Consider the following 72,089-nt stretch of genomic DNA (forward strand, 5'->3'; position numbering starts at 1 on the left):
TGGAGGAGGTGTCCCTGTGTGACAGATACCTCTGGCCCTAGGCTCCTTGAGGAGGCCATCTCTTATCACCTAGTTAATTTGGGGGACATCTGATGGCTACTCCTGTGAGTTTGAATTTATTTCCACTCTAACTTTCTCCAAGAAATAAGGGACTTTCTTTAAAAGAGGGTGTCTGACATTATTTGGAGAGAAACCTCCTTTTTTTTTTTTGTTGGACATTTCTTATTTTGCTATGTAGTACAAATACAAGTGGAACTTTTCTTCATTCAACAGTGTTGCTTGAAGTTCTCAACTTTGGCTTACTTTGGCCTTATACGTTTGGTTCTTTCAAACTGAATGTTTATTTACGCATCTTTCTTCTTCGCTCCCTCTTATTTTTGTGTCTGCTTACGTTTTAGGATTGGCTGGGAGAACAAAATGAGTTTCAAACAACACACAGAGAGACTAAAACTTAATGAAGTTGTGAAAAACAGCCCTTTCTTTCCTATTCCAGACTGATTTTGAAGGAACTTTGATTTGCCCCATTCTGCTTTAGGCTACTAAGGTTTTCATTCAAGGGGCTCTGTTCATTTGCACCTGATTTCTTTTGCTGGTGCCAAGGTCAAGGGCTTGATCCTCATAGCGGCTGCACATTTTCCCAAGAGTGTATGGAGAGCTAGCATGGTCTCTGGAAAATAATGCAGGGGCTGGAAGGGACCAGGAACTTGAGGGGTGGGTTACGCTGCAGGGGGCTCCTGTCAGTCCTCCTATCTGTACAGAATGTGTTACTCAAGATGTGAGCCTGTCATTCAACCTTCTTGCATCCCTGTCTCCTCATCCTCTGTTGAGTGGAGATAAGATTGCCTCCTTTTCTACCTTACCAGGATCTGAGAAGATTAGATACTGTCCTCCAAGTCCTTATACAAAGGTACTTGCGTTATCCTAAACAAGATTAGTCAACAGATAGAAGAAAAAAAAAAAAAAAGCCCAGCATTTAAAGGCTCCCCCCCACAGCGTATTGCTTAATACTTTTGAATACTAGTAGTTAGCAGCCCAGTCCACTGACTTTGGTTTGGTTGGGGAAGGTTCGGTGTGAGGCCTTTCTATTAATTTATAAGGTTAAAAATGGTTTGATAGCGAACATTTGTATTAATAGAAACAAAGTGTGCTTTTAATCTGAAACAGGTTTTATTTGAAAAGAAGGTGTAGGGGAAGGTCTCTAGGAACATATGTGCCACTGAGGGATATTTGCATATATTTGATCTGCAAGCACGCTCCAGCGATTTTCACAGTAAACCTTGGAGTTTGAAGTTGTGTAGCAAAGAGCCGCTGCCATAGCATGGCAATACAGTCGCTCTCTCCAGCTTTATTGCGGCATACAGCGACAACTTCATTTTTACCGTTAAAAAAAATTCTCTTCACTTAATTCAGACAGTGACCTGCAGGCCTCATTCTGACTGAAGGAGCCATTCAGAATACTTCCAGACAAAAGCCGGACTTTTTCCTAGCAACCAGATCAAAGGCAAATCTCCCAGAATAGCTCCCGCCCAGGTTTCCTTTGGCGCTTAGGTTCACAAGGATTCTGAGGCCCGTGGTATCCAGTTCAAACTGCTCTTTCAAACTGAAATGGAAAGGAAAACTCCTGAGGAATTTTCGTTGCCTCGGAAAGCTGGCGAGCCTTGCAACGCCACTTAATCTTGGGAGGACGTGGTGGTCGTTCGCAGCATCTCTAACTTGGTTATCGCTTGCATCTGCGTGTACCTTCTGCCGGGCTCCCGGAGAATGGACGCTGTGTTTCCTCTCTGTCGGTACCTAGTATCAGCTATGCCCAGGAGCCGGCTGATGAAGACTTCCTGTTTGTTTTGAGTCATTCTTAGGGTGATAAATATACTTTAGCTTTCTGCTAAGAGAAGAAAGAAACCAGCTGCCCTGAACTAAAAAGGAAAAATGCAGAAATTCCCTGAATGGCCCTGTTATCATAGAGTTTCAAGGGCGGCCTCAAAATGAGAACTGTAAGACAGGGCAAAGTAAATAATTTCCATACTAAAGCATCTTGCCACAGGCTTGGACCTAGGCTGTTTGTCTTTAATCATTTGGGCAAGCCATACATTTTTCCCTCTTCTAAGAGCAGCAGCATTGTTTAGAAATTTTGTAAAACGTAAACTTACACTACGGGAGTAATGGTGAGCTATATAAATAAACAATTACAGTTGTGGTTTTTTGATCTGACCACAAGCTTTTAATGCCATTTGTGTATGAACATATAATGCTTCTGGATAAACAATAATGTTTACACTGTTGGGTCATCCACTGGCGTAGCGAGCCATTTGCATACACGATTGTTTGGGTTCAGACGAACCCAAGAACAAAAGAATATTATAAAATTACTTAAAGCAAGAATGACAGGAAATTCTTTATAGCTCAAATATCTCTTCTTGAGTAAAGCTGTGGAAATTTTGTCCCGTTTTAATCTCACTTTTGTTCTTTTGTTTCTGAATAGGTTCGGGGTTTGGTGACCAGAGTGTCCTCAGAGGGAGTTTTTACTTATAGTCTAGAGAGTCAGGATTTTTTTTTTCAAATCTGAATGTCCTGTTCGCCCCCCCACCCCCATGCTCATCCTAACTTCAGTAGGGGTGCCTAAGAGTTGTGAGCTACTCATCAGGGTCTGTCTTCCCTGTGCTCTGAGGGAAAGGCTTACCTCTTTCCTACAGTCAGTCTCAATGTGATTTCAGCAGCAGAAGAGAACTTTGCTTGTAAGTTTTCCAGTCCAACAGAAAGGAAATGCTTAGCTAGTACGGTTCAAAATGAAGTTACCCTTAAGAGTTTCGTGGTGTCCAACTAGTGATGCAAGTATCCAAGCAGGGTAGCCCATGTGGCCTTGTGAGTGGGGTGCTTTTTGAGTTTGTAAGCTAAGGTTTCTAAGACTGTAGAAGTTCATGTGAACAGTTGAGCCGTAACCCACTGGTGCCAATGACTGAGTGACTGGGACATAAACAGAGTGGTTTCTCGAAGTGGAGAATCACAGTGGTAAAGGCTTCCTGGAGAAGGGATCCAAAGCTCACATTAAAAAAAAAAAAAAATCAAATGACACTGGCTACTTAGAGATGATTGTGCATATACTTATGTATGTAGATATATGTATATATATTAATCTCTAGATTCATATATATGCACACACATATACATTAACAACAACTAATGAAAAAAAGAAACCTCAATTTTGAAAGAGAACAAACAGGGATTCATGGGTTTGGAGGGAGAAAAGGAAAGGGGGAAATGATGCAATTATCTTATCTCAAAATGTAAAATAAATAATAAAGAGGTTAAAGAATAATCTGGAACTTGACTTGGGTGGAACCTGTCACAAGAAATATAAAAAAAAAAGGTGTGAAATAACCTTTACTTTTTTAGTTCTATTTAATGTCGTGTGTCAAGCACTGAAGTGAGACTTTTATGCTCTCGTTGATTCGACACATGTGGATTGTCTTCTCAGCAACAGCACTTGCTCAGACTGGTCTCAACCAGCTGTGCCTGTGATAGTGTATTTGAAGGCTAATCTTAAGGGAAGGAGAAAACTGGAGGCATTTTCTCCACTTAGGAGCAAGTCATAGTCATATTCAGATAAAAACCTGATATTCACATTTTATATCAGTGCAGCCCTACCGTTCACAAGATGCTTTCCCTAGTGATGCTTCCTACGACCCTTGGCTGTATCTAAGTAGGGAGAGCAGGTGCTGGCGGCCATCTCTGCAGCAAGGCAGCTCCGTCTTATGGAGCGGAGATCATTCCCCACACTGTGCAAGAACATCTCAAGAGAATCTTCCTGCGACACACAAGTAGGTGGCAAGGAATATTTCTGCGTATGGTAACGTGGAGCAGAGGGAGAATCGAGTATGTCCCATAGCAACTGTCCCTGACTGTCCTTGAACCCATCATGACACCAAATTTCTGATCCCAAGAGTTTCCAAAAATTCTGTTTTAAACGGTGAGGAATTGGCATGAGAAACAACAGGGTATTCTGGTCGAGCAATGCCTTTAAAGGAGGGGGTAAACCAAATTATTTATTAGATGAAATTAGGGTGGGAGGGGGAATGTTTTTCACACCCATTTTCACACTTCTGAGGTGATAAGTCCAGCCCTTACAAAGTAAAATGGCAGGTTTCACACTAAACCCACCCAGACAAATTCTTGTAGTACCTACTCATTTAGCTCTTCAAGAATAAAGAGGCACCAAATGAGCTCAGAGCGGGCATCTAACTACTTGACTTTACCCTGTTGTCTTTTTAGGCTCTACAGTTACTTAATTTTATCAACTGGGCTTCAAGCTTGTACTTATCTTAGATTCTTTTGGTTGCCAGTTTTGTTTGTTTGTCCTAAGCTGCTCATTGGCACGAATCTAATTTATTTCTCACCACTTTCCACCTTTCAGGAGGGGTTATTTGGTCCCGATGTGTAAGTACAGAATGCTGTCATTGGAACTAGGCTTAAAGATTAGGCAGGGTCATATCTGGAAGCCAAGCAAGTCTAAAACATGTCCATCGCCATTTTTCTCCACTCAGGGGGACATCAGCCTCAATTACAGAGCTATTGATAAGGAAAATGCCTGGGACTCATCCAGGAGCCCTGCTACTTTCATTCAGTGAATCTTACCCTTTTGCTATCCTGAACCAACTTAGTTCTTTTTCAAACCGAGACAACCATGTCTTGATGTGGTAAAAGCAAGAACTGTCTCTCCTCGCTGTCTATGGTGTCAGCCTTCCCTGGGTTAGTTTTTCTACCTATTGGTTTCTGACTTCCATTATGGAACTGCTGCCTTTGCAACTTTCTGGTCTTCTCATTCTTTCCCAAGCTGTAAGTCTCAGGAGAATGGAGCCTTGGGAGTAGAGTGTGACTTTGTTGGGTAAGCAAATCCCCTCCTTTCTTAGTGGTAAGGATAGGACACAAAGAAATTAAGTTAGTTTGTTAGGCTCACAAGATTAGTAAATCTGCAGCTAGAATTTTTGGCTCTTGACTAAGTCTAGAGATATTGTAATTATACCATACTGACTCTACTATTGTGATTACTGTCCAAGACTATATGATATGAACTTAAGGAATGCAGTCTCAGAGCTCCTGGCTTGCACTGTAGGCTGTCTGGACAGTCAGCATAACTAATTATAAGATCAGTAACTAAGTAGCTGGCTAAAGTCCAGGAAACATCCATGGCATCAAATTCTACCCTAGCAGAGTTTGAACAAGTTACCCAGCGCTGCTGGGAAAATCTTATAAACTTTAACTTTTAGGTTACCAGACAATTTCATTTCACTTGTATTGTTATTTTCAATTACAAAACCATTCAATTTTTTTTCTCTTTAAATTGAAAATAATCTTTTCCAATGCAATATATTCTCATCACAAACTTTCCTCCTTTGTCTCTTCACAGATCCTCCCCCATATCCTTCCAGCTCCACGTTTTCTCTCTCTCTCTCTTTTTCTTTCTCTCTTTCTCGGAAACAAACAGACAAATAAAAGTAGAATAAAACAGAAACAAAGAAGAAGCACGAGAAACACATGCACACACACACACACACACACACACCATAAAAACACATGATTGGAAATCATACTATACAAGCAAAAGATTAGTAAGGTAAAAAAAAATGCCCAAAGAAAACAAATTGAGACAAAAAAAAAAGCCTCCAAAAATATTACTGAGTTCATTTTGTGTTGGCCGTCTACTTCTGGGCATGGGGCCTGCCATTAAGTGTGGTTTGTGTATCCACTGGAGAAACTAAATCCTAAAAATGGATCTCCCTCCCCATTTTATGTGCAGTCGTCGATTGGAAACAGCTTCTTGGTTAGGGATGGGAGCTCCTACTCACTTCTCTTTCAATGCTGGGACTCCATCTGGCTCGAACCTGTGCAGGTCCTGTGCATGCTGCCACACACAGTCTCTGTGAGTTCATATGTGCATCGGTCCTTCTGTGTCTGGAGGGCATGTTTCCTTGGAGTTCTCTATCCCCTCTGGCTTCTGTAGTCTTTCTACCTCCTCTTACACACAGCTCCCTGACTGCTGCGGGGAGGGATTTGATAAAGACATCTCATTTAGGACTGACTCGTCCTAGTCTCTCCTCTTCTCATTGTCCAGTCTTGGGTCTCTTTACTAGTCACCATCAACTACAGAAGGAAGCCTCTCTGATGACGGCTGAGCCAGACACTGATCTACATGGCTACAAGCCATTTTATAAAGTTACTTAATTTTTAATTTGCTATGTTTGTTCTACTTCTGAAAAATATATTTACACCCTTTAAGGTTCTTTTGTATTTTGCATACAGTCTCCCAGGTTCCTTTGTACACCTCCATTTTCTACTCTTTTTTATCTCTATAACGTAGTGCATGGGCTATAGAACCTGTAGGTCTCCGTTGAGCCCAAGGCCTACCACTTAGTAGATTTAAAATGCACACTGTTACTATTTTACATGTATGCAAGCTTTACTTGCATGTATGTACATGTAGCATGTGAGCACAGTCTTCTTGGAGGCTGTTAAGAGGGCATAATAACCATTGGAACTGGAGTTAAAGATAGTTGTGAACCTCCATGTGGGTGTTGATGACCTAAACCTAGGTTCTCTTCAAAAGCAGTAGGTGATCTCAGCTGCTTAGATATTGCTCCATTCTTGGCTTACTAGATTTTTGACAGTGGACAAATTGATTACCTTTTCTGAACCTTGAACCTTGATTTCTTTTTCTTTCTCCCCTCCCTCCCTCTTTATCTCCCTCTCCCCTCTCTTCTTTCTTTCTCCTTTGGGACGTGGTTTCTTTGTATAACAGCCCTGTTTGTCCTGGATCTCATTCTGTAGGCCAGGATGGCTTTGAACTCACTCTGTAGACCAAGCTGGCTTTGAACTCACTGAGATCCTCACGCCTCTGCCTCCCAAGTGCTGGAATTAAAGGTTTGCACCACTGCCACTAGGTGAAGCTTGATTTCTTTAAGGAACTAAGACAGGTATTTGTATATCTTACATAATAACATATGCATGAGGAACTTTCTGTTGCATGTGATTGCGATGTAGCTCAATTGGATATTGCTAGTCTAGCATGTGTAAAGTCCTGGGCTTAATCTCTATGACTGTAAGTAAATAAAAACAAATAAAAAGTTTCCTAGGTAAACTATATATTAGTAATATTAAGCATTATAATAAAAAATTAGGTTTCCTTGTCTGGGAAAAAAAAAGCATCAACAAAATTGAAAATATCTCTTAACTTCTCTGTATAATTTTTCTTCCTGGGTAGAATTCTTGAAAAATCACATCCTTTATTCTTTCTTCTATTTTATAGTACTGTTGAATTTGTATAGACCGGGTTCTGTGTGCTATTCAGGGTCAAAGGTTATATTCTTGCAAACCATGGTCATTATTAGGATTTTCTGCTTCTCATAAAACTCTGTTGTCTGTGCTCCTCTCTTGTATGATGAATTCCAGTCTCTTAGGATAATGAGACAAAGGTCACTAAGCCAGCCCGCTGGCCCAAGAGAATTATGGTCTTTTCTTTCAGAAGAAAACCTCTACAGTCTTGCAAATACAGTTGACAAAATTGTATGAGGCACTGAATAACCTAATTAGGTGGAGTTAGTTAGCGGAGAGCATTTCAGTCATGACTAACATAGTTAAAAGTTAGGACAGGGGTGCCAGTATTTGGGAGAAACCTAACCAGAAATTTAGAAGGAACCAGATCACTAAGATATGACTTATGCCTCATGAGGTTCCTCAGAACGAGGTTCTTTTTTTTTTTTCATTGTGGTTAAGGTTATTGGTAGGTAGTGCCCTTTATTAAAAGAACAAACAGAAGTTTAGTAGGGAGTCCCGAGCCAGTTATTATAGTAAATAAACTTTTTAGGAAAAGTAAGATGTAAGCCTTGTCATATCATGTATGAAGATCTGCCTATGGGAAGAGACCATCTCTTCTAGGTCTATGTCCCACAGAGGACATGGTAAAGCCATCCTGAGGGGATGGCAAGAAATGATGACTTTTTAGATTGTTGGTGTTCTTGCTTTTAATGGAATGTTTACCTGCTACAAGGTAGTCAGAGCACACGTGTAGCCTCCAAGCATCTGTGGTGGAACTCAAAACTAAAACTGCTTAGAAGGCTAGGAGTTTGCCTGTTTTTCAGTACCACAAACATCTGGACATCTGGAAAAGGAAGCAGAGCTCAGGCGAAGTGTCCCCAGTTGCACTCCGTCTTACCAGACTTGGGTTCCTCCAGCAGGACAAGCTGCTCTGAGACTGTGCTCCCCAGCCCATACTTAGTGACCAGCAGACCTGCACGCATTTTATCCTAACAACAACTCTCTGGAGAACAACATTTCAGTGCTTGGTCTTGTTTGGAATAATGCAAAAGGATAGGTCCTACAGATGAAAATGGGCCAACCTCCCTGGGCCAAGGCCCTGTTTAGGTCTCTGGAGGGTAACACAGACACTTTGAGATCTCTAAGGTGCCTCTTGACACATGGTTTCTCAGAGGTTTGCCCTGCGACTGGCGTGAGTTTGCCTGGATAGAGAATCTCTCTCCTTTTTATTGTTTTGTGTAATATTTATCATCATCTTATAGTCACTGTGTGCCAAACAGGTTTCCATGAAATGATTTATTCTAATAATTAAAAGAAGGCAATATTCTTTTGCTGGATGGCTGTTTTGTCTGAGTTATTAAATACAATTTGATTTTTTCTTTGTACCATTGTTGCATAAAAGATTCATCTTTAATTAGTTTGAGGTGTACTGTGACTTACCTTTGTCTCCAAGTAAAAGATATTTTCTTCTTCAAAAGCAAATGAATTCTGAGTTGACAGGCTAAAAAGAACTGCAGTAAGATTAAATTTACTAATTTTTTCCAGTAAGAAGTAACTGCTAATCTGCTATAACTGAGTATTTTAGGTATTGACCATCTATTAAAAAATACTTATTTGCATTATGTTTCGATGTAAATTAGATGACTCACTTTTTTTTCCATCTCATTCTCTGTGTTTATTTTTAATCCTGTTCTCAAGCAGGAACTAGGTCCAAGTGAAATTAAAGCATTGTTCTAGCCTGATAGGTCTAATACTCTTCAGAGAGCTGAGGCAGAGTCAAAGATTGGCCCCTTTAATTTGTAATTAGACTAAGACACTGAAAGATTATAGACGCTCAGATTGATTATTACTTAACACTTCATGATTAAACTGGTATTGTTCAGTATTGCCATCAGATAGCTTTAATATTTGATATTAAAGGATAGCTATAGTAAGGTAAAGTAATTACAAACAGCCATTTCGTCCTCCTTTTATCTGCGTTGGAAAGGGGTTTTCACTTCTAGTGGGAAATACTTAGGACAATTAATGTGCTTATGAATGTATATTACTTTTGCTGTATTTACACATTTCTTCTGTAGTTTGAAAGTTGCCACTTTTGCTTTACTGAAAAGCACATTCTGGAAACTCTAGGAAGTATGGATAAAAAGATGGAAAAAAATTGAAATCTCTCGTCGTTGTTAGTATTTTCTTGCACAACCTTCTAAACATTTCATCCCTGTAAAGTAATGTAAATCCTACCGTAATTTCCAAATCTTCCCTTTCAAATAAGAACGCCTACTGGATCTATCTCAGTGTTACTGGGTATTCCGTAATGTGTCTTTTGTCTTAGCTGCACTGTTATTTACTTAATCAATTCTCTATTGTAGAGCATAAGGTTGTTTCCAGTCTTTTCGAGAATATAAATAGGGCTGGCATAAATGTTCCATGTAACCAAACATATGTTCACATGCTTGATTATTTTCTTAGAACATATTTCTAGAAAGGGAATTACTGGCTGGAAAAAAATGTATATAAACTGTAAGCTTTTCATTATAGTAACTAACCGCTATAACCACTTTCCTTAGAAAGATTATACTATTCAAACATTAACTTGGTTGCCGCTTATTAGCTTACTATTCTCAAACCTCACAGCTACTCCCCTGTGGCGTCCAAACACACTAAGTGGTGTTGCAAGTTGGCAATAAGTGAGTCTCAAATAATTGGCTAGACTCTACAGCGCTTACTACTTCAGATTGATTAATTTGGCATAATTCTTTTTCCTTCTCTGCTATTGGCTGGTTATGTTGGGATCTGTCATATGTTTCAGTATTTCTTTTGTCTGCAAAATGTCTCTAAGAAACTGAAGACAAGAATCTGGTGCTGTGCTCGACTAGAGTATATTAACACTCACTCCAAATTTAGACAATTGACCCCCACCAATCACAGCCACAGCCAGAGGTGGGACTTGCGATGTGGTTAGCAAGGAAAAGGTGCAAAAAGGGCTTTGGGGCACAAGCTGGTCCCTCTTCACCCATCTCACACGTGTGTACTCTCTGCTGTCACTGGCAAAGTTTCCCCCCCCAACTCAGGTGACTGCTAAGTAGCATCCAGAGAAAAGGCCACTCTTTAATCTCTTTACCTCTTTTGAATAGGATTTTTTTTTTCCTCTACAAATTTTCCTGTGGTGTTTGGTTGATATTATAAAGCATTTGATACATTTAGATCGCAAATTATGCGAAAAACATCACGGCTATAGCTTGGCGTTTTCAGTAGAGTCCATGAATGCCCCGTGAAGCGTCCAGAGCGAGCTTCAGTGAGGCAGATAGGTGCACAGGACATCAGCCGATGCATCACCGTGCAGTCAGCTCTGTCCCTGCTTTTACTATGAAAAAAGTTTCTAGCCTCAAAAGGGAACTTAGTTCTCGGCAACCTTAGCATAAAATGCTTCCTCAGCTTTTCTTAGATCCGACCTTCTCAAAATGCAAGTGCAGTCAAAGATTAATTTTTCGTGATTGCACTTACACCTTCAAAACTAAGCGGTTTCACTTCCCTGTGAGAAAACAAATTTCTTGAAGTTAGGTTTCCATTTCCCATTATTATCCTTGAAGTGCCTAGTTTTTGATGAGCATGTTTGGGAATGACTGAAAGTGTCCTTGATCTTCCCCAAAGCCAACTGTCATGATTGCCAGTAGCAAGCTGTGGTGGACGCACGCAGGTGGGCATGGGTCCAAATGTCTCTTCTTCTGGCAGGACTGGCTACTGGCTGCCAGGCCACTTTCTAATTTTTTTCTCATCTTTGGTGTTCATGGTTATAAAATGATGATACAAATAAAATTTCTCCTTTAGAGAACAGGTTGTTCTTGAGATCAAAGGAAATACAGTGAGAGACTATTAGGTTGACTGGTCAGTACACTTTAAGTAAGATTATTGTAATGCTGTTATTACTATTTTGGAGGCATATGTTACTGTTCTGCGAACTCTTGTGAATTTATCTCCCTGTGTGTTGGCTGCAATAAAAACCCTAGCTATAGTCAACTTCACTGTAGAAAGTTCTTAATGTTCTTTAGTTTTAACATCCAGAGGTTTTATCTATAATTACAGTGAATACATCTTTTTTTTTTTTCCAATCGGGTCTACTCTTTTCTTTTTCTGTTTTGAACCCAGAGCCTGGAGTGTGTACCTGTGTACCTGTCATCCCATGGAGCTGCATCCTAAGCCCTCCTTTCTTAGCTGAGAGAAAACATATGCCAGGGTCATGTGGGGGCATACCCTAGAGACTGAAGGCTCAGAGAGGTGGAAAGTCCCCCCTTGGGAACCTGTCCTCATCTTCTTTCACCTTTGCCTTTTGCCTTTCTGTTTCTCCCTGGCATCTTGTTTTTGTTTTTATTTTGTCTTTTCTTCTTTTGTCTCTCTGGCTCTGAGATCTTGCCATGTAGCTCAGTCTAGTGTGGGCTTTCACCTGCAATCGTCCTGCCTTCTCGCACCATTTTCAAGCTCCACTTTAATCCCTCTGCTAAGACAGAGACCGGGATCCTCACTTCTCATATCATCACTTATTTCTCCATCATATGGTACCCAAATAGGGTGGAACCGGGTTCAGTTTTGTTATTGAAAACGTGAGGGGGTTGGTCAGGGATGGACCTTGGTCAGGTAGAGCGCTTATCTAGCATACCAAAGCCCTACACTGAGCGACAACACTGCATAAAAATCGGGACTAGTGGCTGTGGCTGTACGTGCCTATAATCCTGGCCTTTTGGAGGAGGAGACACGAAAATCAGAATTTCAAGGTCGTCCTTAGCTAAACGAGGAGTTCAAGACCACCCTGAATGACACGATTCTGTCTTAAAATAAATGAGTAAACAGATAAACAATTAGCTTGTCAGTGGGCATGGCGACTTATGGCACATCTCTGGGATCCTAGTGCTCAGAAGGCTGAGGCAGGAGGATTGCTGTGAGCCAGCTGGGCTACATAGTGAGTCGGAAGCAACTCTGGGCTATGGAGTGAGAACCTATGCCGAAAAGGAAAAAAAAAACACTAAAAAAAAGGTTTTAAAAAAGTCGTTTTTCACTTCCATGTCTGATGAATCGTCTATAGAGCATCCTACGTGACAGTCAGCGCTCTTCGTATAAACAACTTCTATGCTTCGTCAGCTCGGGGGAACTTGAAGTAGGTCTCTTCTAAAAGAGAGGGAGCCAATCTACTTTGTCTTTGGCCTTGAATATTGCCAGTTTCCTATCTTCAGGGGATCAGGAGGGCTCTGTGAGAGAGGACTGATGGCTTCCAAGAAAGGGGGCTTCCCACCTCACCCGCGAGGCTGGAGGATCTCTGTCAAGCTCCTCAGAGGTCTTGCTGATGCATCAGGCAACTGTTTTGGCTCTGACATCCAGGGTGGAGTGAAGGTGGACTTCTGCACTTGACAATCCATGTCTCGGGAGGGCAGCAATGCAGATGGCATGGATGATTAAAATCCGCTCTTGCCTTAGCCATACGACATCAAGAAGGAAACCGTTGCTTTGTGACTTCTTCCTCAGAAATGGGTGAGATGAGGAAGAACAGACTAGGGATACTTCCTCCTAACTTCGAAACAGTAAGCATGGCTATCCCCTTCAGTCTTGTGACACACGGTTCTGCTCCGTCGGAACTTTCTATAGCTCCGAGTCTCTTCTTCACCACAAGAGATATTTTAAACGAGTCTGTGATCTCTGAGTTCTGACTGACTTTTTTCAAAGGTAAGTTTTAACTTCTAATGCAATTGAGAAGAATTATTGAAATTTTACTTTCCAAGAGGCCTGGTACCCTAGAGACCTAATGTTCCTAATGGAAAACGCATAGGTCTCCAGGAACTGGGCCCGATTACGGAGTACTTCCTATTCCAGGCCTGCAGCAGGACGCAAGTTTCAGTCTCTGACCCAAAGTAAACTGTTCTGCAAGATGCTTGTGTGGTGAGGAATCGAGTCCTTTCCTTGTGAAACACTTGTTAAAATCACGTGGCCCAAAGACTAAGAGGAACACAGCTGTCCAAGCATGGTGACCCAAAGAAAGCCTTCAGTTCAGGGTCATGGCTGCCCAGGACGTGGCTTTGGGAACCACAGTCTCCCCAGGTCCTACGGTACACATAGTACCACCATTGAAGAAAAGGCGAGAGCCATTCTTAAGTACCACTTCCCAGTCCTGACGAGAAAGCTGCGTTTCACCATGGAGGAAGCCTTTTCTTCTACTTCAATGAAGTCACACTGCTATCCAGTGTTGCCCCTGAGGCCTCCAATGTCCAACAAGAGGCCTAAACCTCAGATGTAAACACTGGACAAGTAGTTGAGAACTAAAAATAAGTTTTCAAACTCAAAACTAGTGTGCCTCTGGGACTGCAAATCTTTCTTCTTAGCGCGTGGGAGTCGCTGGCCGTCCTGGTGGTAGGCTGTTGTCTCTGTCTCCTGGCAGAGGAGTTTTCTAGGGTATTTTTCAAACTTTCCAGCTTAGCAAAGCACAGGCTAAAATTAAAAGGAGAACTAGGCGTCGGTCAGAGGCAGCGTTGCCCTTGGTGGGGAGGGGCGAGGAGGGGAGATTGCTGACACAGCGAAAATAAGACAAAACGTTTGAAACTTAAGGCTCGGTACTTCTCAAATGCCTCTTTTAGAAATCGCTTAAGTCGTTATTAACATCCACCACCCACCTTCCCTCCTCAGTCTTGACACTTGGTAATAATAGATAATGTTGACATATGTTCCCTGCTGGTCAGAAATACTATACTTCTCTGAAAGGTAACATTTTCAAGCTATGACAAAATGTATTTTACTTGGACAGAACATTAGTTATTGGACTAATGTCAGAATGTGGGCTGTGGGGTAAAAGTTTTAACATTTTAGTTGTGGGAGAAAGTTTGTTGGGAGAACAAGGCATCAGCCCTGGGCGTGTTTATCTTTCACCGATTCTAAAGGTACTGGCTTAGTGTCAAACACTTACGTCCCGAGGAATGTAAAGAAAACATTCCCAGTATGTATGAAGAACAGCTGCCCATGGGCACAGTCATTTCTAAAAGCGATTATACCCAGCTTTACTGTAGTATGGGATATGGAATCGAAAATATTTTTTTCACTGTGTACCAAAGAATTCTGTTTACGGGCCAGTTCTGCATAAGACATATGCCGCAGGTCTGTCGTTTGTTCTCCACAAGACGTACGCTGAAATATGTTTTTTTTAAAAAAAAAAGAAGAGAGAAAGGGAGCAGGGTGGGAGGAAGGAGAGGGGAGACTGATTTCTGATGGACTATGGGCCTCAAAACTACTCTTGAAAGTAATTTAGGGAATGAGTTAGGAAATGCCCCAGCTGGCTTCCAAACCTCCGAAGTCAGAGCGGCCCTATGCAAAACTGGAAAAATTGATTTTGTTTTGAAGGCTCACGCAGACTTAACTGTTGTGGAAGTTGGACAGGGTTTTTATTGAATCTGGTCCTTTGTGTTTTACGACAGTCTGAATGGGTGTTAAGATTCCACGAATAAATCTCCTGCCGTTTCTGAAATCTCTGATACAAACAGGAACTCAGTCAATTTGTGCTCGGCACAAATGTCTTTCAGAATGTTAACAAACATGGTGCATTGATGGGTGGGTTGGCCCATGGGAGAGCAGTCTGCCTTGCTTGGTAGGACATTCTGGTTTGGTTTTTCTTTTGCTTCTTACTGTTGTGGTTACTGAGACGAGGGGATGTTACAGTTTGAATTTGAAATGTTCTTCATCTGCTCGTGAGCTTGAACACCTGGCCTCCAGCTTGTGGCGCTGTTTTAGAAGGTTGAGGAACCCTTGTGACCTGAAGTTGGCAGAAGTGTGTCATTCAGGACCAGCTTTTGAAGGTTATTTCCTCCCTGATTCTGCACCTCTGTTTCCTGTGTTCCACCATGTGAGGAGTTTATTGTAAGGTTCCTTTCCTGCCATGGTCGATGAGCAGAGTCCTCTAAAACCATGAGCCAAAAATAAGTCTTTCCTATCATGGTCTGCTCTGGTGAATATTTTGGTTACCATCATAAAAGTTAAAAAAAAGAAGTTAACTAATGCAGGGACCAAGTAGAGAAGAGCTGGGATGGTAAAAACGAAACCTTTGGAATAGGGAAGAATCATCTAGAGACTGTTTAAGAAGTGGTATAGCTTTCCACTGAAAGTTTCCACGTCCAAGTCATCAGATGAGATGTCTTAGTCAGTTTCCTCCCACCGCAGGTGAATTACTGAAGGGAACATTGACAGCAAAGAGGAAAACGTAGATTTAAAACATCGTTTCATCCATTTGAGATGTTCTTAGTAAACGTTAAACTCAAATGCAAAATTGGTAGCAATCTAAAATTGGTTTCCAACTGAATACTGTAATTTAAAGCCAGCAAACCGAGGAGGGGGAACCTCTCCATTTTTATAATAAAAATTAGGTCATCACATGCAAAATAAATACTTTTTGATGGAAATTCGTGATAGAGTTTCAAGAATCTTATGTTACATAATTAATGGTGGTAAAGAGTTGTATACTGAGTAATTGGAAGTTTTATAATGTATAGCTACCATTATAGTGATCATTCTGAATTAAATATTGGCTTCTCATTTTGAAGCATGAGCTTAAATTTTAGTGACTTAATCTTATTCTTCAGATACTTTATGCTGTAGTGGCAAAAATTTATCATGTGGTTCAAGTGCCAGCAGCATCCAGCTCTTTACTTAGTTTGCACACAGTTGCACTTCCAAGGGGGTTGTCTGGCATACAGAGCAATTGCTTAGGTGTGCTCCATCTATACACGGCTTTTCATGCAGCCTGAGTAAAGAACGTGGGTAGTCACTTTGGTAGAATTTACATTCATGATGAAATTGATGCCCTAACAGGGCAAGTTTCCTGGGAAATTTCAATGTACTCTTTATGGGCATTATAAGTTGAGCCAGTCAGTTGTCATGCTTCTTGTTGAGGGCCAAATTCTGCCCTCTGTTTCTTACTTGAGGTTTTCACTGAAGTAGCAATTACCAAGTAGAAGAATACCAATAATGTTCTGCGAAATTTTGTTCTAAGTTGCTATCCTATAATTCCCAATGCAGTTAATTATGACTCAGTAAGACTTGGTGATACAGTGTCTTAAGGGCTCTGGAACTCTGTGATCTGCCGTCCAAGACATCAGGCCAACGGTGCTTTTAAAGATCTCTTTTAAAGAGGGGAATCGAATCTCCTGAAGGTAAGAAATGGCTCTACTAGCAACTACGTATGTAATGGGCCTTAAAGAGTAGAATTTAACATCTTTGAACTTAAAGATTAGATATTTTTGTAGTTTCCTTCTTTGGGGGAGGCTGATTTATACAAGATTGAATTTTCTCTAGTTCGTTAAGAGTACATTGGTATAACTTACCCCTGTCTTATTCTCTTAGCATCTGTTTACTGTAATAATATGTACTTTTTATTTTCATTAATTGTAAAGCACTTGCTCAAGTCCACTGCTGAGCTATTATTTCATGTAGCTAATCCATTACCTTCCTTAAACTCCATTGTTTATATTTTGTATACTATAATTTTTACTGTAAGAATTCATTTTAGCTTTCAAAAATACTTTGGCTCTCATTTAGCATATGTCACTGTTTAGACATAAAAAATGGGTTAAAAGGTCCCATGACCTTTTGGATAACAATTTAGTATGTGTCACTAAGTAGGCTCCTCATAGGATTTTGTAACGGCACAAATCAAGTTTTAAGGGAAGAGGCAAGGCTTTGCTCATGGCCTGGTGTGACTAGAACACCCTGTAATTGGTATCATCTGCTGGGATGTCTGAGAAAAAGACTATCTGTGCTCTTAAAAGTCAGCACGTGGGGCTTTCCAGACTCCATGATATTCTGGTTAGTCCCTGAGAACCCTGGTGGCCCAGTACAATTATATTGTACCCCTTTTCAATTAAACATTAAAGTAATGGTAAGCCATAAAATTAGCAATGAAGACCAACAAAGTTTTGGTTTACCTAGCAGAAGGATTTTATTGCTTTCAAATAAAAAAGAATGAGTTTAATTCTCTGGTGTGGGAAGTCCTTCTGTATATGTGTTTCTTTTATTGGTTAGTGAATAAAGCTGTTTTGACCAGTGACTTAGCAGAGTAGAGTAGGGCAGGAATTTCAAGCAGAGATAGAGGAGAAAGAAGGCAGAATCTGGAAGAAGCCATGTAGCCACCTGCAGAAGACAGACACACCAAAACCTTACCAGTAAGCCACAACCATGTGGTGATACACAGATTAATAGAAATGGATTAATTTAAGATATAAGCGTTAGCCAAAAATACGCTCAAGTTACTGGCTAAACAGTACTGCAAATTAATACAGAATATATATATTCTGAAACTAGAAAGTTGTGGCTCAAGGAAAATTACATTTTCTTTTCTTTATTTTTTTGTGTGTATTTATGTATATGAGCTGTTAAAGGATTTGGACATTATTTCTTTGTGATTATTACGATTCTGGGCAGATGGGAACAAACAAGCAGCCTCCGACTACAATTCTCTTCTTAGTTTTTGGATGCCCCTTTTAGTGAGCATGTAATGGGCCTGTTTGATCTTCTAGCAGTGGAGAACTGCCGATTGAGACTGAGCCTTCAGAGACAATTTGGAAGAATAGGTTGATTATGTTGATTAACTCATATAAAGTTGCAATTATGTAGGCCACATTCTAGTTGGAGGAGTGTGTTAGCTGGCTCTATGGAAAAGGGTGAGATTTTGGGATTGATACATGTTATTGTCTGGCAAAGCTTTTCATACAGATGCACCCACAGTTTGGTGTTGTGGTGCTTACAAGGAGGTTTTGTGAAATTCGGCCCTATTATGCATATTTCAGAACAACAATTGGGCCATCTTGGAAAGAGGTTTGGAGACAGTACTTGTTGAAAGTACAGGTAATAGTTTACCCAGGACTCTACTGTTACATTCTCAGCAGATGGTAAAGTGAGTAAGGAGACTATTACAAGCTTGACTACCATGGCATGTGAAAATGTAAACATGGGAGTGAAGTGTCGACTTGAAGAATGACATTCGTGTTATTGTTTTTTGTGTGTATGTATGTGGTTTATGTTTTATTTGTTTGTTTTGGGTTTTGGTGACTTTCATTCATTGAAATTTGGAAATCACATGAGGAAACCTACCCAGTATGGAAAGGACATTCTGATCTATACAGATTAGATTTGATGATTTTCTAAGATAATAAGAAGGTTTTATTGAATTAGCCTAAAAGGAATATATATATTCTGAAACTAGAAAGTTGTGGCTCAAGGAAAATTACATTTTCTTTTCTTTATTTTTCTGTGTGTATTTATGTATATGAGCTGTTAAAGGATTTGGACATTATTTTTGTCTTCTGTTTCATTTATTCATATCTTACTAATTTACTCATCATTTCTAAATATCTACTTACACATGTGCACATGTGTCAATTGTTTTGAATCTTTGCTGACTATGAAATTCTCTTTTTTTTTTTTTCAAGACAGGGTTTCTCTGTGGTTTTGGAGCCTGTCCTGGAACTAGCTCTTGTAGACCAGGCTGGTCTCGAACTCACAGAGATCCGCCTGCCTCTGCCTCCCTCTACCATCAATATCATATTTATACTGGACTAAGCTCATCTTTTAGTTTCTGTGGCAATGATCTATCCTGGTCCATGTCTTCTACTCTCATGTAATTGCAGAAAATCTCCTACTGTTGCCTGCCTCCTCTGGCCTGGTAGAGAAGATATATGTACGGGGTCAGACCTGGACAGTGACCTAGGTGTTTTCTTTGTATCATAGTGTAAATATAGTTTGTAGTATGTAGTATATAGTATGTAGTATCTCTATATACTGGATCTAACCCTTTCATCAATATCAGAAATAAGAGCTAGGAGGCAGGGTGATTAGTGTTCAGCTGTGGTTCATGATCAACCAGATCTACATTCTCACGCAGATACTGGTTAAGAACATATGTGTTCCTTGCAATCAGATTAGGCTAAGATTCCAGTTCTGAAATGTAATGGCTATGGAGAAAAAACAAACAACGTGCAACTACATTTATTTCTTTGTGGATAGGAATGATGATTATAGTAGGCTTATTGGGCATTTGCTGGGGTGAGGTATAATAGGACATGATAGACTGCTCAACTAAGTCTCTGACAAAGCATGCATTAAAATGAGCTAGTTTTAGATTTTTGGATGGATTTCGGGAAATTTGTGAACAACTAGTTGGACACATTATTTTGTGAGAATTCTGCGAATGCAGGGAAGGACATATTATTCTTTCCTTGGGAGAGACTATGATTGTGTGCAGCTTGACAATGGGATATCTTCCGAGTAGCTCATTAGATAGTTTCATTGTTTGAATATCACAGAGCATACATACTCAAACCTAGGTTGTACAGGACAGTCACTCAGCAGGACCTTTCATTTTAATTTAAACGTTCTTCATTTTTGCCCTTATCTCTTTGTATTTTTATTAATTTTTTTATAATTTAGAAAAGCATGTGTCTATGTATGCAGGTGTCCATTGCTGCTAGAGACTTTGGACTCCTGGAGTTGGAGTTAACAGGCAGTTGTGAGCCATCAAACATGGCTTCTGGGAAACAACTTCAAGTCCCTTGCAAGAGTGGTCTGTGCTCTTGACTGCTGAGACATCCATCCCTGTCCTGATTTCCTGATGTTTTCAAATATATTTCATTTTCATAACGATATATTAATGTAGGAAACAATCTCAATCTCAAAGGTCTTTGCCAGACTTCCCATAGTTATGACACATACCCAAGAAATATGACTAAAAGGTCAGAAATAACAAATTTTACTCACTTTTTCGGAGGTTTCGGGCCATGGCTAGCTGCTTCCATTGTTTGTGGGCTGTAGCGATGGAACACTGGTAGAAGGGCATGGCAGAACAAAGCTGCCCTTATGGCAGCTTAGCAGTGTTATGTCCAGGCTGTGGGAACCCCAAAAGACCACCAAGGAGAACAACTTGCAGAAATACAAAAGCAAGGTTTATTGTGTGCACAATACAAGCTGGCAGAAACCTCGTCAAAGCAACTGAAGCAGTAGCAGCAAGAGGAGGTACCCCATCCTTCTAGAAAAAATTATTTAAAGGCAAAACCCAGAAAAGTTATATTATCAGGGTGTGGGGTGATGGGTCCAATCCTGATTGGCTCTTGTCTAGGGACTTTTCAGAAATTTTATTTTTGAACCTCACCTGTTGCTTGTCAAGTTTTCTTATCAGCTGACTTTTGAGTGGTCTGTGATATTCTGAGGTTATCTGTACTTTAGATGGCCACCCTGTTGCTTTTGCCCCTAGCCAATTCTGAGGACTGGAATGTCTTTCAGGAAATGGCTTAGACAAGACACAAGTTGGAGGCGGAGGACAGAATGCAGGAACTTTGGTTTTTCATACCCCTGCTTCCCCTGTTCTAGTTACTATAGTGAACCCAATCATGAGTTCCTGACAGTTAACTCTTAAGTATCTTCAGTCCTGAGGGGTCTGTAGATTTGTGATCTCTGGACCATAAGTTGTATTGTACTCAACCTATCTTTCATGAATTTTGTTCCCTGGTTAAGAATGTAAGACCCAAAAATCAGTAACAAAAGTAGAATTACCAGGAGTCCCAGTAGAGTAGAGATGAGAGTGGTCAACCAAGGGGAGCTATTAAACCAGGTTTCAAACAAACCCTGGCTGGCCTTAGCCATGTTGTCTTTGATTATTCTCGAATGATCAGTGAAGGAACACCATTCTTCCCCTGAAGCTGCACAGAGTCCACCCTGGTATAAGAAGAGATCTAATCCCCTCCTGTTTCATAAGACTGCCTTTGCCAGGGAGGATAAGGACTCCTCTAGGTGAGAGATGGATTTTTCTATACGCTCTATATCCATATCTATGGCAACACATAGGCTGGAGTAATATTGATTCTGGGTTACTAGTGCTGAGATTCCCATACCTAATCCCCCCAGGCTAGCACCTAAAAGTAGGCTAAGGGTGAGGGCTGTCATAGGCTCTGCCTTATGTCTTCATAGCCATGAAGGCTGGCTCCATCCTTGCTGCACGAGGTCTAGGAACTCCTGATCAGTGTGATAGGTTATTCTTGGAACGAGCCTGACTAGAACACAATATCCCCTGGTCTGGATTAAGACTTTGATACACACACAAGAAGTAAAGCCCCATGGAACAGGCCCACCAGATGTTATTGTGTGGGAGCAAGTACTGATCCTGTGTGAAATTGTAAGTAGACAGTGAAGAATTAGAGATGGAAGCTTTGTCTGGGGGACCCTGCCCTATACATAGTCCCTGCCCAGTCACTTGTTGTAGGGTAAGGCCTTGTTTGCTCTGTTGCCACCAGCAGTGATTGATTGCAGCCATCATGGAAACAGTAGCCCTAACTTCTAGGCCCTCAGAGTAAGGAGGAGCTATGTCATAACAGAGCCAGCAAGTTTTGGTCAAATTGGGTTGGGAAGCATTCAATACCATGCTCAATCTACCCAACAGATCTATTAAAGGGTGCTCATGTCCCATCAATGGGTTGATGGTTGACATGATCATGAGGCTAGAGCTGACATTTGTCTGAGGTGGTTGTGGAGTCATCCCCTGGATGGAACTCGGGTTGACGGATTAGGGTCCTGAGGTAGATTAATGACCCTGTTGGGTCCTATTGAAAGCTTAATGGTGGGTGACTGGGGTTTGTGGATAGTGAATGTCAGTACTGGGTCATAGCCAGTGCAGTAGAGCCATAGGCTCCAGGTCTTACTGGCAGTCCAATCAGCCTTTTTGCCCTCGTCCTCAGTGAATGTGATGGCAAGCTGATTGCAGCACCCTCCAGCAGTAGCCCAGGGTTGTATGGAGTATCATTCTTTATTGTAGCAGGGTCTACAGTCAACTGTAGGGTCTACAGTCAGCTGCCTACAGAGCAAATTCCTATCCTTACTGTCTTCATATCCCCTGCCCTGTTGTAGGGAGCTGCTTGTTCATTTCCCAGTCACCCAGACTCCTGAAATAACCACATAGAAATTGTATTAACTGAATCACTGCTTGGCCTATTAGCTCCAGCTTATTGGCTGCTCTTATATCCTAATTTAACCAATTTCTATTAATCTGTGTATCACCATGTGGCTGTGGCTTACTGGTAAGGTTCTGTCTTGTCTGTTCCTGGTAGTGGCTTCATGACATCTTTCTGACTCCACCTTCTTTCTCCCAGCATTCAGTTTAGTTTTTCCCACCTACCTCTATTCTGCCCTGCACAGGCCCAAGGCAGTTTCTTTATTAATCAATGGTAATCACAGCATACAGAGGGGAATCCCACATTATGCCCCTGTTATGAGTTAAAAAGCCTTTCACCAATGACTACCCCCCCTCCGCCCCATACAGGACTTAAGGGAAGTGAACAAGAGGGTTATGGACATACATCCCACTGTTCCCAATCCTTATACACTGTTGAGTACCCTGCAATTGGCAATGGTACACTGTCCTGTATTTAAAAGATAAATTCTTTAACCTGTCACTGGCCCCTAAGAGTCAGACCTGTTTGCCTTTGAATGGCATGACCCAGAGATAGGGATCAGCTATCAGTGGGCAGCTAACCTGGACCCATTTGCCTCGATGATTTAAGAACTCTCCTAACATCTTTGATGAGGCACTACATAAAGACCTGGGTGAGTACCAATGCCAGAACCCAGAAGTAAGTCTGTTACAGTACGCGGATGACCTATTAATTGCAAGAGGATCAGGAAAGGTGCCTGAAGGGAACCACTGCATCTACTCTGTTCCCTTGGGGACATGGGATACCAGACCTCTGCAAAGAAGGCTCAGATCTGTCAACAGCAGGTAATGTACCTGGGACACACCCTTAAAGAAAGCCAATGATGGCTTTCCGAGGCCAGCAAGGAGACAGTACTAAAAATCCCAACTCCCACTTCTGCCAAACAAGTAAGGGAGTTTTGGGGGACTGCTGGGTTCTGTCGCCTCTGGATCCCTGGGTTTGCCAAAATAGCTAAACCTCTGTATAAAGCCACCAAGGGTGACTTCACTTGGACTGAGGAAAGGCAGAAAACATTTGACACTCTAGAACAGAAACTCCTGGAGGTTCCAGCCCTCAGACTCCCAGATGCAAATAAGCCCTTCTATCTGTTCGTGGATGAGCACAAGGAAATAGCAAAAGGGGTGCTTATTTGGGCAGTGGGACCGTGGAAGCACCCAGTGGCTTACCTATCCAAAAAGTTAGACCCTGTGGCAGGGTGCTGGCCTCCCTTTCTCTGCATTATAGCAGTTGTAGTCCTGCTGGTAAAAGATGCAGACAAGCTAACTCTGGGACAGAATCTGACTATGCCCCCCACCCCCACACACATTAGAGGGGATTCTTAAGCAGCCACCAGACCGGTAGCTGAGCAATGTCCACATGACCCACTATCAGGCTTTACTCCTGAATCCAGCTCGGATTATATTCCAAGTCCCCCAAACTCTTAACCCAGCCACATTGCTACCTGACCCCAACCGCTATCCTCTGTTGCATGATTGTTCTGGAATATGGGCACAAGCGCATTGCATCAGACTGGACCTGAAGGATATCCTACTGCTGGCTGTGGAGGACACCTGGTTCACAGATGTAAGCAGTTACGTGCTAAATGAGCAAAGGTACGTGGGGGCAGCCGTCACAACGACTACAGAAGTTGTATAGGCAGAGCCCTACCAATGGGAACGTCTGCACAAAGGGCAAAGTTGATAGCTCTCACTAGAGCCCTAAGTCTGGGAAAAGAAAACAGACGAAACATCTACACAGACAGCAGTATGCCTTTGCCACTGCTCATGTTCATGGGGAAATCTATAAGGAGAGAGGCCTCCTAACAGCTGAAGGAAGCACAGTCAAGAATAAACAGGAGATCCTTGATTTCCTACAGGCCCTTTGGGAACCCTCAGAGTTGGCTATTATTCACTGCCCTGGACATCAGAGAGGCTCAGGACTCATACAGAAGGGAAAAAACCTGGTTGATAGAACTGCCAAAGAGATAGTGATGGCCCCCAGGGTTACAGCAGTCTTAATAGACCCAGGGGCAAGAAACTTACCCTTGGTTCCCAATTACATGCCTGAAGACCTGGCATGGAGCCACACCTTGCTTATGGCTCAACCCCTAGAAGACTGGTGGAAAACAGCCAATGGGCAGGTCATCCTGTCAAGGAACCTAGGGCATGACATACTCAAAATGATTCACCAGTCTTCACATTTGGGAATGCGCAGAATGTAGGACCTACTGCATCAGGCCAAAGTTAATTCAGAATGGCAGTCAAGTTATTGAACAAATTGTGCCCCAGTGTTGTGCCTGCCAATTGACCAATGACATACCAATCCCCTTCAATCCTGGTGCTAGATAGAGGGGACTCAGCCAGGTACATATTTGTAACATGAGGGCCTGCTCATTGGTGTTTCTGCCCTGCCCAATTCCCACAGCCAGTAAGCCCCAAAGAAATTACACATTAATTGTATTAATGATAAACTGATTGGCCCATTTGCTCAGGCTCCTGTAACTTATATTAGCCCATTATTACCTATGTTAGCCACACGGCTCGGCACCTTTTTCAGCGGGGTGGGTTACATCCTGCTTCTTCAGTGATCTGGGCAGGGCTTTGGAGGAATGGGCTTCCTCCTTCCCAGCATTCTTCTGTTCTCATCACCCCACCTCTACTTCCTTTCTGGTTGACCCGCCTATACTTTTTGCCTGGCCAATCAGTGTTTATTTAAAAACATGATTGACAGAATACAGACAATTCTCCCGCACCACTTCCCCCTCTTTTTTTGTAGCAAAATTAATACAAGTGCAGAAAGTTCCTTTAGATCCTCTTCCTTCTGCACTCACAGATTTCCTTATTATCCATTCCAAAAGGCTGAATAATTCATTTGCTCTCATGTATGTATCTACATTGACACCTTATTGTGCTCTCATTTCTACTTATTATTTTAGGATTCCTTCTGGCTGCTGGTACACATCCTATGGCCTGCCAAGTATACCATGACCTGTATTTTTCATTGGAGTGTATTGCTTAGTCTCACCACCTAAGAACTCTTGTGTTCCTACTATCCACTCCCCTCATACCTCACCTCTTAACTCTGTCTTTTCATTCTCTTTTGGGTTGACACTTGCCTTTTTAGAATGTCCTATGCTTGGAATTATGCAGTAGCTAGCTTTGTCATGTGGCTTTTTTGGTTAGGAATATGCATTTAAATTTTCTTCATGGCTCTTCATGGTTTCATAGCTTATGTGTATTTAATGATAAATATTCTTCCTCTGTCTAGATTTATTCCCTTGGTTTAGTTGTTTCCACATTTTGAAATTAAGACAATACCTGCTATAAACATATCTATCTGGGCTCTCCTGTGCACATGCTTTTTTGACTCTGGGTAAAGAGCAAGTACATGCCATGGGACAGACCTTTTCCTCTTGTGTTTTTGAAATCTTCAGTACAAGTATCCTTTTCCCTGAAGATGTCCAATGGTGCCCATCCTGCCTGGATTGATTATTTCTTACCATTCTTTGCCCCATCTTTGTCATTCAGGTGCCAGGGTCCTATGACTATCCTTAGCAGTCCAAGATCTCAACTAGTGTGTATAATGTCCCAAAGGCTCTACACTGAGTACTTTCCGCCCTTAGTGTCCACTGTCACTTTCTGCCCTGGACCCTAGTCTCTGTGGGTCCTGGTCATTGTTAGGAAACTAAGAAATAAGTCCATCCTACTGAGCTGATGGCTGGCATTGTTATTCCTCCAACATATGAGATTTACATTTTAATGGGAGCAGTGCTTTACTCCAGGGTGGGCGGTTTGCGCTGAGGCTTTAAGCCACCTGGCTGATTAGTTACTTGGGGTCTGGCGGCTTTATGAACTGCCGAAATCCTACGCTGTGATTGACTGTTTCCTCTCTTGAATAAGAGCCACACCTGTGAGTTTCCATTCACCTAGAAGGAGGCAACCTGGGGAAAGCCATAAATTTACCTCAGTTCTTCTCTGAGCCCAGTAGGAAAGTACCAGTCTTTACTGCTTAAGAATCGGATGTAGATGGAAGCCTCCGTTTTCTGTCTTGTTGAACGTACCTAGAAGACACAGTGTGAAGATCTGCGAAGGATGAGATTTAGAATGCATGCTATCACTGAATTAATAGGTAAATCAGATTTTTCAAGAAATCCCTTTGGGGAAGTTTAAACTTTCGTTTATACCATGTAAGCAATTTTCATTTCACTTCTTAGCATTATTTCGTAACATGTACCTTAGCTTTCTTCATTGAGAAGCACTTCTCAGGAGTGAAATCATCTCGGTAACATTCCGCTTTGTGTGGCATGTGAAAAGAGAATCCTGGAAACACATGTTTATTTTTTCCAGTTCCTGACCACTGTGTTTGGAAAAACTGCCAACTGTGACTTAAAACTTGCAAATGCAGAAACTTGCTTTGAAATTTGGGCGCATAACGTCTTTGACTGCTGTTTGTAGAAAGGAATTGTTATGTCAACTCTGACTTCTGACCACTCTGCTGCTCAGCAATCAGTTGCATGCAGATTAACAGTGAGACCGGTGAATGGGTACACTAAATGGAACTGACAGTCCTTAATACACAAATACCGAACGGGGGACATTATCAATTTTCCAAGAAGTAGTCTTTATGCGTTTTTACAGGCATACCAGAGCAGACTTAAAGGAAAGACACTGAAACCTTGGCAGGCTTTCTCTGTATCTGCAAAGTCCACACCAGGACGGGTGGTAAATAGCATAGAGTATGGGAAAAAGGAAAGCGGCAGCCCTGTTTTCTTTCAAAGATGAAAAAAGAGCTCCAAGGAAGAGCCCCACAATCTTTGAAATATGTGCATGCTGTTTAATGAGTTTGAACAAATGACTACTGCAGATTTATTATTTCATCTAACTAGACAGAATGACTCACTAACTACTGTCTCCATTTTTTTTAAAAAAGGGTAACTGCTTATTTTATTGAAGGCAAATTTTATTTCTATTTTACCTAAGTTGCTAGTTATAGATAGAGTGGGATAGATGTTAGTTTTGAATTTTCAAAATTAAGAAAGGATGTAACACACACTCTCTCTCTCTCTCTCTCTTGCATTCCAAGTCTAAACACATCTGTGCTTATTTTTTTAAAATACAGTAGTTAGTTATTAAATTTTTTCTTCTCAACTCTGCACTCTATCTCAAAGACACTTGTCTGTAAAATATTTACATATTAATTTTTTGTGTGTTTCGTTAATAGGCATTGCTGCTACATTTTTTTAAATTCTTTTTTCATTACTTAATTTTTTCCCTTTATTTTACATACTGACCACAGTTTCCCCTTCCTCCCCTCCTCCTCTGTTCCCTCCCCATGCCCAACTCCCATCTACTGGTCAGTTGTCTCTGTGAGTTCCTCCATCATGACCTTGACCTCTTCTGGCTTCTGCAATCCTTCCTCCCTTTCTTTAGGAGGACTTCCAGAGCTTGGCCCAGTGGAGCTTGGCTATGAGTCTCTGCCTCGGTTTTCATCAGCTACTGGATATAGGCTCTGTGATTATATTTAGGGTATTTTTGACCATCATGATAGAATAAATGTATTTGTAATATTTTCTGTGATCGAGCAGTGGCCATGTGCTAACGTCCTGAAGCTTGAGGCAGCTGCTGATTTATCAGTTGTCTATGCAATAAGAGTGAACTTTAAAAACAACCACACCATACTTTAGGAGTTTAACAATACCCTATACAACTGACCTATTATTTTCTTTCTATAGCAGAAGAAAGGACACAAATTCAGTGTGTAGGTAACGATGTATCTTCTTGCTCTCCTTCTCCAAGCTCTTACTGCCTTTAGCAATTAAAAAAACAAAATAAGCAAACAAACTTGTGCTTTTAAGTCTTTACTTTCATCCTTTTTTGGGAGATAAGAGTTGTTAGGCTGCACCGTGTCTTCATATTACTGGTCCCTAATGAGGAAAAGAAGGCAGAGGGATTTGACTGTGACGATGACCTACTGATACCCATTGCTGTACGTGCAAAGATTTCTTTTTTCTTTTTCTTTTTTATTAAGAGTTTTTTTTTTATAATATGGTCTTTTCTCATTTTACATAACTATCCCCATTCCTACTCCCTCTTCTCCTCCCACTTTCTCTACCTCCCCCAGCCTACCTCTACATCCACTTCTCAGAGAAGGTAAGGCTTCCCATAGGGAGTCAACAAAGTCTGGCACTTCACTTTGGGGCAGGACCAAGGCCCTCCTCACTACATCTAGGCTGAGCAAGGTATCTCCAAAGAGAATGTGCTCCTAGATGCCAGTTCAAGCACTAGAGACACATTCTGGTTTCACTGCCACTGGTCCCACAGACTGCCCAAGCCTCACAACTGTCCCCCACATTCAGTGGGCCTAGTCCAGAGTCAGTGAGCTCTCACTAGCTCAGGTCAGCTGTTTCTGTGGGTATCACCATCATGGTCTTGATCCATTTGCCCATATTATCGCTCCTCCTTCCCTTGGACTGGTCTCAGGTAACTGGGCACAGTGCTTCGCTGTGGATCTCTGTATCTGCTTCCATCAGAAGATTCTAAGGTGACAATTAAGGTAGTCATCAATCTGATTACAGGGGGAGGCCGTTTTATGTGTCCTCTCCATTGTTACTTAGAGTCTTAGAGTCATCCTTGAGGATTCCTGGGAATTCTCTAGCACTATGTTTCTCAATAGCCCTTTAATGGCTCCCTCAATCAGGAGATCCCTTTCCTTTCTCTCCCCCACTGTCCTTCCCCCTTCATGAGCATCCCATTCCCTCATGTTCTTCCCTTCCACCCCCTTCTCTCCTCCACCCTTCCCTCTCCCCACCTCCTAATTTTCTTAGAAGGTCTTGTCTGTTTTCCCTTCCCAGGGGGACTGACAAAGTTTATTTTACATGTGTTCAAATGCAACTTCTTCTTCCTCTTCTTCCCCTTCTTATTCTGAATGGGGGCGTCGTTAATTAGGTCTTTCATGGTATAACCTGTGTGCCAGGGTCATCTCAGTTGGCAGTTGAGTGAAGTAATTTTTTGAAGATGTTCACAGCAACTTTTTGGCAGGTCTATCATACCAAATTGGGATAGAAGAAATCCACAGGGTCTGGTCCTCTGTGAAAACAAAAGAAGACCCTCTCCAAAGCATCATATCCTTAGACCCAAATTTTGAAATCATAATACCCTTATATCCATTCTGGTTTAGCTTGGCAGCCCATGTAATGAAATGTCTCTCTGTACTTAGCTCCTTCACAGTCAAAAATTTTAAAGAAAACATAATGTACATAATCCAGACTCTGTGAATTTTCCATTTTTACGTGGCTTATTTTTCTTTATTTCTTTTAATCTCTTAACTATGTGTACTCTGTCTCTTTAAAGACTTTACCTTTTTTTTTTATAAAAACCATTAATTTTATTCTCTCTATATTTTTTTCTTCTCTCTCTCAAGCCTACATACATTCATCCAACAGTGTGGTCTTTTATGTCTGAATCTGTTTTATTGTGAATCTGTAATTTTTTTTTTTTTTTTACTATCCAGGAGCATTTCTTAAAATGTTAAGCAGTTCTTAAAAACTTAAATGGCACCATGTACAGGTAATACGGTACTGCCTGTTTACTGCCAAGTCTAAACCTTCACTGCGCTGTTATTATGGTAATTACAGCAGTTCCTGCCTGAGGTCAGCACAGTTCAGCAAGGAGCAGCCACTCCTGCCTCAGATCCATTTGGTGCCCCTGAGCTGAGCACAATTCCAGGCACACAGCAAGTCCACATTGGTGCCGCAGTCAGCAGTTTAACTCTGAGACTGAGCTTGCAGCACAGAAACTCTTTTCATCCAAGTTACAGCAAAATCTGACACACAGAGCACTGCACAGTCTGAAAACACGTCTCTGTCGGCAGGAATCCACCATGCTCTTCCGCCTGCCTAAGCCTGATTCTACCTTCTGCCCAGGTGCAGGCTGGAGCGCTGAGCCATCAGCACGGTCTCAGAGCACTCTCCTTTCGATCCCAAGCGGGAACACAAACATCCAGTCCCATAAAATCCATTGAAATGCTTTAAAGCCAGAGTTCACAATGGCAGCACAGCCCCAAAAAGCTGCGCTTTAAAATGACACAGCGTTTTTTCTGCTGCTGTTGCCGAATCAGGAAATCTCTTTACAGCACGCCACCAACAAACAGCAAAAATCTGTGTTAAATTCTCTCTCCCTTATTTTTAAGCCTTCTCAGGTTTTTAAGTGGATTTAGTCCATCATGTCGGGTGCCACTCTGTTGAACTAAGAGCGTTGGAGCTGCATCCCCAGCACCCGGCCACCTGCACGGCTAGCTTTATACCCGAAATAATTACACGGAAACTGTATTCTTTTAAACACTGCCTGGCCCCATTAGTTCCAGCCTCTTATTGGCTAGCTCTTACATATTAATCTAACCCATTTCTATTAATCTTTGTAGCCCACGAGCTGGTTTACCAGGAAAGATCTTAACCTGCGTCTGTCTGGAGTGGGACAATCATGGCGACTCACTGACTCAGCTTCTTTCTCCCAGCCTTCTGTTCTGTTTACTCCACCCACCTAAGGGTTGGCCTATCAAGGGGCCTAGGCAGTTTCTTTATTCCTTAACCAATGAAATCAACAGATTGATATATGACACTCCCACATCATTTCTTCCTCCTCCTCCCTCTTCTTTTTTCTTCTTCTTCCTCCTTTTTCCTCTACTATACAGTACTGGCCAGGCTAGAACTCACTGTGTAGACCAGCCTGGCCTCAAACTTACAGAAATCTGCCTACCTCTATCTCCCCAGTTCCAGGATTAAAAGCTAGTGCCTGCATGTTTGCCTGTATGAGAATGTTAGATCCCTTGGAACTGGAATTACAGATAGTTGTGCCATGTAGGTGCTAGGAACTGAACCCAGGTCTTGTGTAAGAGTATCTCTTGTTTAAACCAGCCTGCCTTGGTTAAAGGTGGAAACTTTAAAATGAGTATGGACTAATTAAGGACCTTATGAGAATGCTGATTCGGGCTCAGTGGGTCTGTAGTAGAGTAAAAGTTCGGGTTGCTAAGAAGTTTCCAGAGTGGCACACAAATAACACATTCATTGCCCAGAGAGGCACTCAGCTGCCTTGCCTCCTTTTCCGAGGTTTTTCCTCCAGAAGTGTGTTTTGTTCTACACGTTTCCTCTTCTCTTGGTAAGGTCTACCATTTTCTAGAATTTTCTGCCTGTGGTAAGGAGATGAGCTGACTTAAGACACCAAGAGTAGGAGAGAAGCCATGTTCTTTTGGTGTGACCAGAGGACATAGTCTCTAAGCACCTTACCAGGAAGAAGGAAATGCCATTAGTTGGCTTCTTCTGACCACATTTCCCCTTTCCTGATTGGCTCAGCTGGGAAGGGAAAGGGAGTCTCTCTGTCAGGGTCAGACTAGCAATCCTGTCCTCTTGCTCTTGAGTAGTTTGCATTCTAGCAGAGGAAGACAAATGGTGAACATATAAATAAATGTCTGGTGTATCAGGTTGGTTGCTCAGGGCTTTGCTGAGGTGGATGAGGATGAACGTCACTAAATGGAACAGCCAAATACTGTCTCAGATGTGACCAAGGGACTTGATTAGCCTAGTGAAAGGTGGCTGCTGACAAGATGTTAATTCTTTTAATTCTCTGTCTCACGCCTTCAAGGCATGGCCTCTCGTGCTTCTTCTTCCTCTCCTCCTCTGATGACCCACGGCTATAGTGTCTCCTTGGCTGTGGTTCCCAAGTCTACTCATGGTTAGAAATATTCCACCCGGGGTCTTCCCAGGTTTGGTCTTTACTTTGCTGTGACATACAAATTTCTCGTCGTTAATGACAAACGACAATCTCCTTGAAGAAATTCGCTCGTTCTGGAAAAGAAGTCAGCAGAAAATTAAATACAGGTTATCCTGATGAAGAAGTCAAGGAAGGCGCTCAGTTCCTTCACTGCTCCATGTTCTCTGGGGCTTTTTAGGTTTTTCAAAATGACGGAATGGGTTCTGGAAATTCTGGGGTGATGGGCTTGTTGGAGGGGATTGCACAGTTCCTGGCAAGGGTTCAAGAATTGTTATTTTATTTCTTTAATGAAAAAGAAAACCAATGATTACATGTCAATCTGACACTGCGCCCTAAACAAAAGACACTTAAGTGTTCTTTCTCGCTCTGGACCGCTGTTCGTGGTGTGGCCGGGAAGTAGGATTCTGGTTTAAATCAGTGACATGCTGCTATGAGCCTCACTGCTATGATCAGTGCGGGTCTATTAGTATGTACACCTTGGTCTTAAGGGGAGACTCTATTCCAGCGTTCTGTAATTGTGCCATAAATTAGACTTGTCGCACTTAGATGGGGTTTTCATGGAGTCACGGAAGAACTTGCTCTAAAATCCAGTGTAATAGCTATTTGCTTTAGGATTGACTCTTTGCTATTTGAATATGTCTTTCCTTCTGTTTGCATTATAAATGTATTGCACACATTTCTGGGTCAAGATTAAAATAATGCCCAACTAACAGAGCTAATTTGGCACTGTGACACACTCTGCTTTAAAGGGTTATGTTGGGAGTTTCTTGCTCAGGGATCTAAAATGGCCAGTTGAAATTCGCTTGACTCTTTTGATTTCTTCATCTGTAAACTGGGCAGAGTGTTTCACTCCTACAGAGGAGGCTGTGACCGTCAATTAGGTATTTGTTTAAATGGCTTTGATAGCTTGAAAGAATGACCTTTTATAAAAACAGGATACATTGTATTTATTCTTGCAGTATTTTCTTGATTCTAATTATAACTTACGCTTTTTTCTAACTCACAGAAAAAGAACGGAAGGGGGAAAATGCGAGCACAGAAAGTGGCCCTTATTTCCATCACAAAAAGATTTTTACAAAGCTGTGGGAGAATGTCACACTACTGCCTAGACTGATCCTGGGTGGGTCTCATACTAACTTATCGTGGGTTCCTTAGCAACCTCCTCGACAGTAGGGGAAAACTAGTAGTTGGTATATGATTCTGTCCATATAAACTTAAAACTCAGGAGCCGTCATGAGGAGGGGGCCTTTTTGCAGATCTTTTTTTATAATTTCTTCCTTTCCTAAGCAAGGAAATAGGGATTTTAAGTCATATGACGTTCCCCACACTGCAGCTATTATTCTAATTTTATCACATTGATTAATACTTTGCATATGGAATGGTTGTTGGGTGCTAAAATCATCATTTCCAAAACACTTAAAATTAAGATGAATTTTAGTGAGCCGCACTGGGATTTTGACATCCCTTTTAGTATAGCAAGGGAGTAAGATTTATTTGATGTAATTTTCCTTCCATCTATGTTATTAGGGTCCCTGTATCTTTTAGTGTCCTGGGGTTAAGAAGTGAGCACTGGCTAACTTAATATACATGAACAAAAACACATATGTAAGTAAGCATGTTATTGGAAAGATATAAGATGGTCATAAGGAAGAAGACAAATAGCATTCAGAGAGTTTCGGAGCAGTAGAACCATTGGAATCCATGTAACAGATCTAAAGGAAAGTCTTCTCATAATCCCCTGGTAGGCAGAGCACTTAGCTCCTGCATCTTGTCATACCAAGGAAAGCTTCGTGCTTCAGAGCCAGAATAAACTGTCCGGGAAGGTAGTCCTATACCCGAGTCAGGTAAAGATGGATGGACAGGGAATGAATAGAATATTTTGATGGACAGAGCGCCATGATTGTCCAAGATGCATATGGAATGGAAACAATTGCTTGTCCAAAACTAAAACAAACCAATAAATAGCCTTCATCCCCTCCTCCCCCCCGCAACCCACCAAACCATCAAGAAGAAAGTAAAACACAAGGAAAAAGAGGCTAGTTATGAAGGGAGGGGTCAGGACAGATGTAAATGGAGGAGTGTCCTGAGAGAGCTTTATGAGTGCAGCTTTCCCCTTGGGGAGGCACTGAGAATCCGGTTGACTAGTGGCATGCAGTCTTAGCGCTTAGATACTTTTCGCTACTTTATTTAATCTAGCTATATTTAGATTTTCATATCTCATTCAAATTAGCAAGAAATACCACAATGATAACAGTATTTGCCTTAGTTGGGCTGCACACAGATTCATTTACTCATTAATTCTCCTTATCATATGGCCGTGAACTTAGGTGACTTGTGGGATCATGGTTCCCTAGGAGCTGTATCAGAAGGTGGACTGAAAAGCCATCCCTCTGTCTCTACCTTTACTTACCAGTCTCTCACCTCCCTCTTTCCCTCTGCATCAGCTAGAGGGGCCTTAGCCTTAATGGTTGAACAAGGAAAAGAGGTTGGTAAAGAATTGGACTGAAGGAAACGTGTTATCATAGTAACTAGTAGCTTACTTGTTTGGCTTTATTTAGTCATAGAGATCCCCTCTTGATTTTAAAAACAAACGTTCTGGACAAATTTTGACTAAATAAATAAGAACACTCACTATGGGAAATAATAAAAACGGAAATGCATGTAGCTAGCTTCTTAGTTTACTGTTTTTTTATTCTAAACGTATGCAGTAATAAACATTGAAAGACTAATTTTGGTAGGCTATACCAAATCATTATGTACTGCCACATTGTCTTGGACTAAAGGGCTTGGGAAGAGTTGATATGTGATCAAAAAAGGCCAAGTGACCCTCTGGGAAGAGTGTATTCTGCCCGAGTTTAGACATCTGTGAGTATAAACTTAAGGATTGGACATCAGAAAGGCCTTTTATGCTTGGGGTAATTTCTGCATCTTCAAATTATCTAAATTTTTAAGATTCTTTTGGGGACATTTTTAGGAAATTAAAAAAAAACATTTAAAATAATATTCACATATATGATTTTCCTTTTCTTGAATATGGAATTGTTAACTCTGAAAGGAAAACAATGGAATTCTATTCCTGTGTTAAACGGGTTCAATGTTTTTAATCTGGACTGTGGAGCTTACAGTAAGAGTATGAAACTAATGAGTATCAAAAATTGCACAGACTTTATATACTTGACTGTGGATTCTGTTCAAGGCATTGCCTGCTGATTTTGATTTTATGGTTTTCTATTTTGTTCATGCTCAAAAGGCTTATATCTTCCTCTGTTTTCAAAAAGCTTAAAGCCAGCTTGCAGGGCATTCCCCTAAAGTGAACCAACTCAGTTCAGAAGGAATTCCAGAAGTAATCTTTCTGTCCTTGATGTGATCATGCTTTGAGCTGCTTCAATAGTTGTCGTGTTTCCGTGGGCAAAGGAAGTCGTCCCAGACACCTGCTTGCCTTGGTAGCTGATACAAGGGTGCCTCAGAGGAAGACACTTAGGAACATGATTCCTTAAATAAAGAATGCTATCTTTTGACAAAATGGTAGATTGAAGAGCAGGATATATATATATCTTATATAGATAATACATATAAACATGTATAGATTATACATATATATGTATATAAGCACACACATATATGTATATATATATAAAATTTTAAAAAATGTTCAACACAAGTTCTAAGCAGACAGCTTCCGGAAAGCAGTCTAGTGAGATGCTTTGGTGCCTCCTGCACTAGTTTTCTATCACTTCCGGACCTGGAGTACCAGACTGAAAGTGATGTTCTCGTGAGTGAGCTGCCAGTTCACCTGACTCTCATGTGAATTGCTTTTCTAGAAATGATTCTGTCTTAGAAACTGAGCTAAAATTGTTGTTTTTTTTTTTTTTTGCTTTATGCTATGTCAAACACAGTTTTTGAAACTCTTTTTGCTTTGCATATTCTAGAGTTTCCCCCAAGAAAATCCTTTGGCTCTAGAAGTAACTTCCAGATAACATGAACCCCCAGTGTCTGAGGTGATCCACACGTACATAACTAAGCTCAGCTTGATTAGCCTCCTTGGCTCAGCAGTTCCAAAGTCTTCACATCTGGTTGCATCTGAGGTGAGTTTGTATAAAAGCAGATTGTTTGAGTTAATCAGTGAGCTCAGTGTTCTACCTGGACTTTGGGAAGAGCTGCCAAGGCCTCTCCCAGTTGTCATGCAGGGGCAGAGGTGCCACGTTTTTCTCACAGGCCTATGAATCTAAGTTTCTTCCTTCTTTAGGAAGACAATTCTAATTTTTTGGTTTATATTTTCATTACACTTTGTCTAAAAAGTCTTGTAAAGAATTTTTAAGACAGATTTTATATTTTATAACTATACATTGACTAAGCATATTGATTAAGAAGGCACATGCCCTCAATTTTGGTCAGCGTTTACATTGTGGGCATTTAGTTTACTAGCTATAACCTGAAATACCTTGGAGAGAGACAAAGGACATAACATCAATAATCAAAAGATAGTAACAGCCTAGCATGTGCAAGACCCTGGGTTTGATTCCTAGCATCACACATACGCACAAAATTCAGTAACTATCTAAATAATAAGAAATAAATTCAGTAATTTTCATAAATGACCACTAGAAGTGCCAACCATAGTCTCCTAAACTGTGGGGCACCACTCTGTATCAGGTCAGGTAACTGAATGTGGGGGCTGTGGAAATTTTGGAAATGGTAAAAGATTTCTGAATGTACCAACTTAATATTAATATTCATTCAAAATGGTGCATGATAAATCCATGGTGTTCCCAGAAGCATGGTCCCATTCTGTGCACGGTGTGACAGCATTTCAGGCCTGGTTCTTGGTTCTTGTGTATTTAGCATGGGCACTTCCATTGTTGGCACATCCCACCACCCCCCAGCTTACCAAGGGCTCAGGCACCTAGGCTCCTATTCAGGACTACTGCGTGCTGTCATTTGCAGCACCTGTGCTACGTACACAAAGATTTCTGCTTTCATAGACGCCTAATGATTTAATTCTATTTAATATTTCACTACCACCATTCCTCAGTATATAAGTCTCAAATTAGTGCCTCTTCAGATTGTATTGTGTTAGAATATCTGATTTAAAAAATTACTGTTCGAGTGGCTGACAAGTCAAAAAATGCTAAAATGAATTTTAATTTGGACTTAAGGCAGAAATTATACAATTTCTGAAATGGCCCTAAAATGACCTCTGTCATTTTTATGTGTTTCTGAGAAGTGGCATTCTCTGCGTTGATGATCATAAAACTAAATTATCCGTCTCTGAAAATATTGAAGATGTTGTATGTCCTGCATTACCAAATATTCATCCAAGTTTTAGCTCTTTATGTAAAAGCAAAGTAAGTATGCCTATCTCATTAGTATACAAAAATTATTTCATATTTAAGATTATATATCTCACATTTTAAAGTGCATTTCTTTATTATTTATTATGAGTGAATGTTCAGGTTGTATCCCTATTATGTATAGTGATATACCTCAGAGTTTCTTGGGCAAAGGCTGTCCCAGTGGACAAAGTTTAAGAATCCCTTGGCTATACTACCTGAAGCAATTCTTCGACAAAAACGAAATCATGGTTCATTCATGGTGGATCCAATTCAACTGTCTTCATGTTGAAATGCAGAAGCCCCAAAGATAGAAATTACTGGACTAAATCTCCCTCTATTCCTTACTGTTTATATGATATTGACATAGTTACTTCATAGTTTCCTCATGTCCACTTCATAGAAAAAATTAATGTGTTCAGTATATTGCCTGTCTAAAATGAGAGTTCATTAAGTGATATTTTTCTTGTGAGTGTATCAAATTTATTATATTTGTTACTAAATGTATTTCCCTACTTGAAAATTACTTCTTATAGAAATGTTTAGTCTGTTTTTGTATATCAATTAAGAACACAGTAGACATTGATAACCGTCTTAAAATATTAGGACTCATTCATTAAATAATGCTTAAATCCAAGCAGGGGCAATTATCAGTAACACACTTGCAAATTCAATTTAGATTTTTTTTTTATAAATATGCTTGACATTTATTTTAAAAGTATGGCTTATAATGCGTATCTAGCTTTCTGTCTTTGAAAACAAACATTTTAGATGACTAAGTATTTCATGTTACCCAGAATAGGAAGAACGTAACCAATTTACATAGTCTCTTATTGGTGGGTATTTAGCTTGTTTGTAATTTTTTTCATTATGAGAAGCATTGTCACAAACATCCTTCTACATGTGTATTTAAAGTATAATTAATATTGTATTAAATGTATGAATATTTTAAAAGGAATTTCATTTAAGTGCTTTTCTGAAAACTTGTAGCAATTTATCTGCACTTAACGCAAGTTTTAAAAGTTTTGACTTCTCTAAGGGAATGGATGGAGGGCCTGCTGTCCTTGCCTGGGCCCCACGCTGAGCAAACTCTGAAAGATGAAGGGAGTTTTTGAACCACAGGCTGATGGGAAAGTCAGCACCCAGGACTGCTTTGCATACATGTACATGTTGTTTCCCTGACTAGAATGTCACAAATGATAGCAAACGTAGCTTACTATCCCACCAAATAAAGCATTTGTTTCATAACACACACACACACACACACACACACACACACACACACAATATTTTGACCTGCTAATACCCAAAAGTTCAAATGAACCAATTCTCGCCAATTTTCACCATGTTTAACACACATATGCACAACTCACATAGCTTGCTGTGGCATATCTTGAATCAAATAGCTGTTTTATTCTGGAATGAATTGTAAGGGTTAGCAGAACACAGAAGGGATTAAGAAGAGAATTACACAGTTGGCTTTTGGAACTACAGGAATTTAAAAATGGATAACGTCAGAGCAAAAGAGCCATTCGTGTTTCTGCTCTCCTTCCAAATGTCAGAGGCCCCCAGAACGACAACAGGGATGGATCGTATTATTTGCACAGCAACTTGGTCCTTCATATGAGGTGTATGTTTTTTGAGGACTATCTACAAATACTTTTTTAGCCAGTGTGTATTTACTGAACGTCATGTGCCTGTGGTCCAGGGAACATATAGCACATGTGACCTGACCTGAGGATTCAGTCATTGCTTCTTCAAATGTTTTTTTCAAGTCCCAAGTGGATGCTGGGCCTCATCCTGAGCCTATTAGTGAGAAAAAGAACCTACAAATTGTTGGGGGAAGACAACAGTACACAAAATTAACACGTTTCACAATACACTTGGAGGTAATCAGTGTCACGGCGGAAAAGGAGATAGAGTTGGGACATGAGTTGTGTGTCACGCTTCCGCATATGCTTTCAGAAACACAAATTTGAAGGAGGCAAGGAGCTCAGGGGGCACCTGGGACAAAGGTTTTCCAGGGTGTCTGCTTCTGGGGAGTTAGTTCAGGCATATTTGGTCGACTGGTATATTGACCTTACAGACTGAGACTTGGATTTAAAATGTCTGAGAAAGATGAGACTGAGGACATAGCTCACTGGTTGATTATTTGCCTAACTTGAGCAAGACCATGACTTCTGTGTCTAGATCAAACGAAACGAAAATTACCTCACAAAGATGCTTGTGATCTGAGAACAACAGCTTGTCACATGTCACATGTGGGAGGGAGAGACTATGCTTGGTGGTTTACGTTTAAATCTGGTTCTTGAGAAGTCTAGGAACGTATAACTGTGCTATACAGCAACTTTTACTTAGTGTAAGGTATCTCACATTCTCCCCATAAAAACCAGGACAAGTGGACAGTGTCACTCGGGGTAGAAAGGAAAGTCCTAGTGTCTGGAGCATGAAAACTCAGAGACAGATCTTGGGGCCCAACCCGAAGATCAGAAAAGCAAAGAGGCCAAGCCACTGGAGAGCTGTTCTTACCTCTATGAAGTCTTCAGACTTAAAGAGAGCAGATTCCTGTCTCATCCTGTCTTATAATTCTCTCTAGAGCTGTGATCCAAGGCATGCACCACCAATGCCCAGTCTCTATGGCTAACTAGTGTGGTTGTTTAGAGTTCCGATCTTCAGGCAAGCTTTATTTATTAAAATACAAATGAAATATCACCACAAGCGGCTACTCAACTTCAAGAGTCCAGGGAGCTTGACTCCTAGCCCTTTCCACTTGCCACAAGCTTTGAACTACTAAGCATATCAGCTGGGCTGGTGTCCTTCTTTATTGTACTAGTGACCTGTGTGCACTCACGGTCTCCATCCACAGTCACTGTAGCTGAACAGTTGTAAACAGTGTTTCCTTCTTCAGTATTCTTTTTCTTCCTCTTGGTATCATGCTCTGCAGGACTGAGGGCATTTGATCCTGGATGCGAAGGTTCTGCTTTCTGGGTAGCCAGTGTGTTGGGGGCGGAGTCTGATGGGGAGAAAGGATTTCAGGAAAGGTGTTTGGATACAATGGCCAAACAATATATAACTCCACTAAATCCTGTTTAAATACTGAATAGGCAACGAGATGGTATCACCGGTGTCTGCAATGCAAAGGGAAACCAATATGCATTGCTTCCTTATTTTTATTTGTTATTTCTCTTAAAGGTTTATTTATTTGTTTTGTGTGTCTGAGTGCTCCATCCGTATGTATGCCTACACGCCAGAAGAAGACATCAGTTCCCACTATCGACAGCTGTGAGCCACCATGTGGTTGCTGGGAATTGAACTCCGGACCTCTGGAAGAACAGCCAGTGCTCTTAATCCCTGAGCCATCTCTCCAGCCCTATTGCTTTTTTATTTAACAAACATCTTTCCCAGTCCTCATCTGTTGCTACCCTCCAACATTTTATATCATCATGATTAAAAAAACGTTTAAAAAAATGTGGGATAATCCTGGATCTTTCGAGAGTGGTTTCACATAGTGCACAGTGTGAACAACTTTAAATAAGTCATTTATTGTTCTGGTTCCAAAAAGGGATATACAATGAGGACAGAGCAAAGACAGTAAGGACGACTCTAAACAAAAGTTAGTGAACAAAGGCTTAATCTAATACTTTCTAGGATTTCTAAAAACTGTAGTTGATTGAGAAAATGCTAGAATCCCATTCTGCTTCCATGTTCAGCCTTATACAAGTTATGGCAGGGATGTTAAGTTACTTAATGCCTTCAGCTCATTGATATTAGTATCTTGAACAAAAAGAATAATCTTTGTTTGTATGTAAGTTAATAGTGATTATTAACATTAAAATGTATTGTATGTATATGCAGGTGCTTTGGTAACCAAGTTAGCTATAGCTGAAAAATTGAAGTATTACTGGGGCAGTACTTTACCATCATAGGTCCTTCTGTTAATATTGACTCTGAGGGACAGGTTTACTGTTTTCATAAATTTAACTTTCGCAACACAGGGAGCATAATATCTGAACCATAAGAATAAAAATTCATATAAGAATAAAGTGTGTCCCAGAATATGTTAGAAGACGCCAAGTAACAGCTGTGCAGCGGGGTTCTCATTCTTCCTATAGTGTTTCTCTCAGATGCACAATCTCCAAATAAAAGCCAGAGAGATGACGAAGCGGGTTATTCACATTTCCTGGAATGTCCGTTGCACGCTCTTCATCCGAACCGATGCATCCCTCAGGTTTTGATTCTAATCATAGTGCAAAGGCTTTCTTTCTTGAAAAGCTTAATAGAAACCAGCAAATATGATGGATAGCTCACAGAAGAAGGCCCGATTCTCTACATACAGCTGCCTCTCAAAGCAACTTGCAGTGTGTTTTTATATTCTACATTTAAAGATAAAAGACTGAGTCTCCAGAAATTATTTGTATTTTAGCAGGCTGCACAAAATTGGCATTCATGCTCGCTGATTTGATCTTCATTAATTTGCTCACCATTGACTTATATAGGTGCTCATTTTGAAACTAGCTGCAGATGATATGAAAGTATTTCTAGGCTCACAACTGAAAGCATATGGACCGCACGGCTGTATAGCTAAGAATATCATCTACCTGAGTTGAACACAAGCGGAGGCTGCTGAGATTTGGTTCACTGGGCAGTTGGGTTAAAGACACATCACAGTTGGTTTGGCTATGACTGTACACTTGGAATTTCTCCTAGCAATTGAATGGGTGCTGTGTATGACGCTAGCTGGCATGGCTAATATAACTCATGTGTTATTTCTTTTCCAAGACACCAACCACCCAGGGGATGGTATTGGTGATCTTCGCTAGATTTGAGAGGGGACATGAAAGTAAATGAGAAACAAAAGAAAACCAAGTGATGTGTCACACCATGTCCTGTCCCCTAGGCTCTCATCAAAGTATTTGAGTACTCATGGAAAACTAACTTGTGCCCAATTTAAGCGAGTCCAGTGATGCTTTGGGCATTAGACTAAGTATCCCCAAGGTCTTCCACTTTGCTGAGTGTCTGTATCATGGTAGGTATGAATGCTCTAAGCCAGGGGTTCTCAGGATTACAGTACCTCAGAGTCACCTGGGGAGCCTTGAAGCTCAGGGTCTCCAGAGATGCTGCTCAGGCCACCGTAGGCCTGAGAGCTTTCATTTCCAACAAATGATGTACCCCAGGGGATGCAGATTGTAGGTAGGAGGACTATAGTTTGTGACCCATTGGAACCAGCTGATCTCCGCATACGAGTTTTATAAGTGATCCAGTCAAACTGCGTACTTCAATCATCATGAATGAACTGGCCCCTCTCTTCTTCTTGCATACACCAACAACTCATGAACGTGTTGTATAGTAAAAGTTTTGGAAGTGATCAATGAAGAATCATGCATAAAAGACTCCACCTCTTGCTTTCAAGAAGCACAGAACCTGTTGAGAGATCCATACAAATAACTATGATGTTCTGATCACTCAAATTAGATCAGGGAGAATTGAGAATTGAGAGGAAACTTAAAGTTGTTGGTTCGTTCCTTTTTTGTTTATTAATCTCCACTCACTCCTGTGAGGCTGTATCAACTTATTTTTTCTGATGGCACATGGACATTAAGAGGTCCCGGGCTTCTTTTAACATCGGAATTAGCAAATGGTCAAGCTAGAATCTGAATCAAGATTTGTCAATCACAATGCTACACTGATTACCAAACAGTGTTGCTTTTCATAGAGAAAGAAGGAAAAAATAAAAATGATGCTCCCAAAACTGTGAGTGACACTTTGCCAGCTGAAATACAAGGGCTTCTACTATAGTCATACAGCCAAGATACTTGTCCTGAGTTTAGATCCAGGGCTCCAGGGTGGAAGTTATCTTAGACATTGCTGTGTCACTCCTGTATATATAAATCTTCATGCCATGAGAGCCACTTAGGAACAAAGGCCTATGAAGCAATGCCAAGTTTGTATTTCTCCTCTCATTCAGAGGAACACAATTGTTGAGGGGCACATCCATAAGGCTGTTATTATTACTGTGTGCTGTATGTTGATCATTTAGTGTAAACACTTAAACACGAGTTAAAAGTTACTCTGGATAGTTACCGTGATAGGGACATTGCGTGCATGTCCCTTATTTAGTCTTTAGCCCCCAGACTGGCTCCCAGGAGAGATATTTCCTCTTCCACCCTTGTTCTCAGAAAGACTGGCTTGTGGAATGAAGGTCACGGAACTGCCAAACTGGAGAATGGCTTTTCTGGTCCCAGATGACTCAGTTGTGGACATGCCTGTCATGATGCACATGGCTTGCAGTCTCTGCAAAGGCCAAAGGGATCCTTCCTGTTGGTGTGCTCACCAGGTTTCCTAACCATGTGGCCTGTCCTACCTCAGCCTCCATTCCTCTTTTGCGTCCATTTCACACTCTGCCTCTTTTCTCCAAGGCTCCCTAATGTCCACATTTTCTTCTCAGTCTCTGCTGGAGCTCATCAGCATCTAGGGATCATCTTGCGAATTTGCATAATTCAGTCTTGAAGGAAGGAGCAAGCTCCTACTTCAGAAAGCGTTTAGGACCATGTGACCGGTTTAGTGTAAACACAATAAACACGTCTTTGTTAAAGCAAAAATTAGTTCTTTGCCTTTTAAAGTTGTCAGAGCAACTGTTAAAGTTGGAAGGCTTGCAGGCTGAGAATATGACTCAGGGTTTGATCCCAGCAGTGGCGGAGAAAAAATAAAAAGAATACTTGCAAATATCAATTTAAAGAAAGGCTCAGAATGACTGTTTAGTTCACATCATCTATAACTGATATTTCCATTTGTATCGTCCCCCTTGGAAATATTCTTTTGCAACTGTTTTTGCTCTCCTGTTCTTAGTGACTCTGGGTTGTCCTTGTCTTGAACCAAGAAATGGCATCGGCTTGCTTGAATGACTCACAACTAAATTTTGACTCTGGGTTGACTTTAAATGTAAATTCTTGTCTGGAAAGTATCCTGAGCTTCGAGGACAACATCTGCCCTCCAACTATTTCTATTGGTAGAAAAAAGTGGCCGGTGGCGATGTTACCCAGTTTATTCCCCGAGAACAACGTGATGAGGAGTGACATCAGACCGCCACATCTTCATTGGCTTGCTCTCCTGTATTTGACAGTTAATATATGAGTGTCATCTAGTAAATTTGGTTGCAAGTAAATTAAGACTATATAGGCAAAGGAATATTTTAGCAATAACACCCCAAATCTCAATGGCTAACCCACAGTTCATTTTGCGTTATACAGCCTTGCTGGTTTGAGGCTCTCTCTGTGGGGACCCAACATTCTCTGCCTATCCTCTCTACTACACTTTCCCTCAGAATCAGCAATTTAGAGTTTGCCCACCAAGAGGAAGGGCGAGAAGATTATGGATCGGCTTTTAAATACTTCTTTCTCAGAAGACTGTTTGCCCCAATCCTTAGGACAGAAATTCTTAGTCCCCTCCACTGCAGAAGGTTCTGAACATCTAAGAAGGGCCAGGAAACTAAGGGAGCATTAGGAATATTTGTAACAGGCACCATAGGAAAATATCCCTCTAAGTCCTTGCCTGAGATGTAGGTGCAGCTTAAGATCCGTTTACGACTTGTGGGATAATAGATTTTCCCACCTTGAAGCGAATTACTAATATTTACCCACAAGTTTGCACGGTAAACTTTCAAAAATTTTCTCATACACCATGTTGGCACAGAGACCGTGTAGGGAAAACAGACTAATCCCCTTCTAATCCAGAGTAAATAAATGCGCTTTTACGAGATATTTTATAAGGCGTTCAAGAACTTTGCGTTAAGGGCCCAGAACTGGATCCTTAATGTAAGGGTAAGTATAAAATAGTGAAGTGTAAATTTATACATTTCTCATTTTTGTTTTGTTCAAGGTTTAGTGTAGGAATTAAAAATTCAAACAGAGTCCAGATAACAATGATAAATTCAGAAAGAGTCTGTGGGAAGCTGGGCCTGCATGCACAGGGTCAACCAGAAATTGTCAAGGGACAGGAGGGGATCTTTCTTTGAACACATCTGTGTGTGTTATTCTGGCAGCAACTTTGATATCACTTTCTCATTAGGGGAGGATGGTCAGTCTGCAGGCCTTAAAAAACCTCCTGTATGTCTGTGTATACAGTCTTGCCTCTAAGTTTTCAAGGTAACAGAAAGTAGTTTAATTGTGTGGACAATTAAAAACAACCAAAGTCTAAAACTTGTGCTTTTATGACTGCAGTGCAGGCTATCAAAGTGACAGGGTGTCTGGAGGGGACCCTCGCATGCACATAGATTAAATGAGTCCATTAGTTGATTGTTCCTGGTATGAAGATAAGTAGAGAAAAGTCTAATAATGCTGGCGTTTAAGTGGACCTAATTAGGCTTCAAGTTTAACACTCCATTAAGATGAATGGGGAAGGGTCACCCCTGCTCAGGCTGGGGCATTGTCTTAGTGTGTCTGGATATTGCCTCTGAAGACAACAGTCTGTCAGCGCACGTTCTCACAGTCACCCCTGGAAAGCAGACTGGAAATTTAATTCTTTTCAAATGAAATCTCAGGTTCTGGAGGCCACAGCCAAATCCACAGGGAGAGCTTAAATCCTCAAGTTCTGCAGCTGTATTAGTCATGAACAACAACAACAGTAAAGATAATTCTTTCCCACGTCTACAGAAACCTTCCAGAGCAGGCTTCAGCCTTTCCCGAATATGATCTGGTGAGACTGACAACCCCCGGTTTACCCCCTGAAGGACCTTGGCTGGAGAGAGGGCGAGTGACTTGGCTGGGGCTGTTGGTGCGTGTCACTGCGCAGCCAGAAATAACATCGAGGGACGGCGTGGTTTTGTTGCTGTCGTTTGTCATCCTTCACGAAAGACAGTAAGGCATAATGAATTCACACGTACCTTTGAAAAGCCTGAGAATCAAAGTGCAGCGCAGCTTGATGGACAGGTTTTGGGGAAACGATGATGTGAATGCTGCTCTCAGCCATGTGGAAACTCGGCTCAGTTAGTGTGTGAGTAGGTTAGGAGCTTTGATCGTACGGCTAAGGTAAGGCACGTGGATACAGCCTACAACGCGGAACTCTGGGACCGGATTTCTAATTGTCCCCCCAAAGAACACTAAGTTTGTCTCACGTCTTTCGGTGACTGGCTTCAGAAACTTATCTGGAGATTGCTACAAGAAAGCCACGGTGTCTTGAGAAGAATGTCTGGGTGACGAGCCTCTGGCTCTGATAATATCGCCACATTGTTAACTGTGATGCGATTTCATGGCTGGTACTTTACGGCTCTGGCTGTGCCGTAGACTTGGTACTTTCTTCTGGATAAAGACTTTGCTCTTGCTGAGTTCCAGCGGCTCACTTTCAGAACTAATATGCCAAATATGCTCTGCTTATCAAAGATCTGGGTTTGATGGCTTTGCAAGCTTGTAAGACGGGAGAAGTCTTGGTGTGGAATTGGGGCCGCAGAGATCCAGTAGAAATCGAAATCATTCCATTCTACTCATGGAAACCCGGTTATGGATCCAGTTTTAATTTAAAAGGCGTCAGTGATTTTTAAATTAAAAATAAACCATGCGAAGGATTTGAAGTTGGATTTAAGAAAAAGCAGTTCTGTAGTGGGGCATTGGTGACACACGCCTTTAATCGCGGCATTTGCGAGGCAGAGGCAGGCAGATCTCTGTGTGAGTTAAAGGCCAGCCTGGTCTACAGAGCAAATTCTAGAACAGCTAGGGCTACCCAGAGAAACCCCGTCTCAAACAACAAACAAAAACAGCATTCTCAGAACTGCTTTCTGCTATGTGCTAGGATTCTTATCTCTGATCCCTCATTGGTGACTCACTGTAGTGGACTTTTGTACAAAGAGGCAGTTGAAAATGGGGCGCCTTCCCCTGCAGCAGCTTTCTTGGGCCGTTGCTTCCTTCCTTTCTGTCTTGCACTGCTCTCTTCCAGTTGCTATGAAATCTGGATGTTGAACAAATGGCATCTATTTCACTCTGCTGTTTGACAGCCTCCAGATACCTTTAGCAAGCGTTGATGTTAATCCTTTGGTTTTCTTGTTGTCGTACTTGTTAGGACATAAGGAAATCTTCAGAAATGCCATGGCTTCAAAGTTTCCCCTTAGGCTGCAGAGTCACATGAGTTTAACTTAACTTTATATGTGTTCAGTGTCACTGCCTCGTTATTCTCTGATAATTCATCTTACTTGAAAATGGGTAAGTTTGTATTTTAAATGTAGTCTTTCTACAGCACTTTCTATCTTTTAAATTATTTTTGTTTTGTGGGAAAATCAATTTAATTTGCATGTACTTTAATTAATTTTGAAATTCATTTATAGTTTCTCTTGAATTGGTCCTTTAATACTATTTTTAATGATACATTGACAAAATAATAAATGGAAATATCAAAGGGAAATAAAATGAAAAAAACAAGATTAAGCTGGGTTAAGTTTACTGTCTAAAAATACATTAATGCGGTTAATATACATATATTAATTTAATTTAAGCCTGCAAACAGCCACCTAAAAAAAGATCAGTTACCTCTAATAGCGTGGAAAACATTTTTAGAATATCTCAATTAAATGGAAGAAACTCGGTGATTCCTGGTCTGGGTTCTGAGATTAATTTGTCCCATTAATTCTCATAAAAGAACTTTTCTTTATGATACAATAATTACTGTCTTTATCAGCAGGGTCCTGCCATGAAGTGCAGGCTGGCCTGGAACTCTCAATCCTCCTGTCTCAGTTTCTCAAGTCTTGGGATTGCAGGCATCTAGATAAAATTATAAAGTGCATAACGATAGGGTGTCCGGTACCGAGTTCCACACTAAGTGTTGCAATTTTAAGCTGCAAGTGTGCTCCCCTGCTTGGGCTCCCACCTTCCGAAGACGGCAGAGTCCTAACCCCTGCTGTCTGCTATGTGGCCTTATCCAAAACTTGAGGGAATAAATGTCTGCATTTGCCACCATTCACCAATAACTGTTCAACAATTTGTAAATGTATAGATTAATTCTATGTACTGATTGAACGGAAGAACGGGTTCTTTAGAAATTTAGCAATGAAGCTATGATCATCTATGAAATGAAAGTGAAGTCAGCAGCTCTCGCCAGTTAGCCTCAGCTAAATAGTGAGAGTCTTATCAAAAAAGGAAAAGAATGAAAAAGACACAAGAAACAATTCCACTGAACATTTTATTCCACTTCTATTTCTATTGAAGCCTGTATTTCTGCATAAAGGTGTATTTATTGTGAGACTGAATGATTAATAATTTACCATCAATAGACCTGTTGTGTACATTTGCCACTACTATGCATCTATTTTGTTTTCAATAACGTGTAACTTTCTGTGGTAGTGGGTATCTGTCTATAAACAATTACTCAAAAATTAGTCATAAAAAGAATCTGTATGGGAGAGACCATTATTACACAAAGAATTTATAACTTTCTCTAGGAAGTCCCTGTCCCATCTGGGTGTAGTAGCCCACATCCTTAATCCCAGCCCCTGAGGAGGCAGAGGCAGGCAGATCTCTGTGAGTTCAAGGCCAGCCTAGACAACATAGTTAGTCCCAGGACAACCAGAGGTATATATAGTGAGATTGTGTCTCAAAAAAAAAAAAAGTTTTTGTTCCCAAGTGTCATCACTAGGAAGGGACATTTCACAGTTACTAAGTTGTGTTCCAGGACTCTTACTAAATCCACTTGTGAATTCTCCCCTCTGTGGGTGCTCTTGCTTGATTTTCTTTAGTCCATTTCTTAGGACGCACACCCACGATACCAAGCCTTATCTTCCTCAACCATCTTGAAGAAATCAAATAAACACAGGGCTCCCTGAACCTGAAGAAGGAGAGAATGAAAAATGAGCCAAGAAGAAAAATCGTGTTCTGAATTTAGTAGGGGCGCTGGCCTACTAAAATGGTTGCAAACCAGTTTCTGTCTCCTAAGTCAGTTTTAGCTTCCCTCCCTACTTCATCCCCAAGGCGAGATAAAGACGGCACTTGTGGGTCTCACACCCATCACAAATTATGAAATTTAGGAAGGTTTTCAAACAAATGGGAATCACGTGCTAGGAGCTTCCTTGGGGGAAAAAAATCCTCATTCTTTTCTAATTATTCAATAATGTATTCGAAAGACATTTACTTTCTAAGAACAACGATTGCTTACATTTAAAAAGCAGAGATAAAAACCTCTCAGGTTTTCAAAGTAAGTACTACCTTTCCTCACTAGAAATGAAGAACAAGAAAAAAAACCCATAAAAAATTAAACCCAAGCCAAACCATGGTAAGCAGTCCACTGGGCCATGGCAAGATGGTACACTTCAAAGCTCACATGTTTACACGAAGTGTTCACCCCATCCAGGCTCATCTCCACCGTCAGAAATATAAGAGTTCACGTTCGTAAGACTGCCCCATGCTTGCAACATTCACAGGCTCTCCCCCACCCCCAAATTTGAGCAGAAGCACTCCTTTCTAAAGCACAGCATCTGGCCTCTTCGGGTGCTCATTTGCATGCCAATACTGGATTGCTCTCCCAGCGCACAGCTATTTAATAGTGGTGCTGGTGTCCGAGCTCTGGGAACAAACCAAATGGTTTGGGTGTGCTTTTGTGTGCACTGCAGGTCGTTGCTACAGTGTGTTTATTAAGAATAGTACACATTCATTATAACAAGATTGCTCTTTTGCTCAGGGGCCATCATGGCACATTCTGTAAATGAATTAACAGTAGCATGCATGTGTGTATTATGGGTCCAGAAGATGCATTTGTTTATTAAATAAATCTGTAACACAGAAAGTATAGTTGAAAGGAATTGAAAAAAAATAATGAGTGTGCACGTACAGTAGCTGTGTGTGTGTGTGTGTGTGTGTGTGTGTGTCTTTGAAACCTTAACATCTTGGCGAGTTTTCCTCCTTTGTTTCTTTTAAAATTACAAGAGATCAGGAGGCCAAACTGTGGACTCACAGGCTGCAAAAACTGATGTAAAAAATAGAAAAGGAATTTAAATTACAGAAGTGTAAAACATTTCCAGAAGTGGTGTTGCAAATTATTACCTACCTCTCGAATGATTTAATATTAGATTCTTTTGTTGTTCTTAGAAATGCCTTTTTCTCTAAAATTATTATTATTATTGTATCTATTTTTGGTTTTGGCTGAAATTTAGCTTGTAATGTACATATAATTTTTCCCCATTGAACTTTATGGCCTTTTGAGATACAAACTGTGCTGTTCAGATACAAATTCAGTAAATATCGATCCTCTTTTTTTTTTTCCCCCAACATTTTTGTTCAGGTGTAGCTAGCACAAGTATGTTTGTTAGCGTGAGTCTGTTGGATTTTATTGCAACTATAATGATTTTGCGACAGTCTGAAGGTGGTCCACAGTGGCGCTTGACACTTAGGATATGTTTTCAGATGTGACTACTTCCCATTTCCTCAGTTTATACTTGCTGTTTTTAAGGTGGAATATGATCCGTTGAACACTTAAAGAGTGGCAGAAAAGAGCAAAATGTTTAAAAATATGAAATGCTGAAAGATGCCAAAGCCTCAACAGCGCTCCATGGAGGCCCATTTAAATGAGCCAAGGAAATCAGAAAAAGAGAAAGAAAAAAAGAAAGAAAGAGAATAAAAAGGCAAGAGTCCACAAATTCGCAAGTTCTTATATGATTTAAAGAATCATTAAAAACTGATTTGATACTTAACTTTTAAAAATCTTTCTAATCAACCCAAGGTCCAATCGGACCTTGACAAAATGTATAAAAAGGGAAAGTCTGGTTCAAGGAGTAGATTAGGATTTCCTAGATTTTTTAGCCTAGCAAAAGATCCCTGACACTATTTAAAGATACCGCCCTAATTAGAACACATGCGACACGGCGAAGTGTGTTTTGTAGGAAACATGGCAGGATTTAAAGCTATTCCCCACGCAGAGAACACACGGAGCTGCTGGAAGCGGGACAGCTCTGCTCCCACATGGCTCCCTAGACACACTGTTTGTCCTTAAAGAAGGTGTATTCAGCTCGACTGATTATTGAAAAGAAAGAAAAAAAAAACCAGACTATTTTAACAATTGATTTAATAATTATGAAAGGGAGAAGAAATTGTTTGAAACCCACTTTCTTTTCTTTCATTTTTTTTTTTAAAGCTCTATTTTTCCGGGGCATTTTATTTATTCTGCTGCTTGTGGAGAGGCCAGCCAATCAGAACGCCTGCGCGGGCCCAGGCCCAGGCTCAGTGCTGAGCTCCCAATGCGATTGGAGTCCTGACAGGGGGATTATAGGAAACAGATGACTTACGCTTCTAATTTGTGGCCTTAAATTGCAAACAGAATTTCAGGAGTCGAGCAGAGTAATAAATGGCAATAGAAAAAGCCACACACAGCCAAATCAGTATGTGGTGGTTGTAGGTTAAACTAAATGGGAAAAGACAGGTTATGATGGCTCAGTGTATTACAGAGAAGAAAGTCTTAAATTACTAGTGCTGAGAGGTATTGCTCCATGGCAGACAGTATTGCATTGTGTAGTCTACAGATATCACGAGCAGAACAATAAAAGCGCAGCTTTTCCCCTAGAACCTGTTGCTGGAGGAATCTTGGGCTTTTCCTCTTAGAAATGGAAGCCGTGTTTTATGCTTGTCTTGACCTCCGTTGTATACTTGGCCCCTTAACATCTGTTTTCTACCGTTGCTGTTTTTCACACCAAATTAAATGTCGAGGAGTCAGATAAAATAAGTTCAAAATATGTCCAAATTATTTTTGTTGACTTCTAACAAATGTCTCAGTAACTCTTTCCACAGGGGAATGATACCATTTAAATGCCAGCGTTGAAAATTATTTTCCTTTCAACATTTTACGAGGCAAAGAAAGGAATTTTGAGGTGTACTTAAACTCGGAAAATACTACATTGGCCTTTTTGGTAACTTGTACGCCTGTTTCAGACTTGCTGTAAGGCAATGTCTCATGTAAAAAAATTATGTGCACTTGTTGGATAAAAGTTCCAGGAAAATTGTTTAACAATAGCATATAAAGAGCCATTATTCAGAGCTGTTTCATGTTAGAATACCAGGCTGTATAAGGAAAGTCCGCTGTGTAACATGCATCTGATAATTGGTACTTGTTTACTTTAATAATCTGTGAACTTATGTGTTTATGTAAATATAATATAGGAGTTAAGATGATAAGACGTTGCTGCCAGAAGGCTGACCATCATGAAGCAATGGTAAAAAAAAATACGAGAATGGCATGTTTTCAATTCCTTATCACATACATACATACATGCATATATGCACACACATATTTAAAATAAATCATCTGTCTTTAAGAATACCACCTACTTTTATGTTTAACATATCTATCAGGGATTGACAGCTGCTTCACAGTAAGGAATTGTAAAAATAATTTCCCCACTCTGTCGTTCTATGAAAAGTAACCTTCAATGAATGATCAGAGCAGGCTGAGTGCAGACCACAGTGAAGGACTGGGTGTAGGGCCGTGGAGAATTAACAGCTTTTAAGGAATACTTTTCTTATGAGTAAGGCTTTCATTGCATTAAATTTTAACTTGAATTGTTTGCTTTGTGTGCTAAGGAAAATCTATTAGTTGATGGATACTGGGGGAATGTAAAATTGTCATTGTGATACTAATCAAGTTTGCTGATAACCTTTGAAGATGATTGCTAAATGGATTTTGATTAATCACCTGCCAAAATCATGCTTCGAAGGCCAGGTGTAGTCGGTGCCATGGTGTCATCAATATAGGCTATAGCTATTTCTTTGTGTATGCTGTCGGTTTTGTTTTTAAATCACCTGGCAAAAAGAGAAAATGAACCATAGCTAGAAGGTTTGACTCTAACACAGAAGCCTCTTTTCATGCCTGTCTTTTTTTTTTTTTCTAGAAATGCCCAATTATTATTTGTGTCACAGTGAGAAGACTGGGCCTTTATGGGACCTGAACCTTTTCAAGGAGCAACGGCTTTTGTTTCTGTACCCCATCAACACTGATCACCTAATTAAATCTGATATCTTTGGCTGAAGCAAATGATTTGTAATAGTTTTTTTGGAGTATACTTAATTAGTTTCGATGCCTTTTGCGAGGTAACTGTGGGGGTATTTAAAAAAATGGGGTGTAAACAAGAGGCGTTTCCATTTAGTCTTGCGAGTGGTGGGAGAGGTGACTGGGAGGGCGACCCGGCCTGACCAAACCATAAAGCAAGGTGTGGTTCCAAGGAAAGGGCTTGCGGATGGGTCATTCGTTAGCTGGTATCCAAGCAGGCCTAAACTGGAGAAAGGCTTTGTGTCAAATGTAGGTCTGGATGTCTGTCAGGCTTCAGATTCCACACCTTGATCAGCTCAAGACACAGACACCGTTTTCATTAACAAACAGCAACGGTCTTTTGTCTCCTTCACGTTAGAACATTTCTCAAGGGTTGAATTCCCTCTCTTCTGCCGCTCTTCGGCGAGTAAAGGGAGCTTGTTAAGTCGCTTAGATATTTTGACTGCGGATGCTCTTTGGCCATTTGCCTGTGGCAACAGTGTCAAAGCATAACTTGGTATAATTGCTGTGTTGCAGGCAAAAGGGTGTCCTGTCTTTATGCTCAGGCTGCTGAACAAAAAGGACGTGTCATTTTGGAAAATCCTGTGAACTATCCTCAAAGTTCAGGCAGAATTTAATGCATATCATACCTGTTAACTCTTATTCCCTGCCTGTTAAAACAAGGGGGGATGTAGCTAAGTCAATTACATGATGTTAAATGGGATGTTTTGTGTGTGTGTGTGTGTGTGTGTGTCTGTGCGTGTGTATGTGTGGTGTGTTGAGATCGAGTAACAATAAAACAAAATTAAACTTAAAAGTGGTAGCAGCAGAACTAGGTTCTTAGTAATTTAAAAAGTAGCTCAAAAGCATTAAAAATTTTAATTAACCATCGAGTCACAGTTTATATATAATATGGAGTACAAATGACAGTTTTGATAGACGTCTGTGTAACAGGGACATGCATAATTTAATGCATTAGCAATACCCATTCTGCGCGTGGAAATTAAGATTATAATATCTTATAAAACTTTTAAAAGTATACAGCAATCCAAAGTATGCTTGTTTTAAAATGTACTTCTGATACCACGATGCTGTGTATATTCTGTGTTTAGTACATATTCTACAGGAAAGCCTGAAAAGTGTGATTTGGGCTTTCCCCCATTAAATAATATGAAATTCGGGGCACATGGTAATGAATGATAGAAACCCACAGACTTCCCTCTCGTCGCTTCCATACAATATGCACGTAGGTACGACGTCAAGGGTGAGTCTTACAGAGTGTGCGCCCGCTCCGCATTTCACCGCACAGGTTCGCACAGGGCTGCCAAATGCTGGCATTCCTTAGTCTGAGAAAAAACGATCTTTCCGGTTAAGTACACCCTCCCTACGCCTCCCAAACTGTACAAAGCTGCGTGCTGCTGGCAGGTAATGACTTGTAATTAGCATGGCAGGCAGGTAATAACTGGAAAGCACCTGCCAATTGTTCCTGAGCCTTTGCTCTCTTTCAAAACTCAGGATGAGTGGGAAGTCACTGGGAGCTGTACGGATGCAAATAGAGTACAGGGGAGGGACACGACCCAGGGGTCTCTTTCCGCATAGACCATCTCCCTATTTGTTTCGTATTTCACCCCCAGGCTCTCTTTGAGGGGCTCCAAAGAGGCACAGAGAATTGGCAGGTTCCTTTACCTGCCTGCTGCTCCGACTGGGAGAGATGGTGCCTGTTGAGACATTCTAAGCTGTTTTGGAAGCCAACCCATCTTCTCAGATTTAGCCTGTACGTTAGAAAATTGGGATTGAGAGAGTACGGCGGTTCAGCTTGTTTGAAAAGAACCACGAATTACTCAAAGCCAGATTTCACTTCCCTGTTTGGCCTACTTCGTTTTCTTTCATGAGTATTTTTTCCCCCCAACTTCATGGAGAGCTGTTGATGTTGAAGCAAGAAAAATTGGGCAAGGATCTTGTACAAAATAGAGGTTGGACCAGTTGTCTAAGAATTCTGTAACCATCTTAAGCCAGTATGAATGCACACACACACACACACACACACACACACACACACACACACATACATACACACATCTCTATGCTAAGTTAGTACCATAGTTGAATACTTAGGGTAGACAGGGAGTAAGGGCAGGTTGGGCAGATGTGGCCTCTAAAACTGAGGGTCATGTATTCTTCTCCAGCTAGTTGTCATATATAAATACAGAATGGCCAGATTGTCAGAGCTTTAGTTGGAGTTGCCGAATCTTAAATTTTATATAAATACAACCATATCCTGAGAAAAGTTTAAAAAGTTAACCCTTCGTCTGAGTAAAACAAACTAGCAGCCTGTTTGCAGCGTACAGGCTAATAGGTCATATTCTGCTTCCAATTAGACTTCCCCCTCTCTTCTGTTACCTTTATTTTTTTTTTTTCAAATCCCAATAGTATATTACAGGGGCAAACAGAAGCGGACTTACAGATAGAGTGAATGCTGCTTCTTTTTAAAAAGTTTCTCATGACTATTACATCCCAATGCTTAGAAGTGGGTCTTCCAGGGGAATTCGCCCACCAGGTCTGTTTGCTGATGAGTTTTGTTTCACTGCTGAAGAGATCCACGGGGCAGGATTGAGGAGTTCTTCCAAAGGCCTGCTCTACAGCCTCTAAGCCTGAGCTGTGAGGAAGACACCGTGAAGCCAACCTGCTAACTCAGGCTTCTTTCAGGCCGGCAAGGCACAAAATCCCAGAAGGTCAGGCTAGGAGCTGCTGCAGCCTTCGGCGAGACACTCTTTCCAACGGCAGCTCCTTCTGCTAAGAGCGGGATCCTATGTTCCTTTGCCAAATCTTCAAACATTCAGATGACATTGAAAAGCACATTTTAGTCACCGGAATCAACATTCAGACACATTTTCTATTTAATATTGACATGAGTTTAAACCCTTTAATGTCTTTCCTGAATATTTAAAGAGAAGTTGGAAGCTGTCTTTTCATTTTCATTTTGAACGCCATCAAATATTTCACGTTTTGACATCTAGCATAGTAGCACAATTAAGCGAAGAGTTCTCTCGTTTTTTTTTCTAAAACGGGGTCAATCACAAAAATGTAAGGCTACCATTTCCATGTGAAACCTGAAGGTCAAATTTGCGATCACTTATGGCTTAGCCTTGAACAAAATTATGAAAGTTATTTTTCTTAAGCTCTGTTCTTTTTCTTCTATGCACAGATAAGTAATTGTTCAGCAATGAAGATCAGTAGCGATTAGCCATAGTTAAACAGAGTGTGTTGGTTAGCACGGGAGAGACAATAGCAATAAGGGTGCTTCTGGATGTACCATGAGCAGAAAGCATGAGCCACAGAGAGAGGAACAGATTCAGGACGGGACTCAGCAATCTTAAAATCATAGTGTTAACCATTTCATATTTTTTTCCTTTGCACATACTGCAATCTTAGAAAACAGATTCTAAGTGTATTACACCAACCCCAAAATTACCTGCTTACGTAGTAGTTGATGACTTTTCTCTCCTTTGGAGCAAGCAAATAGCTTTAGTTTTAGAACTCCGCTGTTAGCCTGAGAAAACTGGACCTTTATAAAGGTGAAGTTGCAGCCAGGTGTTGCACCCTTTAATCCCAGAACCCAGGAGGCAGAGGCAGGCTGATCGGAGTCCAAGACCAATCTGGTCTATAAAGTAAATTTCAGGACTGCACAGGAATCCTAGCTCAAAAGAAAGGAAACAACAAATAAAACAAAAAACAGCAAGAACAACAACAACAACAAAAACAAGCATGTAAGAGCTCGCTAGGCAGTGCCACAGAGCAGAGAACAGCAACCAGGTCTGTGTGATGAGAAGATAAAGCCCTTGGTGGGGTCAGATCGACCTCTTAAGTAACCAGAACATTCTATTAACTGGAATTATGTCATGCTTTAAAAAAGTGCTCATAACATCATTTATACCCAGGTTTATGAGTCCTCTTAAGCGTTTGTGCATCTTCTCCAATTAAATTATTATTTTTGTTGAAGGCTAGCTCGGTGGGGCTGGGGTGGAAGGGGATCAGAGCTTGAGGATGTACATAAATTGTCTTAATTTCTGAGAAGTGCAGGCCTGGCAATCACTTGAGACAATATCGTTGATATAGCTGTCAGGACAGACTCCTTCCAAGAGAGTGTTCTTTACAGAATAGCACTGTGCCACTTTGTTCGGAGAGATGTCTTTAGTAGTATTTGATTAATGCATTGCAATAAAAGAGATGCTCACCAAAGTGTCTGTACATGTCTCGTTGAGTATGCTTGATTCATTAGATGTGGCTCCCCATTCTTCCCTCTCTCCTTAGTTCATTTTTTATCATTTCAATAATATATCTATAAATATGAAAAAGTTGGCACTTTCAAAGTGTTTGACATATATAGAGCTATTAATTCACAACTCGAAAAAATTGTATCTTTCAACCTGTCATTTTAGAGCTCGCAGAGTTTATTACTGTAAGTAACCTGTGTTAGAAATTAGATTTTGAACTTTACAGAGAAGATAAATAAGCTCACGGACTCAAAAGATATAGAAAAATGCCTACACATAGTTCTAAGAGAGAACTGCACAAAAAGGTCCCTCTTTAAGGACTGTAACCCCTGTCAACATTGCACCATGACTGATGCTGGTTACTAGTTCCAACCTATCTTGTTTTCTCTCTGGGTACCAAAAACAGAGCAAACCTCTCATAAACTGAACCATCCTAAGACAGTTCCAATACATTGATGCACTGGGTTGTGGTATAAACCTCACACTTTGTGCAGCCATGGTGAAGATAATTTTATCCAAAGTTATTCGGAGGGCAAAATAAAAGTTGGGGTGACTTCTGTCTACATTTTACCTACTGCTATATTAGCTGCAGGAAGCTGTTTATGAAATAAACTGGATTTAGATGAGGAAGCTAAGACAGGGGTAACACGGGCCAAACACAGACCAGATTACCATTTGAACTGGCCTTCAAACTCAGCATTCTGGTTCTGGGAACCTTTGACCTCCTCCAGGACTGCTAACCTTGGGTGGTTCCACCCCTCAGATTTATTTATTTATTTAGTGTACATTGGGCTTTTGCCTGTATGTATGTCTTTGTGAAGGTGTCAGATCCTCTGAAACTGGAGTTACAGGCAGGTCTGAGCTGCCATGTGAGTCCTTTGGAATTGAACCTGGGTCCTTTGGAAGAGCAGCTAGTGGTCTTAACCACTGAGCCATCTCTTCAGTCCCTCCTTGGAATGTTTCTGTCCTCACTTCTTCCGTCCCACTTTAAATCCTTCAGCACATAGGTCTGACAGTGTGGCCTCTTTGCATCCATGCTCCTCTCTTTGGTTCAGTTAGGAACATCGTGGCCAGTTATCTGGGGAGCAAGTCTGGGTGCTGATGGGATGAGCTCTGGCTCACGAATGATGTGGGGGATTTGGGTGCCAAGCTAGAATCCAGTGTGAATAAACCTGTGGCCGGGGCTGAAGGTGAGGCCCGAGGACATGTTTGTGTTGGAGCCTCCCTGTGTTCTGCCTGACTCACTCTGACTCAGGAGCACAGTCATGGGCCATCTGCACACACCCAAGAACAGGATCCTGCCGTGAGTGACTCTTCTTCCACAGGCCTTGCACAGAGCTGATGTTGGCCTTTTCACTGGGAGATGAGGAAGGAATATTAAAGAAGACATGGCCCGAAGTCTCAGCTTCCCTCTGTCGGGGAAAGACTGTTAAAAAATTTCTGGGTTATGATGGACACCCAATGGTTCTTTCCTTTCTTCTGTACTGCAGAGAAGGGGTGGGTTTCGGGGTTAGCTGGGCCCCAGCCTGGCTCTCAATAATGCATTTACCAATTCTAAGACTGTGGGCAACTCACTTATTATTCTTGGGCTCCGTTTTCCTTGGAAAGCTATAAAACTTAGAGAATGAGATGGGCGCCTTTTTATGCACTTAGGGGAAGTTAACACAGAAGTTTTAACACCATCGTCAATGGTCACTTAGCCAATTGCTCCAGTCTAAGAATGGCTGGTGCGAAAGCACTAATTAAGAATGATAATTTTATTAATTTTTCAATCTCTTTAGTGTCAAGTAGGAGGAAGAGAGGGCCTAGAATATTTACTAATATTTTTTTTCTAAAGAAGACTTTTTAAATTATGTGTAAAATCTAGAAAACTATGCAGGATATAAAAGAAGAGAAGTGTCCAACACTGTGGGATGGAAGCACACTCCTCGTTTCCTAGAGAGGAGAAATCATGGGAACATGGAGCTGCCTGCTCTGTGCACAGAGCTATCCACTCCTGTCCTCTGCCAAGACCTTTCAAGTCATTGAGTTCTGTTCCTGCCAGGACCAGCTGTTGTTCATTATAGATGCTGTCCTGCTAGGCAGGGCCAGAGGAGGTAGACCAGGAACAGACCATGTTGCTCAGGAATGTGTATGTTAAGAACAGTAAAGAGAACGAAAGATAAGTCATATTTCTGAGGGTTCTTCTGTTCTTGGACAGCGAGAAAGTTGGGTTGTAATCTTAGGGGAGCCAGGCCTACCACTTCTACTCAGTACTTTGGCAGTCTCTTCCCTTTGGGAAATGAGGGGCCCGAACCCCATCATCTCTCAAACTTCACTTCAGTTTGCATGCCATGGCCTTGGCTTTTCTGAGTAAACAGTCAGTGAACCCCAGGTTGCAAAGCAGAACAGGGTCCTTTGCTCATCACTGTAAATGTCCACGATGTCAAAACGCAGGACGGTAAAAAGTGAAGTTGAAAAATGAGGAAGGGGTGTGACAGGGTGTAATCTAAACTGTTTTGAAGGGTGTGCACTTTTTAGGTTGCTGAAGTTCAGAGTTGGACAATATGCCTTCTGTTAGCTTATTTTAGAACTAGCTGGGCTACATTTGGTTTGATACATAAAGCACGCACAGCTTGCTCGGCTCAAGTTATCACGTTTTCCTGATAAAGAACAACCTTGGATGGGTGTTTTACTATTGGGGGTCCAGGAGAGAATATTTCACTTACCAAAGGGCCAAGAGTCTCCAAAGGAGGACGAAGAGAAGGACCAGTGGCTTTAAAGACTTATGATTATATTCATAATAGATCATATTATATTTATGATTGAAACTTATATATGCTTCCAAAATATACAAAACATAGGTAAGTATATAATGAATCTCTAAGGGCTCATGACCATGGGCAACCTCTGCCTCATCATCCTTACATTCAATCAATCTGATCTGAGCCTGATTCCTATGGGGTAAGCAACCTCACCCCAGTCTACCCGTGCGTACTTCTGAGTGCATCTCCGGGAGTAAGGACAACTTGCAGGGCAAGTGAAACAGTGGCATCCACAAACCTTCACAAAAGTTCCTTCATGTCGCATAGCAGCAGGTCAAGGCTTCGCTTTCTTGACTTAATACATATATCTTAAACAATTTGCTTCAATGTCGGTCCTAATAAGGCCACAGATAACTTGATGACCGTGCCTCTTAAGTCTCGTTCAATCTGTGAATTTCCTTCTATATTTCTTTCCTTAACAGCTATTTGAAGAAGAAAAATGGGTCAGTTTGTTCTCTGTAAATTTTCTGATTTTTAAGGATTAAATTTCTGTCCTGTCTTTTGATATGCTCCTTAGTTCCTTCCTTTTCCTATAAATTGATACCTAGAGGCATGGTTTGATTCAGGTTAAAAGAGTTTTATGTGATATGTAATAATGATTATATATAATAATAAATAATTTTTTATGCTTTAGGAATACAAAATATATTTCTATCAGGAGGCAAACAATGCCCAATTGTCTCTTTTTTTGTGATATTAGTAGCTGTCTTTAATCATTGTCCAGATTCCTTAATTCATTAGAGTTTGTAATATATTAATTCTATTAATATAATCCCTTTTTAACCTAGTAGCTGAAATATTCCTATTATGAGAAACTTCTACTGTTTGATTACCCTGAGGGAATTTATGTTCATTACTATTTGTATAGGAAATTCCAGAGAAATACTAGATTTAACCATTTGTTTACTTGCTTGCAGCTCGTTTGCTAATATTTCTTAAAGGAAACTAATGTAAAGTGTGTGCGTGTTTTAGAACGATACCATTTTGAACTCCTAGGTTTGGAAATACGGGAAACGTCACAGAGTCTTGCAGTTAGCCCAGGGTCTGTAACGGGTCTGTACCAGCTAAAGTCCTTGAGCCGAAAGGAGAAGAGGAAATAAGTCCTCATCCCCTAACCCAGAAGTTGTCTCCAACAGATAGCCACTTGCAAATGAAATTGGTTTTTTTTCCAAGGGAGTCTCATGGGGCGGTGTGTGTGTGTGTGTGGGGGGGAGATACTGCTCATAGGAGCAGGCTCCCTGCCCAGCAGTAGATGACCAACACAAAACAGACTCAACAGCGTCTTTGGAGGTTCTTTTCCTCATAACGTTAAGTCAGAGATTTGTGTTTGGTTGGTTTTTACCTTACAGGTCCTTTGTGTATATATCATGGCTTCTGGTTTTGTGGTTTTACGGGATTCCTGTGTATACTAATGTGAGTGTGTTTCTGCTTCTATCTGCATTTCTTGAGTTTTTTTTTTAAAGGGGAGTTCTTTTTGTTGTTTGTTTTGTTCTATTCCAATTTTTTTAAAATCTTATTTTGTTTTATTATTATTTCTTAGATGCCTGTTTGTTTTCTAATGAGAGACAGAAAGGGCGTGGACCCAGGTGGGAGGGGAAGCTGTAATCAGAATATATTGTATGAAAAAAAGAATCAATTTTCAATAGTGAAAGAAATATGTGGGATGTGAACGTTCCAGCCAGAATGATGTAAGTTTGAGTCTAGAGTTACAAAGAGTATGTCTTCTGTCTGTCCCAAGGCTAAGTCCTGCTAGTTTGGGCTCCTGAGGAGTCTCTTCTGTGGGTTACGTTCTGAGATTTTCTCACTATGGTAGATTAATCTCTGCTGATTCAATTTCCTTATCTACAAAACAGAATCTGTGACAATGAGGCTATGGTACCACATGGGGATTAAAGGAGATGATAGTTGGGGAAGATTTGCTTCTTTTTTTTTTTTTTTTTTTCCTTTGGTTTTTTGAGACAGGGTTTCTGTGGCTTTGGAGCCTGTCCTGGAACTAGCTCTGTAACTATCTCTGTAGACCAGGCTGGTCTCGAACTCACAGACTTGATTCTTTGTAGACGTCTGGTTCTCTGGCTCTCTGGGTTTAGGCTGAAGGGATACACAGATTTAGAGTTACCAAAGCTCAACACTTGTATCCTGTGTATTAGTTACTTTGCTGATGCTTCTATCTTGACAGTATCTTCTGAAAAACAATCATGAAAATGTAGCTTTCTGCTTCTGTTTGTGAGGGTGCTATACTAACAGCTTTCACAGAGGTCTAGAACATTCTGTAAGGTAGAAGAGGAAGTCTCTAGTCACAATGCATTGTAGGGGAAACAAGGAAATACTCAAGAATGACAAAAGTTGGTGCCAATGAGCCTGTAAACATTTCTGTGGCGTGAGAGACTACCTGCAGTCAGAGGGATTGGGCTTCAGGGGTGTGGAATTTCGCGAAGAGGAAGGCTACCCACTGGAGGGGTCTGACAGTTCTCGGGGAATCCTGACGCTAGGGCTGCCCTCTCCTCATAAAGGGAAGCTGATGGTGACTCAAAGCCTTAACAATATACACGGAACTAAAAGTACCTCTCCCCCGTCTCTGGGTCCAAACACCAGCCCCGGAGCTTGGCTTCATTTGCTATATACACCACACAGGGTCCAAGACTGTGGTTCTGCTCAACCTCTAGGCTGCCCTTCTTGCCTTTTCCCCGATTATTCCCACTTATTTTGTAGTGTGTCAGGAGTTATGGCTCTAGAGTGTCTTTTTCAGCCTTTTCCCCAACTGTCTCACAGAAATTAGGACTTCGACTATGCTTGCTATTACTGTCTGCACAACTTGCCTTAACCAGGCTGACTATACTGTCTCATACCGACTCCCTTCACTGAATTCGTATCACTGCCATGGTGAGGACTCTTATTCATCTCTGGAACCTCAGGGTAGTGTCTAGAGCACACTTACTGATTGGGAGACAGTCCACGGGTGATTGAAACCTTACCCAGTCATTTGTAAATTTAAATTTGGACACGGCATTTAGTGACCTGGATGTGGCCAGTGATGCCGCTGCGACCATACCCGAGTTAGCCTGTATGACCTTTGTAGGAAGGACCTGAGCAGGACTGGAGTCGCCTGGTGCAGCAAGCCGGCTGGGGTGGGTAAGCAGCAGGCTGCCAGGTAGGCCTGGCTAGCTGTAGGAGGGAAGTCAAGCTAAGGGCCTGGGTAAGTATGTACTGTTACATTCCTAGACGGCCCCTGTGGGAAAGGCAGGAGATTTATTTATTTATTTATTTATTTATTTATTTATTTATTTATTTATTCATTCATTCATTTATTTATTTAATTTCTCTTGACTACTTTATGGGGACTGAGCAGAGGTGAGTCACATAGGGGTTAAGTAGCTTTAGAAAGATGCACTTGTATGAGATTGCCCGTAGAAACGTCCACCATAGACACGCATCGTGGCCCGCACAGGAAAAAGCCACCTCCCAGTAGCAGTCTTTTGGACAGAGGCACAGGGAACTTGCTCATGTCAAGGTTCTTCCAACTGTTATCTGCGCAAGCTATTTTTTTCTGACACAAACAACTGCCTACCTGGTGTTCGAATTTCTCAACAGATAAGACACGCTTGTGCTCAGGAAGGAACTTCTGCAGGCAGATAGCTCAGCCAACTTTGCTTGTTAATATGGGAAGAAAGGCATGCCGCAGAAAAACAGGAAAACCCACTCCGGTGTCGGCACCTGAGGTGGGGGAGGGTGCAGTTTCTTCCAGGCATACTGACAGCAAGAACACAGTGGTGGGTTCTTGGAGCAAGGAATGTTCCAGATTTGAGTCCTTTTTGTAACAACATGGGGAGGTTAAAAAATATCCAGTATTATTGCAGACAGTGGTAGACATGAAAAAAAAAAATAGCATCATTGCCCTGAAATCAGATTGGTCTGTTATATTTTGTAGGGTTTAGCAGGTGTCTATTAATGCTCATTCAATCAAATATCCCCTTCCATAACATGTTTCTCCAACTTTTTCTTCTGTCATGTTTTTATGTGCACTATTTTATAGACCAATATCTCTGTATCTATTGGTCAAATCTGTTCAAATACAGGAATTCATAAGTGACATTTAGACTTCTGATTCATATGGAATCTCAATAAATTATACCAAATAAACTTTTAAACTATACTATTAGGATGTCTGATAATTTTTCTTAGAAGTAAAAATGTCACAATTATTTTCTATGCCTTATGTTTGGCAACATCCCAGTCTCACGGCACAGAGATTATGTAAAATAAAAATTTGAAAGTTTTTATATTTAAAATTTCCTTATCCGGTACATGGATGCAGGAAGAATTCCTGGGAAACGTCATCCTTTGCTTCTTGCCATTTTGTTTTTGATGTCTTATTCTTTTCTTTTTTCTGTTTTCTTTCATTTTCAAATTCTATTAAACAGTTTGCCAGATGGGGTATTAATAGCGCTAGTAAAGTCCTTTGTAATACTCTTTGCAGTAATTCTTTCTTAAGGACCAGCAAGAAGCATTCAATGTAATTTGTGACCTCAGAGAGTGGTCCCAGGAGTGGGCAGTTTCAGTGGGGCCGGCTGGGGCTGTGCTGGGATCTGCTGCTTGGATGGAATGTGTTTGACTGCCTTGAGTTATTATGGGTGTTGTCTGCTTCCTTTTTTCTTTGTCCTTATTTATTTTTTTCTGATGAGCAGCTTTCCCCCAAGAACTTCAGATGGGGCTTGGAAGGGAGGGGTGTACATCAGAGGTGATCACATGGCCTTGAGGCTCTTAACTGGAGGAAGCAGGTAGGAGGTGGTGAAGGAGAAGATTTTGAGGCGTTTCCAACATGAGCACAGGGACATGTGGGAACATTGGTTCGTTACTCAAGTGCTCTTCCAGGAGCCCATCGCCATGTGTAATTTGTGGCTCTATGTAGCCTCAGGAAAAGAGCAGCTTCGACGATTTTTATGAACTTGCACTTTGGAAAGGTTGAGGGATTGATCGACAAGGCATACATGCACATTGACAGTTCAAAGCTCTGATTGTGCCTCCAGTTTAGCTAGATGTGGTGCCACAGTTGGCGATCTGTGGGTGCCTGAACAAGGGACTCTTTTTAAAAACATCGTCAAAAACAGTCGAACAGACAGCTAAGTATTCTAGGCTGAAATAGGAAGCAAAATTTCCCAGTATAGTTCAGGAGCAGATCATAGCTTTACAATCCCAAATCCAAAATCAATTCACCCTAAAAACTACATTTTGTTATGAAGTTTAAATGACTCCACACTATATTCCCTAACTTAGAGATCGATACAAGCTTGATATTGTTAAATCTCACCGTTAGCATCCCCTTCATCGTCTTTATTCAAAATGTGTTCTTCATATTATTTTATGAAATCCGAGGTACTATTTACTACTTTTTCCCCTTCTTTCTCTCAGAGGGTGAAGTGTGTGTGTGTGTGTGTGTGTGTGTGTGTGTGTGTGTGTGCACATCTGGAAAGTTATGAGTTGTAACAGTACATTTGGCCAACTGTGTGTAGCAGTGGAAGAGCTGGTGAAATTATAATCAGAATTCTGCTCACTCAACTTTTCAGAAAAAAAAACACCTTTGCAGAAATAGCCAAAAACCCAGAGTCATGGATATTTGTTCTTATTATTTTTCTATTAGTATAAATTAAGTTAGAACTTCATCACAAAATTTTAATAAAAATGCAGTATGATTAATTGTGAAAACTGAAAAATTTTGATACTTCTGTAGGTGGTTGGTATTATGGATTGGTTCCCTTAACTGTTATACTAAGACGGCTTAAGAAACACTTTAAAGTGGGAGGCACGTAGGATATCTAATCCATAAAGGGCAGAGTTCCAGCAACTCTGAGAGGACAAGTGGTCCAGTATAGGCAGAGCCCACATTAGAGTTGCATCACTGTTCAGACACTCAGCAATGGGGTGTACTTTCATTTTCTCAAAAGTTTCACTAAGGAACTTTCCCCCTCCTTATCCTGTGTTAAGACTGCATTCTGTGGACATTTTATAATTCTAAATGATTTCCTTAGCTCAGGAAAGGCCCTTTTCTCCCCCAAGATAATGCTGAGGAGGAAAAACTTAGTTTTTTTTCTCTAAGACACTACCAATAACACAGTAGCTGGAGTCATGGGAAGACAACAGAAGACTCCCTCTTGGGCAGTAGGTATTTGGTTATGTCAAAACGCCATTCATTTACAGTACATTTTAGTGTTCTTATGGTTCTTTAGGAAGCCCTGACTTCCATTTTGAAAACAAAGTTAAAACTATGGAATCAGAGAGGATGGTAAAAAAGCTGTTAGGATTGTTAAGTCCAGGCTGCTTCTCGCTGAAGTCCACCACCATCAGCCTTACTCTTCTCTCTAGCTCAGGGTAGACACTCTAACTTTTTCAGTACCTCATGAAACAGGAGAGAGGTTATTGCGAAGCTCGTGGTAGGAGCCAGCTCTGGCATCGGCAAGTAACTGAGCAGGAGGTAGATGACAGGATCCAGCTGCCTGCTGGACGTTGGGCTAGGAATAAGACAAGGTGAAGAAAATGGATTCTACAACCAGTAAGAACTAGCTCGGCACTTTGAACGTGGACATTTCCAGATTTCCTTCTTTTTGACTTCCATGAATAGAGAAGAGGGTAAGAAAGAGAAGCAATTCAGAAAGGGGTGGGGGAGGTCAGAGAGTAAACTGAAGATTTCCATGGAAATAGCTGTTTCTCTTACGACTTTAAAAAAAAAAAGCCACTTTTAAGTTATTGCTTTCAGTTTACTTCAATGCAGTCACTGAAGTGGCTTAGAAAGAAATCTTTGATATGCCAGATCAACCAAAAGTTTTCAAATATCCTTTTGTGACTCCATTTATAATGCAAATAGTAAGTTGGCATTTTGGGTTCATTTCGCCGGTCTCTGAAGTGGGTTAACATATACAGGACGAGGAAGTGAAGGCGGTCCCAAAGAGAGCACATCTTTGATAGTTCAATAATAACAAAAAAAATATGTATTTAGGTCTTCTCTAAATACTTTTCACCTCCAAAGGGGGGAAAAAACCGAGGGGGAAGATGCCTAAGAAGAATAAATTGTGGTTGCCCTCTATGTTCAGTGAGTGATGGAAGATATTGTTCTATGAATTACCCACTACTTAACTATTCCTTAACTCTCGCCTTTATGAGCCCATAAAAGAAGGCTTTGCTTATGTGCTTAGGAAAGGCCATATCTTTATGTGCTGTCAGAACTGAATTTAACATACTGTTTCAATATATGTCTAAAACCCAACAGATATTTTGCTATAGAAAGCAAGCTGGGCAATCACCTTAAACCCCCGTTTACATTTCACTTTTGCCCATACATAAACACGCGCTAGTTGAAATAGTTTTACAAAGCTGGCAACTGACGTTTGAGGATGATGGAAAGTGACTGAATTGGGCTTAAAATAGTATTGCCACTGTAAAGTTTTACATGAGGATCTCCAGTCTTTCTTTCTTTTTTTCAGATATACTAAAAAAGCCAAAATTAATTAATGTCAGAAACGCAAACGAGGGCTGGCAATGAAGACACGTCTGCTGGGTGGGACGAGGGGGCCGAGCCACCGGTGTGGCGTACACAAACCCAGACTTGGCTCTCGCACCCGGGCTCCTCTGTGAGGCTTCCCCCGTGTTTGCAAGCTTCAGAATGTCTGTGAAGCTCGAGAAGTGAAAAGACTCCTCCGACAAGGCCCACCTCGCCCTCCATCTCCCCTTCCAGGAATCTGAAGCCGAAGGGGTCGTCATAACTACTGGGTATACAGACAGTTTGCCATCTTCTGTTCCACGGTGGAGCTTTTCAAATGTAAATAATTTCTAAAGAAAGGAGTGAGCCCAGTCAGGTTGAGAAACAGAGAGACGCTTGATGGGAAAAATGGGAGGCTTGGTCGGGGGGACGGAGTTCGAGGACCCCGCCTGGCCTGCATAAACTGTTTACACGTGTTCTTGTCTTCATTGTTCCTCTCAGGCGATGAGTATCTCTTCCTTCCTTCCTTCTGTGCTCTTGGCCACTGATTTGGCTGCTTTGGCCTCTGCTTCTCTCAAGAATCTTCCCATTTCCCGAACTCCTCGCTGACAGGCCTTTGGTTTTTTTTTTTTTTTGAAACCACGGCTTCTGGGTGACTTCTATGCCTCAGCCTTGCTCAGGAACCAATTCCATACAGTCCTTAATGATTATATTTAGGAGCGACCCCCGCAGCGTTCCCGTTCTTTTCAAGCCGATTTAAATTCAGTTTTGCAACCCTGACTGGAGACAGTTTACTTTTTTCACACTGCCACTCTTTCTGCTGTCTCATTTAACACAGCTGGTGTATAACCCATTGAGTACTAAGACTGTTTAGCATACTAAGATCCTTTGCAAGAATGATTATAATATTCCAAAGACGGGGGAAGAACCCAGCACGAAGTATATACCCTTTAGTAAATGTTGCCTAGGCTCTCTGTAGTGTAGTGATTGGTACTTAGATTTAAGTCCTGGTGGCTGGTTTGAGCGTGCTTTCAAGGACCGGGTTAGAGGTCTGCTCAGGCCAAATGGGTAGAAAGAAGTTTACAAAAGTCCAGTGATTTTTGCCTCTAAGTGCACCTAAAATGGGGTATGATTTTTGTGGTCCAGGGCTTAAGGATGGACTCTGGTTTGCTTTTGCAGGGACCACAGTGCTGTTCAGGTTTCTTCCCTTCTTGTCTCTCTGCTCTCTTGAGAACACTCTAACTAGATCACTCCAACAAGAATTCTTATCGCAGGCCCTGCTTCTGGGAAGCTCGCCAAGATGTATACCTTTGAAATAATGAACAAGATAATCTTAGAAATCCTTGACCATGTCTTCATTCTACACTAAATGACCAGTTTTGAGGTGGTCATCAAGAGAGCAGAGCATTAAAGTTAGAGAAGAAAAACAGCATTAAAAGATAACTGTGACAAAAATTAAGAAGTACAGCATATACTGTAAAGTCTTGTAAAAAAGAAGAAGTAGTTTTTAAAGGGCTGCAAATGTATAAAATGCTACTAGTCTGGAGAAATTCCAGTGAGGGAGACTCGGTTGGAATCCATAGTACTTATATTATAATTTTTTTTTTACATTATCTGAAGTAGTTTCTGTCACATGATGAAAGCTAATCTCAGGACAGCTCAGACAAGCAAGGATAGTTATAAACTCCATGTTCTGCACATAAAGACTGCTTCAGACTGAACAACTTGCTCCCAGGGAGGAGAGACCTGGCCCAAAGCTGTTCAAACCCAGGTCTCTATGCAAAATACCAGGTAAGCTTTGATACCAAGTGCCACTCATACCTTTCCCATAGGTAAGTCTTCAAATTCAGCCCTGTTAGGAATATTTAAATAATTCATTATGAATCTGGAGTTAATCTGGCCGGCACAAAGCTATTTTTATACTAAATGCACACATTACTCATCTCCTGTTGTGTAAGGAAATAATTCTGGAATTCAGCACTTGGAACTGTCAAATCTTTATTGTTCCTTAGCTTGTGTGGCTAAAGACAGGTGTCTGAGGTGTTTCTATTTTAAGGACTTGTGCAAAACCACAGCCAAAGGGTTATCCATAGGGGCAGTCTCGTTTGGAATCTCAGCAGAAGGAGGCTTCGCGGCTAGCTTACCAAGGTTGGTCAGGGTTCAGCTCCTTGTTAGTTCTTCCCTGGTAGGCTGTCGGACTCCATTTCTCCCGTGGCTATTGGCCAGTGATCTCTCTCAGTCCCTTGTCACGTGGCTCCTTTCAGTGTGCAGCTCACAGTACGGCAGCTGGCGTTCCTTAGAGTGAGCAAAGTGAGAGGAAGCAAGAAAGGGCGAGCAACATGGAAGCCAGACCGTTTCTGTAACTGAGTCTTGGAAATGACAGCCCATCAATTTCTGCCGTGTTTTCTCGGTGAGAAATGAGTAACTAGGCCTGGCCCATGCCCACACTCGACGGCAGTGGATTATACATGGACAGCATGGCAGGAGCTTTTCTCGAGGCTGCCTACCGCCATGTGTCACTTGGCGCTTTCGCATCTCCGAGGACCAGCAACTCGATCCAACCACTGTTTTCTCTTTAAGGGAGTGCTGGGTATTTTCAATATGTTAATTTCGTGGGTTGAGGCATATGTGCGGGAGTTTAATGCTCTTCTTTCTCACTTGCTCTTCCTCACACCCACTCTCCAATCTCTCTTCTCCTTTTGCTGGTCTTTTCTTGCTTCCTCTGCCTTCCTGCTCCGAGTTATACTCACTTCTCTTTCAGGCTCCCTGTTTGTTGTGTTCTCTCCTCCTTTTTTTCATGCCCGCATGGTCGCTGTCTCTAGGGAATCTAAATTCTATAAAACTGCTCCTACTACCATGGCCCTTGCTGTTCCCCATCTGCTCTAAGGGACTATGGCCAGCCCGCAATTTTAGATTCTGCCTTTTAAGTTTCTAAAGAAAGTGATTCAATTCAACTATTGGGTGTAGGTTTTTTTTTTCTTTTTTCTTCAAGTTCTTTTGGGAAGATGACACCATAATGATGTGAGAATTTTTTTTTTTTTTAAAGTAGAACATTGAGAAATCTCAATTTGGAGGGCCCGTGGAAGCTGGAAGATTTTCCCCACTCTTTTTGCAAGGATAACGTCAGATAGGAATTTTAGGTACCTTCTTTTCTGGTGCGTTTTGTTAATTATTTAAAATTATATAAAACAAAGACACATTCTAGGTTGATTATGATAATAATATAATTGATAGTAACATTGGTGGACCCTGAGATGGTAGTTATAATACTGTTGATTATGACGTTACCTCACTGTGTGCTTGACACTGTTCTGTCCTTGAGACAAACCTCGTCTCTGTCTCTAGTGTGTAGCTTCACTTGAATAGATACATGCAGACTAAAGCTGATGCAAGCAGTTCGGATTGGTTGTCTGTTTCAGCCGCTAAAGATGTGGGCGAGAAAAAAATGTTTTTACTTAAAGCTGATATGACATTAGTAGTATTGCTACTTCTATTTTGAGGCAGCTAAGAAGTGCTAGATGAAAGGAGATTAATTTTATCCGGCAGATAAAGAACTGATTTCACATGTAAGGTTGATAAGGAGTAATTGCTGACAACAGATAGTTATTCGATAGCCTGAATTTATCCCCCCTCTCCCCTCGTTTGCATTTTGGGAATAAATGTGTGATCAGAATGTTCAACTTGACATGTCTACGAAAGCAGTCAGCACCTATCTGCTGGTTTCACTGCAGGACTTACTGGTAGCAGACATCAAACACGTCTCGGTTGGGTCACTTGAAGAATAGTTGTTTAGTGAGTTAGAATGAATGAAGTCTTTAATGAGTGCTGGCATCAAATTCTGGTCTCATTTGTTCCTTGTCATGCCCTGCTCTGCATCTGGGATGCCCCAGGCACTCTTTTTGAGGACACTTGACCTACCAGTCATATTTCAGAAACTACAGATTTGGTTTTTGCTGATTGGGTTTAGACTCTGAGGAGTTGGAGTTGCTGGATTACGTATAGGCTAATGACCCATCCAATGCTAAAGGCAAAAGCTTAAAGTGCACGAGTAAATTAAGCCATGGCATTTTCAGAAAGGAAGAATTTATTACATCGTTGAACTTGATTCAATAAGCTTTTCTTCTTTAGATATACTGCACTACGGGAAAAGTAAGAAATGAATTTTTAACAAGTGTTACCATTTTTCTT

This window comes from Microtus ochrogaster, chromosome 4 (assembly GCF_000317375.1).
Source record: "Microtus ochrogaster isolate Prairie Vole_2 chromosome 4, MicOch1.0, whole genome shotgun sequence".
Taxonomy (NCBI): Eukaryota; Metazoa; Chordata; class Mammalia; order Rodentia; family Cricetidae; genus Microtus; species Microtus ochrogaster.